General features: G+C 34.4%; 2 long non-coding RNA genes across 3 annotated transcripts; one reads left to right on the top strand and one right to left on the bottom strand.

The window, feature by feature from the left end:
- Nucleotides 1-15,188: 15,188 nt before the first annotated feature.
- LOC146997054 (uncharacterized) lies at nt 15,189-67,066 on the top strand. Its single transcript, XR_015041087.1, has 5 exons — nt 15,189-15,334; nt 17,751-17,988; nt 50,650-51,006; nt 66,336-66,641; nt 66,764-67,066. It is a non-coding gene; the product is annotated as an uncharacterized LOC146997054 (long non-coding RNA).
- LOC146997055 (uncharacterized) lies at nt 53,303-66,508 on the bottom strand. Of its 2 annotated transcripts, XR_015041086.1 has the most exons (3): nt 66,370-66,508; nt 55,465-55,583; nt 53,303-53,883 (listed from the first exon to the last, which is right to left on the bottom strand). It is a non-coding gene; the product is annotated as an uncharacterized LOC146997055 (long non-coding RNA). The 2 variants fall into 2 exon arrangements; XR_015041085.1 differs by lacking the exon at nt 53,303-53,883 and having other exon boundaries at nt 54,846-55,583.
- Nucleotides 67,067-72,089: the final 5,023 nt, after the last annotated feature.

The raw sequence follows: 72,089 nt of genomic DNA, 5'->3' as shown, positions 1-72,089 counted from the left end.
TTTGATGGAAAAGTAAGTGACCCATCACTTATGTGAGCCATTTTTTGCTCCGTTCTAAATAATTGTATTTTAATTAAATTAGTATTTTAATATTTTGAGAAAATGTATGTTATGTAATAATTGTTACTAAATTTATGTATGAAACACACCCACAAAAAATTTTTAAATGTTTTTTTTTTTTTTTTTAATTTATTTTACTACAGCTTCCTTATGTAAAGCACAAGTGTCCCATCACTTTTGTGAGACACTGTATAAAGCCTAATATTTTTTCATATCATCTCCATGCGATTTTGAATAAAACTAAACAATTTTTTTAATACTGATTTATTTTCTTTTTCTAAAAATGAAAAATATTCGAAGGCACAGATAAAACGCGCTACAAAAGTTATCGTACACCGAAATATTTTTGCAAAATTTCATAAATAAGAATTATCGTCTGCCACTTTTTTTTTACCCCTTCAAAGAGCTATTCATTTCGTTTTGGCATTTTGAGTTAGTTCACTATAAATGTCAGTTAACTTTTCAAATTGTTGCCACCTAATATTATCTCCCTATGTTATATGTAAAGAAATTAGATAGTGAAGAATCTGCATAAATGTATGTATGTTTCTTGCAGTGTGAGAAAACAGCGGTACCTTGAGCCGTCTAATTTTGAATAGCGTTATCCTCCACCGAATATGGGCATCTGGAAGTCCTAACTTGGAATTTGTGTTATTATCGATTTCATATTTTGCAACACTTTAACGAATTTTTAATTACCGTATTTGACGGCATATAAGACGCACCCTTATTTAGAAGGCCACGCACATGTAGATGTAGAAAAGGTTATGTGTGTCTAGACCTTTATCCGGGCTAAAAATAGCATTCAGTATTGAAAGTTAACCTATGTCCTACACGTATAAGACGCAGGTAACTTTTTTTGAGACCAAATTTAGGAAAAAAAGTTCGTCTTATATGCCCTCAAATACGGTAACAGACTCAACGATTTCAAAGCGAGCAATGACAACACTGTACGGGGGGAGGGGGAGTATCTCCATCGCGCAAAGGTTGATTCGAGTATCGGAAAATCTAAAAATATGCTCATTGTAAAATTATTTTGCGATATTGTCGTTGAATTGAATTTTATGACTTAAGTGCGAAGAACATGATATTTAATAAATAATGGTAACACTTAAAACGTTAAAAAAACGCCCTTTTCGACGTAATTTAAAAACTGAGACCTTTCAGATTTTTTAAAATTTATTTATTTATTTTTAATTTTAGCAGTTTAATGATGTTTAAAAACTCGACATTTAAAAATGTATCGTAGTCGTAAGGAAACAACTAATACCATTCAATCGAAAATGGATCATTTTTCATCATAAGTGCAGTCATAAGCAAATCTGTGCACACTTTAAATAATAAACTGCTTGCTAGAACTTCAGTTTCATTTCATTGCATCCATTCAGAATCAAAGTATTCACGATGCATTGCATAAGCTGCCTTTAAATTAATTTCATGTACGACACTAGTTACAATCAATTTAATGAGAGACAATAATTACAGTTTGAAATGTTTTTAAGGTGTGATACGGCTCTAAGAATCTAAGCTAAGGGAAGCAGGACTGTTAGCATAAATTTAGGTATTTTTGCATAATGAAACTCAAAAAACGAATATGCGCCAAGATATATATTGGCGAAGGTGCATAAAAGCGAACGTGCGCCAAGATATATATTGGCGAGAGAAAAGGAAAGTCGAGAGCATTCGATGCTCACCTTAGCTACTTGTACCTGGCCAAAGGTTCAATTCAGTTAGTGCTTTCTATTTCAGGTACGTCGAAGTACGTTCGTGTTTCTCCTTTTTATTGCCCTAAATAGGAAAGCCTGATGATGAGTCTACGTAAGTTGTTCTTTCAATACTTCAATTTTTTTTTAATGTTTGTGAAATTACTTTTAGTTGGTGTTCTACTTAAGTTAAGTAGAATTCTCACACTAGTTAAATAAACATTCCGTAGTTATTTTGACTTCTGATTCTTTGATTAAAACTGCGCTCGATAGAGGAAACGTGCACATGCATAAGACAGCAGTTGTTTATGAGATTGAGTAAGTTAAAAAGCTTGAGAAAATTGCTATGTGAAAATGCTTCTAAAAATTGAAATTTCTAGAATTGAAATACTGTAAGATTCGAAGGGCATAAAGTATTAAAACTTGTTTTTGAAAATACAAGTTACAAAGGTGGGTAGAGTAGACTTTAAGGTACCCCTTGTATTATGGCGAGGTTGTTGTTTGATTTATCGCCAAGTTGTTGTTTCATTTATGGTAGCCTGACTAGTTAATGTTATGGAAACCCTATTGTGACGTAATCGGGTGCATGATTCTGGGAAATTTTGAATGATGGAATGATGTAAGCGTTTTTGTGGTGTGTGTTAAAACCGTTTAGATGGATTTGAATGGGTTTGTAGGAAGAAAGGTTCAGATTGTCACTATGTGAAGCTTTCGATCAGAAAGAGTACCTGGTTTGAAAAAAAGTCATTTGAGTATGATTGATATTTTGATTTTTACGTGGCTCTGGGTATACGAAGCGAAAATCATGGTAAGCGAATATTTGCTTTTGGTAGTGCTGAAATGTATAACATGTTTTTCCTTTTTCATGTTATTTTATTGTTTGGTTTAAAATGTATTTTATTGAGATTATGTATTTTGTTTGGCCTATATTGTAGACTTTGATGCTCCTTTGACCTTTTTAAGTGAAAATATATCGATGTGTACATGGACAAAGTAAAGGGAGTGCGCAATGCAAGTTTGTGCAATTATGGAATTTTTTTTAAGTTAAAATAGGTCGACATGTACATGGATAAAGTTAAGAGTGCGCAATGCCATTTTTGTGCAATTCTGGGATTTTTTTAAATGAAAATAGGTCGACGTGTACATGGCTAAAGTCAAAAGGAGTGCGAATGCCATTTTGTGCAATTCGGGGTTTTTTTTAAGTGAAAATAAGTCGATGTGTACATGGATACTGAGTTTGTGCATTTGTTTGAACTTGTTGTTTGAACTTGTTTGTGCATTTGTTTGAACTTAGCGGCGATTTTTGTCGCAAAAATCGCCGCTTCGCAAGCCAAAATAACGACTCAAAGAATTGCACAAAATCGGTATACATGTACCGCCAAAAATCGCCAAGGGGTACCCTAAACTATACTTTTACCTTGGGTATTTTTGCATAATGAAATTCAAAAAGCCAACGAGCGCCAAGATATGTATTAGCGAACGTGCATAAAAGAGAACGTGCGCCAAGATATATATTGGCGAGAGAAAGGGAAGGTCGGGAACATTCGATTCTTACCTTAGCTACTTGTACCTGGCCAAAGGTTCAATTCAGTTAGTGCTTTCTATTTCAGGTACTGTGTCGAAGTATCTTCGTGTTTCTTCTTTTTATTGCCTAAATTGGTAAGCCTGATGATTGAGGACTGATGATGATTCTATGTAAGTTGTTCTTTCAATACTTCAATTTTTTTAATGTCTGTGAATTTACTTTTAATTGGTGTTCTACTTAAGTTAAGCAGAATTCTCACACTTGTTAAATAAAGATTCTGTAGTTATTTTGACTTCAGATTCTTTGATTAAAAGTGCGCTCAATAGAGGAAACGTGCACATGCATAAGACAGCAGTTGTTTATGAGATTGAGTAAGTTAAAAAGCTTGAGAAAATTGCTATGTGAAAATGCTTCTAAAAATTGAAATTTCTAGAATTGAAATACTGTAAGATTACAGGGGCGTAAAGTATTAAAACTTGTTCTTGAAAATACAAGTTAGAGAGGTTAAAAGAATAACTGTAACGAATATTCATGTAAAAAATGTAAGTTTATATAATAAAATAATATATATATTATAATGTGTATATATGTTACCGTGAAAGACAGAAACTGGAGAATGTCTACTTTCACCGGAGAATATCAACATTCACCAAATACGTCAGTGAAAGATCGAATATTATACTACGAGCCTCAACTCATATGACGAGTAACAAGAGTTTTCTTCTCGCAATTAAATGATTCTGATAAGCAAATTGTAACTGTAGCTAATAGTGCTATATTAAATACTTATGGTATTGGTGAGGGATATTTTAAAGTTCAAAATTTAAAGGATCAGGTTACCCAAAAAAATGTACTGCATGTACCAGGTTTAGATAGTAATTTACTTTTTTTTAAGGTTGTATTGTTACATTTGATAGTAATAAATGTTACATAAACTATAAAAGTGTACTCATAGTGCACAGCAGTGCTCAACAAGACTTATATAAATTCACCGCGAGCTCAATTCACGAGGAAACATACATAGCTAATGGCATTTAATGCTCTAATACAAACTGCATACTGAAATGGCATCAAAGATTAGGCCACAGAAATAAAGATGCGATAAAAACAGTCGAGAAAAATGATTTGGCAGATGGCATTACACTTAATAAATGCACTCATAGGGTTGAATGTTCTATTTGTATAAAAGCTAAAGTAACAGAGAAACTTTATCCAAAAACGGGTTTTAGATCTAAAAATCCACTAGATTTAGTGCACACAGATGTGTGTGGGCTAATAAAAGTTAACAGCTTAGGAGGAAAAAAAAGATTTCGTAACCTTCATTGATGACTATTCGCGGTATACTCAAATTTATTTTATTACTTCAAAGGATGAAGTACTCGACAAACTTAAACAGTATGTTGCATCGACAACAAATAAATTTAGAAAGAAGATAAAATTTATCGCATCTGACAATGGTACAGAGTACTGTAATTAAACTACTGAAAATTACTTAAAGAAACTTGGCATTTTTGATCAAACTTGGGTTCTTTATTGTCCAGCACAGAACGGTGTAGCAGAAAGAAAAAATCGCTCTATAATAGAAATGACTAAAGCTATGCTATTAAATTCCAAATTACTAAAAAGATTCTAAGCTGAAGCAGCAGCCACTGCCACCTATCTCCAAAATAGGTTACCAATTAAAGCCACAGATAAAACACCGTATGAATTGTGGATTGGTAGAAAACCAAACTCAAGTCACTTAAGAGTATTTGGCTGTAAAGCCTATTATTATGTGAACAAACAAAAACGGCGAAAATTCGACAACAAAACGCAAGAAGGAATATTCGTAGGATACGATTTACGAAGCAAAGGATAGCAGGATTTATGTAAATGGAGGAAAATAATAGTAAGTAGAACTGTTAAATTTTCAGAAAACTCGCCTATATATGAGAAACATGTAGAAAGTAATGCTGATGAAGATTTGGAATTAATTCGTCTCGACAACTCTCAAAACGATGAAAAAATGAAGAAATGTCTCTTGGTGATGATTTTATAGAAGATTCAAAACGATCTGAAGAGTTAATGTGAAGACAATGTAGAAAGAAGGGTTTCTAGCAGATCAACCAAAGGGGTTCTACCGGAAAGATTATCCTACAAAGCAGAAGACGAAGAATTGACACTATCTCAAAGATCCAAAAGGCTTTGAAGAAATTCTAAGATTATCAAAACGTGAACAAAAAGCTTGGATCAAGGCAATGGGAAAAGAAATAAACTCTCTAAAAGAAAACGAAACCTATAAAATTACAGATTTACCACCAGGAAAACTTGTAGTAGACAGCAAATGGGTGTTTAAAACAAAATATGTTGAAACTGGTAAAAATATAAAATGCAAAGCACGATTAGTAGCCGAAGGATTTACTCAAAAATACGGCAGTGATTAGGATGAAACTTTTCCACCAGTAGCGAAACACAATTCGAGTTTTCTAAGCATGGGCAGCATATAATGCCAAGGTACATCAACTAGATGTTAAAACAGCTTTTTCGCATGGCAAGTTAAATGAAGAAATATATATGGAACAACCAGAAGGATTCATAGTTCCGGAAGAAAGACATAAAGTTTGTAATTGGCAGAATTCGATTTATGGTCCAGATAATCAGCTAGTTGCTGGAATGCAGAAATTCAAAATACATTGAAGAATCTTGGGTTATGTCAAAGCAAAGCAGATCCGTGTCTTTGCACAAAAGAGGATCGTCATCGAAGAATCAATTTAATTGTATATCTTGATGATATTCTAGTAAGTTCTACAGAAGAAGCACTAATTTTTCAAGTAATTAACGATTTAATGAAACGTTATTAAATAACACATCTCGGTGAAGCTAAATATTTCTTAGGCATGGAAATAAATCGAAAGGAACATGGAAATTATCTCTTATTTCCGAAAAAAAAAATAAATAAATAAATCAACGAGTCAAGCAATTTCAACTTGAAGAAGCGAAACTCACTATAGTACACCAAAGAAACATATTATTATAGTCTAAACCAGGGAGAAAATCTCCTAACTCTCCTAACTAATGATAAATTTCGCCAAGTTTATTGGAAGTCTTTTTGTATATATAGTCTTTCACAAGACCAGATATCAGTTTCAACTCGCATACTCAGCAGAAAGTGTAATAATCCACGTCAAAAAGACTAGAAGGCTGTAAAAAAATCATTAGATATTTAAACACGACAAAGCATTTATCTCTACAAATTTCGTCGAGTGAAGAACCTAATCTTACAATTTATTCAAATGCTGATTGGGTACAAGATACTGAACATAGAAAATCCACATCAGGAAGTGTAATTTTGTTAGGCAAAAATTGTATTTCGTGGTTTTCGCTACTTGCATAACAAAGGAATAGTAAAATTTTATCTTCAAATTTTAATTTTTATCTTTAATATCTTCAATTTTATCAAGCAATTTCAACAGAGCATTTTTCAGTTGTATTTAATAATGATTCATAAATTATTTAATAATGATTAAATACAATAATTTTAATGATTAGTCTTTTAATAATTTGCTGCAGCCATAAGTATATTTTACTAATTTATATCGCAGAGATTAATCTCAAGTTAAATAATTCTCCTGCAAATAAAATTCAGAAAGTATTTATAAAATTTATTTTTTTTAAAAGGAATTCTGCAAACTTACTATTTCTAGGAGAGCAAATGGATCGTAAGTTGCATTGAAATTCTGGGGAAAAAAAATGTTTTAAGGTAAAAATAATTTTCTTTCTTTTATTCTTCAGGAATATTAAAATCATATTTTAAAAAACTAAAAAATCTGAAAGCTTTTTGTTGTACCTCTCACATACAGCGAGGATAAGTCTGGCAACAGCTGCAGGAAGAAAAATTCTGCAGCGCTTGAATGGCAACAGCGGATGATATTCTATACATTTTAATTTTAATTGAGTAAAAATTGTTATTTTAAAGATGTTTTAAATACCAAATACTTGAATATTAATTGGCCGGACTCAAGGAAAATGGAATGTAAAATTAACAAAACCTCACTCGAAGTATCCTCACGAACTACCTTAAATTCAATTTAAAACTTTCAAGCACTCCTTTTTATGCGTAAATTGCAAAGTACGAGATGATTTTGAGCACAGACTGAATGAGTGTAAAAAATACAATCATCTAAGGAACTATATCGCCAAATTCTGCGATAAAGAAAACATTCAATACGTCCTTCCTGCAGAATTAGTTAACAATTCCAATGTAAGAATTCCGAAGTTGGGTCGTTTACTCGCCAACTTCTTCTAACTTACCGAGCCTCACTGACTGGCGGAAACGGCGTTCGCCAAAGTCCCAGGACTTAAAAGAGAAGGGCTAGCTCATGCAGCTTTTTCCCCTGAAACAGGCAGCGGGGAGTGATGACGTAGCCATAATGACACTGAACGCGGAGATGCAATTGACAACATAGAAATTAGTGTTTTAAATTTGAAGAATCAACGTTTAAAATGAGCTGTGTGTGAAAGACAGTTATCATTTAGAGGAGACAATGTTACTGTAGTATGCGTTTTACACTGAACATTAAAAAATGTAATTTAACAAATTTTAAAATAACAAATAAAATACGCTACACTTAACATAAAGTTCCTTTTTTTTAATTTGCAGGGATTGTTTTTTTTCAATGCCTGTTTATTTCTAATCATTTCTTTATCTGAGATTTAATTAAAAGAACTCTACTACTGCTTCTAAGATAACTATAATAACAGCTTTTTTAAAATTAATCAAAAAGCAACCTTAAATTGGCATAGTTTTCAAAATTTCTGCTAATCTGAGTTTCAGCCTAATTGTAAATTTTACATTGGTATATTTCCCGATTCAATATAATAACATATATATTTTTTAATAATTTTGTAACTTAGGCTTACATCAATATTACATTTAAATAAATGCATGTAAGATTGTTATTTTAATTTAGACAAAACAACTTTACTCACAGTACCTAAAAAAAAAATTATTTAATTTTTCAAAAGTGGGGGTTAAGGAGGCAGGTCTTCTTATGTCAATTACTTTAATTTTATATTATTATATTTTATCTAGAATGCTAAGCTAGCACAACATCGAATCAATAATAACACAGGATACAATAAAAATAACTTTAACAATAACTTAACAAAATTAGTTCTCATTTGAAATATGCTTTACGCTATTAACTTCTAAAGTGTCATCTACAAATACTTCAAATCAAAACATATTATATATGCTTTCTTGTAGAGTCACAATGCAACTACCTCTGCAAAATAAACGAATTGCTTCTCTGTTAACTTCAGGATAATGTTTCTCCAGTTTATTAATTAAAGAGCCAATTACATGCTTCCCTTTATAGTAACCTGTACCATGAACTGCACAAAATATATTTTCGAACTCGTAAACTGTATTCATCTATGAATGGGAAGGTGTAGTCAAACCTCCAATCTATTAATAAGTCCAATATTTTAATTAAGAATGAATAATTTAATCCATTCTGAATTAAAATATTGGTTCATCAGCACTATTTTTAGATATTGTTCCCAATGATGGGTCTTTGTTTCGCACACGGTAGGCAATATAACCTGCAACATATGTTAATGCTTCTTTTTCGGCGGTCGAAAATTGTCTGGCGGAATTCAATTCTAATTTCCAAGATATAGGAGGAGGTTCCATAGGAAAAAGTGGAAGCCATAAGAAAAAGCGGTTTCGCAGTAATTTGAAGCAGTGCGCTAAATCTGCAAAAACCCATATTTTTTTTCGTTTGCAATACTGTATTTGGAAACTGAGAACTATTAATCGAAATCTGTAACTCTTTCCACAAAGTACTAGATCATCCTAAATCAGACACTATTGCTTTCCCTTCTACTCCAGATGATTGTGTTTGCGTGTGTGATTATGGCAAAGCCTCGAGGGCTATCTGCCTAAGGGAAGGGATGCCCTCGTGGAGGACTTTCTAAGGGAAACTGGCTTGTATACACGTTAACATGGGGAAAACCACGAAAACGCCCATGCAGCCAGCCCGTTCGCGGGATTTGAACCTCGGACCGAACTACCAGTGTTCAGCGACTTTTCCGCCCGGCCGCTGGTGGGCCCAGATGATTGAATATGTCTTTTTCATTCGAGTGTTAAAATCAAAAAAATATTGGTTGTTTCCACTGCGAAATGAGACCTCTGATTAAACCAAACTGCAGTTTTTGGAAAAGGACCGAGAATTTGGTCCAGTTTAGAGTCATAGCTAAGTTTAGAATCTATATGCATTTCGTCGAAACCGAGAACACATATTTTTTCTACAGAGTTTAAATATTCGCATCGTTCCTTCATTACAGGAAGAACATCACTCTGAATTCTTGAACTAGATGAAAATTTAGCGCACCATCTCCTTAATATGTCAGTGCTAGGTAAAGGAATTCCTATTTTTTCTTACCAAAAACGTTCCTTATAGATGACAGAGCTCTTATGACAATGCAACGTGAAATATCTTCACTAGTCCACCTGATTTTTTCCTTCTTTTCTAGCAATGCGTTAATCTGCGTCTTTGTAAAAATATGCTTTAGACCGTTTTTCCTAATTCTCCGATCCGTGCTATTTTTTCCTGAATTTCGCTGTTTGGGATTTTAATTTCTAAATACAAATTTCTTTATAGATGTCGTCCACCTTCTTTGTCGCTGAGCAAACATTCTAAAATTTTTCTTTTCTCTATTTTTCAATATTTTATTACAATTTTCTAAGGCTATTATTTTGTTCTTCAAATCATCAATGCATTTTTGTTTATCTTTACACTTAGGGCATTCAGGGATATTGTCACTTAGGACATTGTCACTTGTGAATTTTATTTCAAAATCATTGACATTTGATTATTATTGTCAGCTTCAAAATAAATTTTCTTTGGTATTAATTCATGTAGTTTTTCAAAACCACTCTGCATTACTTTTCTTTTCAAATGTCTCCGATTTCTTGGTGTTTGTTTAGTTTATTGCATACGATAAATTTACTTTCGGCACAGTATTGCATTTCAACAGTTTCTTTTGCGGCAATCCAAGCAAGCGATTTCTTATGTCATCTTCATAATCACTGCACAGAAAATGTTCGCCATAAATTCTTGCGTTTTTCACATTAATAGAATCCTGTCTTCGACATTCATGTATCCATTCTTTCGTCAAAAGCAAATTGTCCTTTGGGAAAGCATGAAATACAATATCTCTTCCTTTCGTATTTCTATAAGCGTTACGGCACGTTGCTACAGCACAAGAAGCCATATTACATAAAGGATACTTTAAATATAGAATTTAAAAGGAGATCTGACTAAAACTATATCTATATATATACAAATTATTAAATATTTGCATTATTAGAAAACAAATATGTATGATTAAAATTAATTTGGGATATGCGACCTCCAGAAAATAGTTTGGCAAGTGAATGAAAGTACAGTTTTAAACGCGCGAAATCAGAGCAGGTGCAACAGAGACACGTCGGATTACTTCCAATTCATCCCCTCCATGAGGCTCGCGTCGGCGAGGAGTCGAACAAAGAAATGACCTAGCCCTTCTATTTATCCCTGCAAAGTCCTCACCTCCTTTCTTCTTGCTCAAAAGCAAGATTGCTACAGATTCTGCTACAGAGTTAAAATTTTGCCTTTTTTGGCGAGACTATGGCGTTACAATTTTGAGTTTTGGTGAATGAAATGGAACCAGCTGCCCCGCTGCAAATATTGGTAAAAGATGTTTAGAAAATTAGCTGCGTTGAGAAGAATAAATTCCTTAGGTTTGAGTTTGCGGTATTTCAACCTCCTAAAGTTTCTCGAGTTCAGAAATTGATGCCGGGCTTATTCTCGTTGTGCAGATAAGTTCAAATTTTGTTACTGTGTTTATAGTATATAACTTGCAAACATATGACTAGAATTCTATTAAACACGTTTTCAAATTTTGGAATGGTGTTTTAAATTTTTAGATGTAGAAAATTCACATTGCTGTGTCGGAGCCAGTAGCAGTCAGGTGAAGTAAAACTGTTTTGCTCACGACCTAACACTTTTTCAGATTTCACATTACGCCCAAAGGGGCTTTTTTTGTAATGTTTTGTGTGTTACCTTTATTTATTAGATATCATGTTCTCTTCGCACTTAAACTATAAAATTCAGTTCAATGGTAATATCGCAAAATAATTTTTAAATCAGCCTATCTTTAGAATTTCCGATACAGTCTCGGGCCCTGGAGATATTTTTTTTTCGTACAGTGTTGCCATTACTCGGTTTGAAATCGTCGAGTTTCTTAATCAAAAATTTTTAATGTCTGGAAAAATATGAAAGAGATATAAAACAAATTCCGAATTAGGCCTTCCAGATGCCCATATTCGCTGGGGAATTACGTTATTCAAAATTTTATGGTTCTAGGTACAGTCGTTTTACTACAATGCGAGAAACATACATACATTTATGTAGATGCTTCATTATTTAATTTCTTTAAATATAATACAGGACTGTAATATTTGGTGGCAACAGTTTGAAAAGTGAACGCAGTAAGTGAATCGATGCAAAATGGCAAAACGAAATTAATAGCCCTTCTGGGTTAACGCCTTTCGGGCTAAAAATTACGAAATTTTGGTACTTTTCAGTTTTGCCGGCGCAAGCGATCAAGTCGCCAATAATGGTACAACCGATGCCAAACGGAATATTCTCGCTGGTAACCTTTTAGGCCTCATTTTCAAAACAAGTCGCAGCTTTTTCTTATCAGATTGATTGTTTCTTTCAATACTGGCATATAATTACATAGAATTTTTATCACGTAGTTCAGTTTTATGTCTAAGGTCATTTTCGGTAATTAATTCAATTAGGATGCAATCACAGCGCTTACCCGAAGCCGAAAATATAGAAAAGGTAAAGTCAAGGGTTAAATTCATCTATTCTATTGAGAATGCATTAGCGAAGTAAAGCACAGCAGTTTTGCATAATTTCTGAGTAAGTTATTCGTAGAAATTAAAATATTTCTTGCATTTAAACTTGTGTTCCAAATTAAGATTTAACTTGAAATTAAGGTAAATAATTACTGAGAGCCTTAGATTTTTGTAGAGTAGTTTATGTGAGATGAGATCGCTTGGGGTCACGTGATATGAACCGGCGAATCAGGATGTTGAACCATGAAAGCATAGTAAATTCTGAATGTCTTTTTACAAATTTATTGCCTTTATTTATTGGCTTTTTATAAAATTTTAAGCGATATTAAAATGTTTATGCCTTCAAAAAAAGAATTCTTAGAACTAACATTTTTTTTTTTAGTATATTTTGTGTGTTTACTGTATGTTGTCGCCAATAAAGTCTGCTCGGCGAGATTTGCGCTGGCGAAACGGAAAAGTACCGAAATTTTGTTTTCTCTTGGGTAAATAATTCTTGCTTAAAATTTCAAATATTTTATGTGTCATTGTTCTTACTAATTTCACTTTTTTTGAAATCGGAGAACGCCCACGAAATTCAACGTGTTTAGGAGTCAAGATTTGCGCCTGTTGTTGGCAAGAGCCTTGGTCCCAAGTGGTTATATTCTCTGATGCTTCATTAAAACCTTTTGGAGCGGTTGCATACTTTAGGTACAAGACACCGCATGGCACTTTTAAAACTAACTTTATAGTTTCTAAATCACGAGTTGGGCCAATTAAAAAGGTGATGTTGCCCCTACTAGAATTAATGGGTGCAGAATTTGCAGTAAGAATAGCCAAATATTGTAAAAATCTTTTTTTTTTTTTTTTTTTTTAATTTAGAAAGATTATGGAGTGATTCAACAATTGTGCTACACTGGATAAAAGGCACGGCATCTAAGTGGAAGCAATTTGTTTCAAACAGCGTATTTGAAATTCAAGAAACTACAGATCCCAGTGCATGGAGACATCATATAGGTAAAGATAACCCTGCGGACTTGTTAACAGGAGAATTAACTAGTAAAGATTTGCTAACTTAAAAAAAAATGGCGCCGGGGCTCAAAATGGTTATTGTACCAGGAGAATACTTGGCCCCAGTTGAAGCGATTTGAATGTGGCTCATTTCATATTTCATCCAGGGGATTGAAGCTGAATATAAAACTTCTGCTGTAATTAGTTCCTCAATTGTTTCGAAACAGATGATTGATGTTAATAAGTTAATTGCTTACTCAAACTACTGAAGGTGACTTCTTGTGTATTACGGTTTGTTGATGTTCTTTGAAGGAAAACTAGTACAATGGGTCTTCTTACTACTAAAGAACATAATCGTGCTGAACAGTTTTGAGTAAAAGCTATTCAACGTTTTCCCTCCTAAACGAAAGAATAAAAACAAACAATATATTCTATTGATAACCATTGCTCATTTCGAACTAGTTGGTAATACGACGGCAGATTCATTTTTTGCTTGCCTTTCAACGTTTTGTATCTCGAAGAGGGCTTGCTAGGTACAAACAGTCATCGGTTATCAGACGTCCTGTACAATTTTTGCACAGTTTAGAACTTCAGAACTAAAGTTTTATCTTCAGTGTTAATTTACAAATATGTATTGTGAGTGCATCTCTTAGGCGGGGTCATTGAATAATCTTCTGAAAAAGGTGAATATTGCTTTTTTGAATTTGGATAATGCTATATTTTACCCTTTCCGGTACTATTCGGTTTTGAGGGCCGTAAAATAAATGAAGCAAAAATGTATGCGCAAAAGCGCCAAATCTAGCAAACGCGACCATTTAACAGCGCGCCAAATCTAGCGTACGCGTTGATTTTAGATTGCGTAAGTTTATATAGTTCTATATTTCTTAAGACGCCATTGACATACTAGTTTAATTTTTAAATCCTTTTTTGATATCCTATGGATTTAACAATTTGGGAATTGCACATGACGAAAAGTCGGCAATAGAATTTTGGGTAAAGTCCAGATTCACGCACTGCTTGACGCGTTTCTAAGAATTGCACATACTGGGAATCCATGTGTACATCGACCTATTTTCACTTAAAAAAAATCCTAGAATTGCACAAAAATGGCACTGCGCAATGACTATGTACACAACGACATATTTTCACTTAAAAAGTAAAAGAAAATTGACAAAAATTCAATTGTTTTTACCCTTGTAAAAAGCGGCAAACAAATACCTGAGCGATTCTGCACTTTACCGAGAATGTTTTCAAAGAAAAGGCATCATTCATTATAGAAAATTACGTTTGAACAATCAACGAGATGAAATTATGCTTTAGCGATAAGTTGGTAGCGAAATTATGCTTTAGCGATAGTCGGTAGCGAAATAGCGAATAATTTATCCATTCAGTTATGTTTAGCAATTTTTATATAAATTATAATAATGATTTGAAATAGTTATTTACTCTTATGCTTCCATTCAGTCATGTTTAGTTTTTTTCATATAAATTATAATAATAAAAAAGTATTATATGAAATTAACCTTTCATCTAAATTAAAACATCAATCTTAGATAGTTATTTACTATTATACTTCCTTTCTTGCCGCAATTATTAGAGTTGCCACAATTTTTTTTGGCAGCATTGGCATCAACATTAGTTTGGCGATTTTTTACGGCCCTCGAACCCGAATAGTACCAAATTTCCTAATGTTCCATTTAAATTTTCTTCTTTGTGTCTGGAACTCTAGTGTTTTTGTTGTACGCGTATATACTAATTATATACAAGTTTGATGAACGCCTGTGGTTCATGGGGGGGGGGGGAAGTTATAAAAATAAAGTGATCATGTAATCAGATCGGTCGTCTGAATTCTTTCCCTGCAAGCCGTGAGGTAAATGTTTATGTAAACGAATCTTTAGAATTCTATGTAACGTATTTTTTGGCTTAGTAGGCTAGCTTTTTATTTCTTGTTTCTCGGATTAATTGCACTTGGATTTTTCAGTATGTTTTTGTATGTGATGTGAATAAAAAAATAAGAAAAAAACTGAACAACATGTTCTTCATGCAAGAATCTCGTTTAATTTACTAGTGATATTTTTTTAGCCAGTACACGGATTCTAGTTCAGATAATTTTAAGAAGTTTTTGGATGCTGTTAAGGAATTTTGTTTGGCAGAAGACACGTAAGTAAGGTAAGTGGATATTTCTTTTGTGCAGTGCTAAGATAAATTTCCTTTATATTATTTCATTGTTTGATTTAAAATGTAGTTTATTGAGATTATATATTTTTTGTTGGCTGGTCCTTTGACTTTTTAAGTGCATATAAATCGATGTGTACATAGACAAAGTGAAGGGGGGTGCAATGCTCTGATGTTTTTTCAGTGAAAATAGGTTGATGTGTACATGGATACCGAGTTTGTGCAATTCTTTGACTTGTTATTTTGGATTTGTTTAGCGGCGAATTTGGGTGCAAAAATTGCCGCTATATAAAGCAAAATAACAAGTTAAATAATTGAACAAACTCGGTATCCATGTACCGCCAACTATCGCCAAGGGGCACCCGTAAATATATTTTTACATTTTCTTTTCATATGTTGATAGTTACCGATTTATGATAATTATGGATTATTTGGGAAACTTTCTATAAAAAGGCGCAAAAACTACGAACATTCACCCTATATGTTTTACTTTTTCATGTGTAAAAACTGTCCAAATTGCGCCAAGGCGGTTACGTTAATGTGCTTAAGACTTTAGAGTGAAAAATTTACATCATGTAAAATATAATTTATTTCTAAATAAGTTTGGTTTTATATTTGAAAATTAATAACTAAATCATCTCGATAGATTTTTCTTCCTATCCTCATGCAACGTTCTAAATTTTAAAATTTTTAATGTTTATTCATAGAATATATTGATAAGCCGATCATAGGGTGTGAAAATTTATAAACTTAAATTTTGCAGTCATAATATACAATAGATTGACTTTCTTATTTTAAAAGACTTATTAACAGTTTAGTTATTGTCGCTTTATAGCCATGAATTATTTATACTGCTTTCGTTAAATTGTAAATAGTTTTATACGTATATTAGAAATTGAATGAAATATGAACTATTACTAGAATAATTATATATGTTATTTTGTGGGATTATTGCCTGAATTACATTAAAATTTGGACACGGATGTCTTAACTAACTAATGAAAATATTTCCTAATCCTAACTAACTTGTGAAACTAAAATTCTGTGCTGCATTCAGTAGCTGAGTTTCTAGTTGTGATTGGCTTTCAGAACCGCTTTTTCTTTGCCTGCGTGTTTCAGAAAAAGATTTATCGGTATTTTGTTGGAACTGGGGTATGACACACCCCACGCGCCTGTTCGCGTAAGTGTTTTTCTGACCGAATATTTAGTTCAGAAATTTATTTCTAGAAAGTAACAGTAAATATTTCTACTCGCAAGTGATTTTAAAGTACTTGACATTAAATTCTTAAAAATTTCTAACTGCATTATGGTAAAAAGAATGATTCCCTATGAGTTGGAGATGCAACGCCTGTGAGATTTATTAGAAATATTTGAAAACGATGAAGATTGCATTTCGGAAACTGAAGATGAAACTAGGAATATTTTCTACACTGTTTTTGGTTTCGCAAAAGATAAAACATTAATTCCTAATGTTCCTAAAAAAGGAAAAACTGTTCTTATGCTTTCAACATTATATAAGGATTTCAACTATAGATGATACTATCGGAGAAAATAAAACGTCAGGAATTATGTTTTTATAATATGACTAAAGGAGCAGTGGATATGGGGAATGAAATGTCAACCAATTATTGAATTGCCAGTATAACAAGGAGGTGGCCAAAGATAATTTTCTTTCCTGCACTGAATAGTGCTCTAATAAATGCTTGAAATATATTACATTCAACTGCTAATCCACCAACCAGAAACAGAAGTCTGTTTTTGAAGGACTTAGCATTACAATTAATGAAAAAAAGTATTGAACAAAGATCAGAGATTAATACTTTACCAAGAAACTGACTTACTGCATGCAAAACAAAAGCAAAATTTCGACGAAGAATTAAAACGAATACATGAGAAATTAGAAACAACTAAGTGTGAAAGATGTGATAAATTGCCCTCGCACCAAGGACAGAAGAACGTGAATGCAATGTTTAAAATGTGAAAACATTCTGTGCCAAGAACACATGAATGTATTTCGTTCAAAGTATAAAGAAATAAATTAAGTATGGTGTATTAGAGATGCAACGAAACTTAGAGGCATGATGTTTATTTTTTATTTTCATTTATCTTAATTTTAACTCTAAGATTATTTTGGTAATTTTTTTAAACCCAATTATTATTCACGTATTTATAATACACGAGAACAAGGAAAACAGCTTTAAAACAAAATAAAACTATTTTTATCGTATTTAAATACTGGGGTATGTGATACCCCACGCGCCCACTCTAGTAACTTTTCTTGGTGCGACTTCCGCAGGGTTAATAGAATCCGTATACTTACTATTATTTTATCCCATCTTAAGTTTTTACTATTATTTTATTCATTATTAATCTAACTATTCCATTTATTTTTATTATGTTTTTTTTCCAGTCAACTGCAGCCCTGCATTAAGCCGTTTGTTACACCATTTCATGGACGTCAACTCCTGTGCTCAAGAATACCTAAAATATAATAATAGTGAGGAACGAGTATTCTGGAACTGCTGAATGCAATTTCCAAAGCGGAGGCCTTTCTTCGTTTTGCAATTGTTAATATTGCACCTTCGAATGGTTTCGTCGTTGACATAAAGTTTCATATTGGTAGCTATTTTCGCATACACTATTGTCAGGTAAAAGACCTTTTGGTATCGTTTCTGTTATCGAGACCAGATTAAGGTATCCCCAAAAGCTGATGATTTGGCGAAAGACTTGAAACATAAAAATAATCGCCAAAATATTTACGATACGGTTAAGTTGAAGAAACTTCCGAGGGGGAGGGAACATAAGATATTCGTAAAATTAGAAATATGTAATGTGAATTAAAATTCCTCCAAAAATCAGGAAAAAAATAGGTTAGAGAACTAAGATTAACGTGAAGTCATGAAACTGCGGATATCATTTAAAATACCTGATTATATTTGCGTTTCAGGACGCTTTTAACTTCATTTAAATAACAACTGGTTACGGCCTATGACGCGCTGACGTTTGGCCGTAACCAGTCGCACTGCCCATAACCTTGCGTAATAATAATATTGGACAATCAATATTGGGATCCATAAATTTGTTTAATGTAGAAATGTTGAAATCGTTTCTTTGTTGACACTTCAGTGTTATACCTTCTCGGTGTATTATAGTGCCGTCAACAATATTTTCTTTAATCTAAGCAAAGTTCTGGCAGAGCGTTTAGGCATTAGCAACTTAAAATCATTCTTTTTCCTCCGTATATACCGCCGTACACCCTCTGGGGCGGAAAGATACGTTGTTTGTTACGACGCGAAAATAACTTTTGTCAACTTCGACAATATTACCAGTGCCGCCCATTTTAACTGATGGTCTTAGATATGGCCGGCCGAGCGGTAAAGACTAATAACGGTAAAGGTTCGAATGCCGCGAACGGGCTGGGTGCATGGGCGTTTTCGGGGTTTTCCCATGTGGAACGTGTATACGAGCCAGTTTTCCTTAGAAAGTCCTCCACGAAGGCATCATCACTTTAGGCAGATAACCCTCGTGTGCTTTGCCATAATTAAATAATCTAACCCAATCCTTAGATATGGCTTCAGAATGATATATAATATACCAAGTCTGCATGGCCACAGACTTCCCTTATGTAACTGTTCCAATAATCGACGTGCAGGCCCACCAGCAAACGAGCGGTAAAGTCACTGAACATTGGTAGTTCAACCTGGTTTCCTTTTGGGGCAAACGGGCTGGGCGTTTGCATGGGCGTTTTTGTATTTTCCCGATGTGTAACGAGGCCCACCAGCGGCCGAGCGGTAAAGTCGCTGAACACTGGTAGTTCAGTCCGAGGTTCGAATCCCGCGAACGGGCTGGCTGCATGGGTTTTACCCATGTGTAACGTATATACGAGCCCGTTTCCCTTAGAAAGTCCTCCACGAAGGCATCCCTCCCCCTTAGGCAGATAGCCCTAGTGTGCTTTGCCATAATTAAATACACCACACCACACCCCACCCCACCCCACCCCACCCGATGTGTAACGATACTAGCCAGTTTCCCTTAAAAGGTCCTCCACGAAAGCATAGTCCTGCCCTTAAACAGAGAGCCCTAGTTTGCTTTGCTATCTACCAAACCAACCAATCGACGTGCAGTGATTGATATCAAGTTGACAATAACGAAATTCAAGGGAAGTTAATTCTAAACACCATGCATAAATGAAACGAATTGTCGTTAAGAAATTGATTTTCGATCCTTAAAACCAATTTTTAGAAAGTAATTTTTTCTCTCCTCGGCAGTGATATCTTCACATATGCATTTCGGTGTTTCGTTTAAATTGAAGTAGAGTTTCATTTCATGGCTTTTCGTGCATTTTCTTTCAGCGTGAATAATTCCTTGTTCCTGAAGCAGTTGCACGGAAGATGTTTCATCGTTAGGTAAGTCCCAAATGTTTAAATCCATGTTTTGGTAAATATAATAACATAAGAGTTACAGGTACACTTTTAGAATTTATACTCTCGTTGCCAATTTTGAAAAAGCATTCTTTTCTATCATTTGAATGTAAAAGAAATTAAAATGTTTTAGGAAGAAACGGCATTTATTGGCTAAGTAACGAATTTACATTATAATATAATAAACAAAAGTTTATTTGTAACGTAATAGGTTAAACTGTAGTTTAAGTTAAAATCGTGTAACTTAACGATTACGTAATAGGTTAAAGTTAAAATCGTGTAACTTAAGAGTCGCACGATTTTGACTTGAGATTTGTAACTAAATACTTAAATGCTTGTTAGTGCCCTACATTTAGTATTTATGACAAAGAAAGCCTTCCTGTGATAGAATTTCAATGTTTATGAAAGTACAGTAAGACCCCGCTTAACGCTGTTTCGTTTAGCGCTGTTTCGGTTTAGCGCTCTTTTATTTCAACCCGGGGATTCCACGAAATCGCTTGCAGCATACGGGGATTCCCCGAAATATTATGCAGCGATAGGTTTCAAATACATATCCGAAAGAGTGTACTTATATTTCTTGTTTGGTGCGGTATTGTACAGACATATTTTGAAGGGGTAAATGTGGAAGATGTCGAAGAAATAATTCAAGAAGCAGCGGCTAGTCTTTCTAATGATGAGCTCAAGGAATTAACTGAACAAGAAGAAAACAAAAATGTTGACAGCAGTGATTCAGAAGAAGAGCAAAAAGAACTTTCGATGGCGTTTGTAAAAAGGAGTTTGTCTACCATAACTGAAATAATGGATCAATTCATTGAAAATGATCCGAATTTTGACAGGAGCTCAAAAGTAAGGCGTGGTGTTAGAGATGCTCTATCGGTTTATGAAGAACTTTTAAGAGAACAACGCAAAAGAAAAAGGCAAACAACATTAGATGCTTTTGTCACAAAAAGGCAGAACACTGAAAACGCGGAAGGCTAACTAAATATGACTGACTTAGAATTTTATTTTATTTTATTTTTTTTTTAAGAATATTCGTTTTGTTATTTATATTTTGTTTTTATTTTTGCAAGAAATAATAATGTGGTATTAATTTGGGCTTTAAGAAATAAATGTTTGGTTTTATTTTTATTAAAAAACATACTTTTTAAATTTAATACCTAACCAATTTCCTAGCCATCTTCCCCTAACCCCAATATTTACATGTAAAGATAGCCTCGTTTAGCGCTGTTTCGCATTACGCTCTACTTTGATGGAACGTATCCCCCGCGTTAAGCGGGGTCTTACTGTATCAGGAATTTTCAACCAAGGAAGAATTCGCTCCTGGGGGGGGAGGATTTCATAGATTCATGAGGGGAATGCGATCAGCCTTTTATTTATCCGTTAAGAATTTAGTTTTATTTTATGAATTAAAAAAAAACTTTTATTCAAGTTTTGGTACTTATGAACATTTTCTATAGTTTTCCTTCTTTAATTTATAAAATACATTAAAAGGTAATTTAAATTAAAAATAAATGTATATGTGCTTTTCGAGTATGGGAAAGGGAAGTATGGTCGTCTAAACAATGGTAAAAAAGGTGCATGAAGCAAAAAAAAGTTACTGCTATATATGATTCTACTCATCCAAAACTGTTGAGTAATAAAAACAAGAACTGCTAATTTGGTGTAGGTAATCAAAAAAGAAATTTTTAAAACTGAGTTTTCTATCGCCAATGGTGATTTTTTTGGACGAAATTTTAAAGCTTTGTGAAATATAGTAGATCCTGTGTATATTTAACAATTCTGATTGATGGAACTGATTCTATTTTGATCTATTCTATTCTGTTCTGATCTATTTTATTCTATTCTGTTCTGATCTATTTTATTCTGTTCTGATCTATTCTATTCTGATTTATTCTGTTCTATTCTGATATGGATTCTATTAAAACTTATTTAGATTAACTAATTTTTTATGGTATTATGTACTTCTGAATAAACAAGTATTTTCGGATTTTTGCGTATTGCTGGTTCCCAGTAATATTCACGTTTAACCAGCTTCCAATAGAATCACAATTTGCATTTGATTGAACCTTAAATGGATTTAAGAGAAAATATACTTGATTCTTTAACGGAAAATATACTTCATTCTACACTGCCCAAAAGAAAGTTATAAAATTAATTGCTGAATTTTTAGAACTCTAACAAATATTAAAGAAGAAAACGGAAAGAAGTTATTTTTTGTCAACGACACATTTTTTGTAAGAATTTGCTGTGAAAAATATAAAAATATGCAAAATATACGTTATATATTGTTAAAAATATTTTTTCTATAGAACGCTATATTTCCAAACGTTCCAGAAATAAATTATAAGTAAAATTTTATTACTCAAATGATTAAAAATTCTTTTAGTTTTGTAACCTTTCAGGCCAAGAAAATATTCTCACAACATTCGCTTTGCAAAGCATTTCAACCTATTCTTTGATTCAAATTACAATGAAATTCTTCACATTTTACTTATATTAACTTGTACTTATTCCCTTAAAGTGATGCTTATTTTTTAAATGTTTTTATGTTTACAAGCTGGGAATAACTTTATTTTAATTTGCGGTTAGCTAGGTATTTTTTAACAATTAAAAAATTTTAATTTTAAAAAATTTACATTTTTTAACAATTAAAAAATTTTAATTTTAAAAAATTTACGCTGATTTTTAATGTTGGACTTTGTTTTTGATAGGACATTGTTTTAGACTTAATTCTAAACTTTGTTTATTTGGTGGTATAAAATCCGTACAGCAAAAATGATATGAACAGATTTTAACCAATATACCGTATTTGCCAGCGTATAAGACGCACTTTTTTTTTTCTTCTGAAAGACGGGCTGCGTCTTTTTGTACGCCCATACTCAGTTTTCCATTACATTCATTACTAGAAATTTCCTCTAATCGGAATTATGCGATTTTGAATGGATCACAGCTTTACAGGATGCTCTAAAAACAGAGACAGTTGTTAAATCCTTTAAGAAGTGTGGCATTATTAATGCACTGGATGGTACAGAGGACAATTTGTTGTATGAGGACTCGGATGCTGATCTAGAAGAGATTTTAAGTGACTCTTCATTTAGCTCTAAAGATGAGTGTCTGGATTTTGACGAAGAAGATTAAAAGGTTTTCTTACCCAGATAGATTGGGTATTTGCAGATAGTATTACTTTGTATTTGTATTACTTTATATTTAAAATACTGTAAATTCGTGATAATCCTTGAAAAATGTGTATGAACAAGGGTCTTATACGCCGGCAAATACTGTATGTTAGAAAGAGAAATCTAATTTCTGACATTTTAAAAGAATGACAGTCGAAGGGAAACTGCACTTGACGAAGCTATAGGACCAGTTCTCGCCAAATCAACCGGAGAAGACTGGTTTTGAAAAATTGGGTGACAAATTTAAAATTGAATCAGTAGATTTTGTCAAATAATGAATTTGGAGGAAAAAGTGCCTTTAGATTTTATATTACGTTCGAAAGGGGCTTTTCTTCATTTACATACACCTACACGTTTGGGCTAAAAATATTTAAAAACAGCATATCTTTAGAATTTCCGTTAGACAGTCTCGCGCACTGAACACAAAAATGTTTTATTCCGTAGTGTTGCCACTGCTCGCTATAAAATTGTTGACTTTTTTAATCAAAAATTCTTTACAAAATATAAAATAGATTATAAAACAAATTCGAAATTCAAAAAATAACTTGGGTTTCCAGGGGCTCATGTTCGGGTGGAGGACTACGCTATTCAAAACTGAACGGCTCTAGATAGTTTTTTTCCCAATGAAAGAAACATACGTACATTATGTACATTATACGTACATTATTTTTGCAGATTGTTCATTATTTAATTTCTTTAAATACAATACTGGACAGTAACATTTGGTGGCAACAATTTGAAAAGTGATTTAACGCTTTTGGTGATTCTACGCAAAAAATACCGTTTGGAGATTAAGAGCTCTTTTGGGCTAATAACATGAACTTTAATCCTGTGTCACGCGATTATAAGGGGAAAAGTAGTGAAATTCGGAGACATAATAAAAGAAACTATTTAAAAATTTCAAATTGTAGCTTGCAATGTGTTCAAAATGAAATTAAATAAGTAAAAAATTGTAGTCTTTAAAAAAAATTACTTCTTAAGGGAGGTGGCTAGTATTTACATTACTCACCGGGCAACATATGCACGCCGTCGTACATTAGGATTTGAACCCACATCAAATATCTCTCACTACCAAACATAAAAATGTAACATCAAATGTCTCGACTGCTGGTGGCGTTTGAGTTTTGTAACTTTTGTAATTTCATTCAGTTCCCTAACTGCCAACCGGTGTAAAACGGATTGCTATTTTGATAATTTTTTACTGAATTTTCTTTTGACCTATACATTCAATCCGTCATTAGAATATTTATCATTGCGAATCGTAGTAGTAGTGCTAAAATGACTAAATATGAGTCCTCTTTTCCACGGTAAAATTATTCGATTTTCTAGTATTTTGACTTAATATTTCAAGGATTAAATTTTCATCACTTCTATTAAATCTTTTATTTTGTATGAACTAACCGCCGAAATAAATCTGTTTTTTAGTCCAAAGCGGCAATTTGCCCTGAAGGGCTATTAATTTCGTTCTGGCATTTTGCGCCGAAAACTTTAACCCTTTGTTGCATCATGTCCACTCTAGTAAACAATAGTTTTAATTTGTTTATCCTTCTGTAAATGCCTTAACAGATTCCATTCCTGTGTTTATTCATTCTATATTATTAGAACTTTCAACTGGGCTCACCAGCGGCCGAGCGGTAAAGTCGCTGAACACTGGTAGTTCGGTCCGAGGTTCGAATCCCGCGAACGGGCTGGCTGAATGGGTGTTTTCGTTGTTTTCCCCATGTGTAACGTGTATACGAGCCAGTTTCCCTTAGAAAGTCCTCCACGAAAGGCATCCCTCCCCTTTGGCAGATAGCCCTAGTGTGCTTTGCCGTAATTAAATACACCACACCACACCACACCACACCAGAACTTTCAACTCTCTATCATAGATGGCTATATAGCATCATTAAGTAAAGCATTGCTATTTGGAAAATGGCTGTTACTTCTGTTTCCAAGTTAGTACAATTTCTCGTAGTAAACATTATATAATATTGCTTACATTTTCTTATTCTGCAGTGCCCACCAGCGGCCGAGCGGTAAAGTCGCTGAACACTGGTAGTTCGGTTCGAGGTTCGAATCCCCCGAACGGGCTGGGTGCATGGTCGTTTTCGTGGTTTTCCCCATGTGTAACGTGTATACGAGCCAGTTTCCCTTAGAAAGTCCTCCACGAAGGCATCCCTCCTCTTAGGCAGAGAGCCCTCGTGTGCTTTGCCATAATTAAATACACACACTCACTTATTCTGCCGTTTTTTATTCATAATTACTCATTTTAGACATTTTAAATGTCGGTGTGAGAAAATTATGGAATGGGTAGATAAAGATCTACCGAAAAGAGTGAATTGAAACCAAAATGTACTGCTTATCAAGCCAAAACACCACTGGAAATGTTTATTTGGCAAGGAATTTCTAGAATATTTGACATTTGAGTCCAATAGGTACAGGTTACAAAACCGTAGCAAAATGAATTCAATTACAATCGACGAAATTAAGGTATTTTGGGGGATCTGTACGTACATGTCAGTTGTAGATTTACCATTTAGAAGATGGGAATGATCACTGCAAACAAGGCAGGAAATGATTTCAAATGCAATGACCGTAAATCTTTGGGAAGAGATTTGTATGCATACGCATGCTGTCCACTGTAGTGAGCAAAGTGTAGCAATTATTTAAAACAAAATTTGAATAAAATTAATTTTTTTATTATTACTAACGTTATTTGAAGTAGAAAATATACAAACATTGTCGTTTAACGTCTCTAGATTATTTGTTATGCGACAAAGAGTTAAAACGCTGTATCACTTTTCAAATCGTTGCCACCCTATGTTATCACTGTCTTATATGTAAATAAATTAAATAATGAAGAATCTGCATAAGTGGATGTATGTTTCTCGCACTGGGATAAAACAATACCTAGAGCCATCCAAATTTGAATAACGTAATCTTCCATAGAATATGGGCATGTGGAAGCTTGAATTTGAAATTAGTTTTATTACCGATTTGAGATTTTGTAACATTTCCAACGAATTTTTGATTAGAAAAAACTAAACGATTTCAAAGCGAGCCATAGCAGCACTGTAAGAAAAATAAAATTTATCTTCAGCGCGCGAGATTGTATCGATAATTCTAAAAATATGCTCATTTTAAAATTAAATTGCGATATTGCTCTTGAACTGAATTTTATATTTTAAGTACGTAGATTATGATATTTAATAAATAAAGGTAACGCACAAAACGTTAAAAAAAAGCCCCCCTTTGGACGTAATTTAAAATATGGAATATTTCAGATTTTTGTTTGTACTTTCTCTGCTTGAATCGATCAATTTGGGGATGGTTTTTGAAAATTTTAAAATTTGCTAGAAGAGAACAAAATAAAAGAGCGCTGAGTCATCAAATCTTGTTATTCTTTGTAATTTTTTGTTTATCATTATTAGCAGCTAGCTTTTTTACTGCTACGTAATTTTAAATGAATTGCATTCCTAAATACTTTTTCAGAAAAATTGAAAAATCAAGATTGGAAAACCTTCCTTGTGAGAAATTATTTGATAATATCATTAGAATAATTAAATAAAATGTAAGTTGTATTTAATTTACGACAAAGGGAGAGTCATCTTCTTTAAAATAATATTTAATGGTGTTTTTATAGTTCATGCAATTTCACAGGTAATTTACCAAAATAAGTGGTGTGACATATGTACTTTTAGAATGAAAGTTCATTAAAATTCAATATAATTTAATTCCTAAATTGAAAATTAAGGTAAACAAAAACGGCTGAACCGAATTATTTCACGCATGTGAATTTTGCTCAAGTAAATACAATTATTTCTTTGAGTTTTGCAGGTATGTTTATGTACAGCTGCTACGGCTATCTAAGGTGAGTGAGTGCACCGCTATGATGGCTTCCGACCACGGACATGAACCAAACGGAATTATATACCATCACGGCGGGGAAGACTCCAGAGTAAAAATGTTGAATATTATATACTAATAACAGTTTTTACATATTTGATAACTGCAAGGCACTAAGCGTTATTCTGGTTATCTGCTTTAAGTTCTGAACGTTTAAAACATTATAATATTATCCACGGTTGTTTCTGCTTAGGCAGTGTCTTGAGATTTTCTCTATTTTATCAAGGGCTATTCTGTTTTTGAGTGTGTTAGACGTCCACATTGCCCAGGCACAGTCCGCTGGTTTCTTCAGGTGCCAGGTTCTTGTATGTACACAATGGAAGTAATAATGGTCCGTGTCGCCTTCCTCTCCGCATTCGCAGAAAGGAGTATCCCTAAGTCTGAATCTGTCGAGGTATACTGGGAGTGGTCCATGACCTGTCAAGAACTGTGTTAGGCTAGCACAGTGGGTCTTTATTTCCATGTTAACTTTTGGCAGTAAGCGAAATGTCCTTCGTTCTACCTCTGCCTCTGTCCATCTACTTTGCCAATTTTGTAGCAGACTTGTCAAAGTTGTTCGCTTAATATGAGACCAAGGAAGTTTAGTTGGTCTTTCTAATATATCCGTGCAGTTGGCTGCCTGCTTGGCCAGTAGGTCAGCGGCTTCATTGCCTTCAATCCCTGTGTGAGCGGGAACTCATTTTAAAGTGGATCTTTGCGAAATAGGCATTGTCAGAAGCTGTTTCTGAATTCGATATACCGAAGGAATCCGGCTGTTTGGACTTGCGATAGCCGCCAGACTTGATGCCGAATCACTGAGTATGGAGAATTTCTCCTGTTGACATGTGTTCGCATATCTAATTGCAGCACTGATAGCTAGAAGCTCTGCTTGGTATACCGAGTTGTTCGAGCCTAATTTCCTTTTCCACTCGAATGTTACAACTCCATTTTCTAGTCTACAGAAGGCGCTGCCCGTGCCGTTCTCAGTTTTGGAGCCATCTGTGAAAAAATTATTACTGTACCTCTGAATTGGTTGGCCGTTTATACTGATACCGTCGGAGAGATTAAAAGCTGCTGTATGAAAGTTAAAGCAGTTGTTTTGCTCCTCGTAGTCCGAGTGGTGATAACTATGACCCCGACGCACAACCAAGCCCGACCCCAAATTAAAACCTCAGTATTGGGCGGGAGGTGGATCTGTCAGATAATTAGCTCCCATCGAAAGCTTAAGAAAATTCACCACTGCCGCCATCTCTGGAAACTCATAGCTGAACTGTTCGACCGGGATCACCACTCCCGGCGATCAGAGACCAGAAGTGCGGCTGTATTGGCCTGAAGATTTGACTTGTCGTCAAAGTGTTCCTGCCAGTTCTATGCGGGCAGCTCCGCACTGAAGGAATGACGCAGATTGACGGTCTTAAACAACTGAATGGCCGCTGCACCGCCACTGATACCGTGGGACTACACGGAATTCCGGTCAAATGGCAAGCCATGCCCGCTACCCAGGGCTGTTCTTAGTGGGGGCGTTCAGCGCGTAAACTACGCGGCAGCTGGACTCTCGCGGTACCACGACTAAATATTTTAAATTCATTATACTTGTCATGTGTAAGTACTTTTTATACAATTTTTCACGTGTAAGTACTTAATATGAAATAAAAATTTAATTCATCATTGAGCATTTTTTTAACTTGATGGCGACAATCTTCGGAAAGTACGCGGGCAGCCAATGGCCTAAGGACGACCCTGCCGCTACCGATGCCACCAGACTCCGGAGGTCCCTTTGGTCCAACCGGATTAAACAGGTTTTCTTAAACTGTGGGTCGCCAAAAATTTTAGCAGTTTTGATATTTCTTTAAGGGGACTCGTACACCTTAAACCCCTCATGATCTTCCAATATGTGACTATTGCAAGAATTGGAATATTTTATTTATTTTAAAAGCAATGACTTCCAACTTTTTACAGCTGACTTCATGATATAGCTGCTTTGGAAACTAGTAACCAGAAAGTTTGTGTTGCCACAAATAGTTTTGTAATTTAATCCTCTTTGTGACAAAATATTTCACCTTGTTTCCACCTTGCGCGCATGATATTTTAAAAATGGCTAATGGTACATATTTGAAATTGGATGGAATTCTTTATATGGGCACTATTTTCTAACTGAACCAACAAATCTGATAAATATTTTAATTTTGAAAAATTTTATGGACGAAAACATTACAAAATTTTTTAATAAAATGCACTTTATAAACTCATCTCAAAATAAAATAAAAATTTAACATGAAATTTTTAGAATTTTAGGTTCAAAGTACTTTCCAGATGTTATAAAAGCTATATATTAAATATGGAATAAAATTATGAAACAATGTTTTTAAACTGTGCGCGCAAGTTGGTAACATGACTAAAAATGTTGTCACAAAGCGGATTAAATTATGAAAATATTTATGGCAACACAAACTTTCTGATTACTATTTCAGAGAACAGCTATATTATGTAGTCATCTGTAAAAAGTTGGTAGTAATTGCTTTTGAAATAAATAAGTTATCCCAATTCTTGCAACAGTCACCTATTCGAACATCTTATGGATTTTAAGGTGTATGAGTCCTCTTATCTTATTACGATAATTTTACAATTACCAAATATTTTTACACAATGTATCTGAAAATAGATAAAGATTAGACAATACAGACAAAGGACAAAACCGAAAACCTTTCGACGCATTCTTTTTATAATAGAAACTTGTATTTTACCTGCTTTGCACGTGATGTTGTCATGTGTCATTTTTTCGTCGGTTACTTACTTAAAATGTTCACATTGTTCTATGTCTTAAAATTAGAAATTAAAGTTAATGACGTAAAACTACAATAATATAGTGCAGTACAAGAGAAAAAGTTGACAGTTTTACTCAAGCGTGTGTCGGATTTGCGCAATATGGGGTCCCACAAAATAGGTCGCAAAAAAAATCTCTGTGATAAAAAGGGGTCGCGACTAAGAAAAGTTTAAGAAACCCTGGAAACTATCTTCCCGCAGTGTTCTGGAACCGCCAGGTTCGTAATCATTGTTTCCCGAGAGTGCTACTGTTGTGATAAGATACCCAGTTTGTATTTTATAGGTATCTAGCACCCACAGCAAATAGGCTCTTAGGTTTAAAAAAGAAAAATTTTTTAAAAAATTTTCATGCTTCGGTTACGGAATTTTAGTGTCTTACAGAATGACCCGCATCTTTTCCATCCAGAAATTTTCCGCGATTTTAAACGGCAAAAGTAGTATTTTTATAGTGAAAAATATCGGTTTTATCTGAAAATGAAACGTGTGTCATTTTTTCCTACTAGTTTCAAGTTTAGTTTGCTAAGTTAATGCAAAAATATTATGCAACGTTTTTCGTGGTCATTATTAACACGTTCACGCCGGCGCAGGCCACCGGTGGTCCGCACTAGTCTGTTTCATCGGGCGGCGCGTACCACCGGTGGCCCGCATTAATCTGTCTTATCGGGCGGCGTATGCCACCGATGGTACGCATTCGATTGTGTTATAATACGCTGAAAATTAAAATAATAAAAATTTAACATTTATTTATTATAAAAACTTTTTAATAACAATTATAATTAACAACTATTAGCAAACGTACAACTCGTATACAGGTTTGAACAGCTAACAATCGCGAGCCGCCAGATAAAACGCGGCAAAAATTCGAGCACCGTTTTACGGCGAAGAACATAAAATTTGGCCCCGGCGTTGAACGTGTTAAAGTTAAACGGATTTTGTAACTGGGTTCGCCTGAAACCCAGTTATAAAATCCGAAGTATTTCCTTCACCACGTCTACATTTCATCTCTCCCCCTTACTACAACTTGCAGTCCCATAAAGAAAATAGCTATGCTATAACGCTTAAGCTGTTGATGTGTGTCTTTTGGAGGAGGAAAATGTTATGAACATACGATAATCGTCGGGCTCGAAATAGAATATTGATTCGTCTTTATGAAGCGAACTGATGCCCCTCTACTATGTATAATATATAGAATCTTTACTGGCCCGGATTCCTTCTTTAAAAAATTTAGGTCTACATGTATATAAATGGCGATTTTGTACAGTTTGATTTAGCACTGAATCTTCTTTTGCAGGTTTTCTTGCTTTGCTTCAATGCGCCGAATTAAAATCGATGTCTGGACCCACCAGCGGCCGAGTGGTAAAATTGCTGAACACTAGCAGTTAGGTCCGAGGTTCGAATCCCGTAAACGGGTTGGCTGCATGGGCGTTTTCGTTGCTTTCCCCGTCTGTAACGTGTATACGAACCAGTTTCCCTTAGAAAGTCCTCCCCGAGAGCATCTCTTTCCTTACGCAGGCTCCTCAAGGCTTTGCCGTAATCACATCAGTCAAACTAAGATCGCACATGAGTTGCACAAGATTCCTCAGTTGCACATGAGGGATCTTGACCTGATAAAGGCCCACGAGTGACCGAGCGGTAAAGTCGCTCAACACTGGTAGTTAGGTTCGGTGTTCTAATCCCGCAAACAAGCTGGCTGCATAGGCTTTTCTTGGATTTTACCATGTGTAACGTGTATACGAGCTAATTGCCTTAGAAAATGCACCACGAATGCACATACTTTTAGTCACGCCTAACAAATTCGTTATTTGCTTGTATGATTCATCCGTTTCCAGATAATCATTTGCTCGCCAATCATTGATTCTTGTAAATTAAGAAGCTGAGGTAAATTAGGTTAAGTTAATTTATTAATAAAACGCCATTTCAGGGCTATCACTCTCTGGGGTTGGTACCTTCGTGCAGGTTTGTTTTAAGTGAAACTACCTCTTATCTACATTAATATATGAGAACAACCACGAAACCTTCCATGCAACCAGCCCGATTGCAAGGATTTAAACATAGATCGAACTACCAGTTTCCAGTGACCAGAAAGTTTGTGTTGCCACATATAGTTTTGTAATTTAATCCTCTTTGTGACAAAATATTTCGCATATTTCCACCTTGTGCGCATGATATTTTAAACGCTCTGTCACTCTTAAACTGGGAAGCCAAGAGAGGTTGAGATAGAGTTCCAACTCTTTCTGCAATTGCAACGTCGTTAAGAGACGCTGAGAGAAACAAAAGCATACAAAATGAGATTCTCGATCCAGAATCATAATTTTGAACTCCGATATTTAACGTATTATGAGATCACTGATGTTATATCTAGAAAAAAACCTTCTTTTGATTACTTTGAGACACTAGATTCATATTTAGTAGATGTCATTTGTTTGTAAAAACAGGGCGGTACTTAAGCAGTGTACGTAACTGCTCAATGGGACTTAACAACACCTCAAAATGTTTTCATTCACTTGCAGTTTATGTAGTACATTTTTCCATTATAATTTGAGACACAAAGAAAGTATCACCAGAATTAAATAAGTCTGCAGTGTTTCAGAAAACCTCTGTTAAGTTGAAAATTCATATACAAGTATATCTTCGAAACGCAAGGAAATTTTTTTAAATAATTGCTGAAGAAAATACTGCGGCGTTTTGCTGCAGAAAACAGTACAGCGTTTAGTTGGCACAGTAATTCTTGAAACAGAGTATTTGAAGTAATAGTAATGCCGAGTATTTATAGAAAAAAGTGCGTTAACCTTTTGAAGACGGGATGGCCATTATAGTGGCCATAGAGTCCTCTCTTTGAAAAGATGGCCATAGAGTCCTTTCTTTGAAAAGTCCTCTCTTCGTCCACTTTAGTGGCCATGTCTTTTTCCCTCATTTTCCAAGCTGAAAAGTGGGGTGAAATGTCAAATTTGACGTCCCTAGGGTTTTAACCACTTATCTCTTGCAAAGGTCTTCCTTTTGCGACATAGATGCACCCCTCTGAGAATTTGTTAAACTACACACAAGAATCTTTGTTGCAAATAGGAGGTGATTTCTTAAGGGGGGAAAGCATTCGGTTCAAGATTCCCCGTCCTTTGGTAGCTTTTACTGCTACCAAAGCCCCGACCTCAAAAGGTTAAGTAAAAATTTGCTTTCTCTTACGTCTGCTATAGATTTTGCAAGAGTCGGTAATTGAGACTTGAATGGTTTCACAGCCGCTGCCATAGGAGGCGGAAGTGAGTTCATTACATCTTCCATATCTTTCGATGAATCGAATGGACCCTTAGAGCCTAAAGTAAAACATTAGTTTAATAAACTACATAACAGTTAAAATAGAATTGCTATTAAGAAAAGGGAATGAAAATGAACTCTTAGACAATGAAAAGCAAATGGAATTTGAAATAAATTCCGGGAATAACCAGGCCTATTATTAATATCTGGCTCTTCCGGGAGAATATGCTTACTCAATGATTCATGCTGTCGTTTATATCAGGCACGCCCATCATGTATCCCATCGTTTGATTTAAGAGTTAGCACCTCACCAGAACAGTATAATATGACTAATACAAATACACAGCTGGAGAATCTCTTTGAGATGCCACTGTGGGAAGACAGGAAAATTCAGTCTCTAGCTACCTTCCAACACTGAGATAAATCTAGTACAAGTAATGACATTTACAGACCGATCTTTGCGAAACATAGACATAAATACAGAAATTATATCGTTCTCTATAAAGATGGCTCAAAATGCCGAGATCACGTTGATGCAGCCTTTGTAGTAGGAAAAACTATTCTTGGGGTTTCGATTATCTGTATATTCGGAAACTAAGTACCGTTTTGAAAAAAAAAATAGTAAAACAATGTTTCCGAATCCAATTTTATTTTTACATGAAAATACATGTCTTAAACTATTTTTCAACATAGTTTCCGCCAATCATCAAACACTTGTCATAGCGGCTGACCAGTTTTTGTATACCATCGTCAAAGAAACTTCCCGCCACTTTCGATAACCAAGACTCCACAGCATTTTTCGTGTCATCGTCAGATCCAAAGCGCTTGCCACCAAGCTCGCGCTTCATGTGCAGGAACAAGTGACAGTCGGACCGCGCCAAGTCCGAGCTGTACGGCGGGTGATCGAACTGCTCCCAATGAAACTGTCGAATTAACGATTGAGTGACACCAGCAGTATGGGGCCGAGCATTGTCATGGAGCAACACAATTCCTTTACTGAGCATTCCTCTTCGTTTGTTTTGAATGGCACGCCTTAGTTTTGTTAAAGTCTCACAATATCGTGCCGCATTAATGGTTTCACCTCTGGGAAGAAATTCAGTAAGCAAAACGCCTTTCCTATCCCAGAAGACAGTGCACATGATTTTTTGTGATGACATTGTCACTTTCAACTTTTGTTTTTTCGGAGAATGAGTGTGTCTCCACTCCATAGATTGTTGTTTCGATTCTGGTGTGAAATGACACACCCAAGTTTCATCACCTGTCACAATTTGGTTTAAAAAGTTTTCTCCCTCATCACTGTACCGCGTGAGAAATGTCAGGGCACTACCAAGTCGCTTTGTTTTGTGAACATCAGTGAGCATTTTTGGAACCCATCGGGAACAGTTTGCGATAATTCAAGCGGTCAGACACAATTTCGAACAAAATAGTACATGAAATTTTGGAAATGCCTCTGAAAGAGTTGTCATTGTGAAGCGTGTGTTCTCATGAATTGCTTCAACAACTTTCCTTACCAAATCATCGGTGACAACAGAAGGCCGACCACTCCGAGCCTCGGCGTGGACATTTGTTCGACCTGCATTAAACATTCTTACCCACTTTCTCACCATTCCATAACTTATCGCGTATTCACCGTAAACTTCTGTCACTTGACTTCTGTCACTTCGGCCGGTTTAACATTCATCGCGTTCAAAAATTTAATCACGGCACGAATCTCAGTCAGCGGGAGAAATAATTGTCTTAAACATTTTGAATGTGCACAGCAAACTGAAAACACAACATAGAGCAACGAAAATGGCGACAATTGAAAGTCAGTGAACAAGAAAGACTAGTACGCGTACCACAGCGCTGCGACGGCGCTAGAATGAAACGGTACTTAGTTTCCGAATACCTATGTATATCCGGCTTGCTCTGTCTTTAAACTTATACAGTTTATGAGGCTCTAACGTTTCTGTCAGAACATCGTTACAAGAATTTCATTATCTGTACACATTCCTTGAATGTCCTAACTTTATTCAAAGAGCTTAAGTATAACTCACATCCCAACATTATCAGGATTCTGAAGCTTAACCAGACTTTAAAATATTGATGATATCAGATTCTTTATTCCTGGCCACGTTGGCATAAAACGTAATGAACTAGCGGAGATTACAGCTAAAACTGTTACTGCAATATTGAATCCCCAGATTCCACTTAGATATCAGTAAGATGATCAAACGTAAAATTCTTAATAAAGGGCATAGGCATTGGGACGACCAAACGAATAACAAACTCAGAAATGTTAAACCCACAATTGAATGCTGGCCGTCCACGGCAGAGGAAACAAGTTATTTTGACTCGGTTGAGAATAGGTCATTGTCGACTAACTCACGAACATTTGCTGAAAGGCGAGAGGAATCCTCGCTGCACAAACTGTAATGAAGATCTACAGTCCGCTATGCCCTAACAGATTCCATTCCTGCGTTTATTCATTCTATATTATTAGAACTTTCAACTGTAGATCATAAATGGCTGTATAGCATCACTAAGTACAGCACTGCTATTTGGAAAAATGGCTGCTACTTCTGTTTCCAAGTTAGCATAATTTCTCAAAGTAAACACTATATAATATTGCTTACATTTTCTTATACAGCCATTTTTTATTCATAATTAGTCATTTTAGACATTTTAAATGTCAGTTTGAGAAAATTGTGGAGTGGGTGGATAAAGATCTACCGAAAAGAGTGAATTGAAACCCACATGTACTGCTTATCAAGCCAAAACATGACCGAAAATGTTTGTTTGGCAAGGAATTTCTAGAATATTTGACATTTGAGTCCAATAGGTACAGGTTGCAAAACCGTAGCAAAATGAATTCAATCACAATCGACGAAATGAAGGTATTTGGGGAAGATTTGTATGTACATGTCAGTTGTAGATTTACCATTTAAAAGATGGTAATGATCACTTCAAATAAGGCAGGACGTGATTTCAAATGCAATGACCGTAAATCGTTGGGAAGAGATTTGTATGAATGTACGTAAATGCATGCTGTCCACTGTAGTGAACAAACTGTAGCAATTATTTAAAAGGAAATTTAAATAAAATTATTTTTTTATTATCACTAAGGTTTATTTTAAGTAGAAAAAGTACGAACATTTTTAACTTTTCTAGATCATGTGTATGCAACAAAGGGTTAGTTATCTTCGCCAAAAACAATTTTAAATGATTAAATTTGGATTTAAACAACATAAGGAAAAGCCATCATTACAAATTGTTCCAATTTTTAAAGGGCACTGACTTCTGTTATAAACTAATCTGTTCTTACCTCAAATTTCAAATGTATAGTAATTGTTCTTCCAAAACTTGTAACTACTTTGTAATTCATTGTTTTTACCTTTTTTTTTTTTTTTTTTTTTTTTTTTGTGCGCACGTACCTCGTAGGGTTTTGTGCCAGGAACTAAAATCAATTAATCAATCGATCGGGAGAATTTGCGCACTTATGTAGAATTTTCGAGAAATTTCTAACACCTGAGGGTGTATGTTGTTTCTAATCGGCTGTCATTAATTGGAATTATAAAACACTAATTGAATTTACAAAAGGATCTGGTGAAATTCCTGTCAGGAGTTGCGAAAAGCAAATTGAGGACAGAGGATTAAACAGAAAATAATAAATTAAGGGGACTCGTACACCTTAAAACCCCATAAGTTGGTGTTGGTGTTTTTAATTATGGCAAAGCACACTAGGGCTATCTGCCTAAGGGGAGGGATGCCTTCGTGGAGGACTTTCTAATAAAACCCCATAAGATTTTCGAATATGTGACTGTTGCAAGAATTGGGATAACTTATTTATTTTAAAAGCAATTACTTCCAACTTTTTACAGATGACTACATAATATAGCTGCTTTCTGGAAAAGTGATCAGAAAGTTTGTGTTGCCACAAATATTTTTATAATTTACTCCTCTTTGTGACAAAAGTTTTCGTCATGTTTGTGACAAAAGTCGTTTCCACCTTTCGCGCACAGTTTAAAACATTCTGTTGCATAATTTAATATATAGCTTTTATAACATTTGGAAACTACTGTGAACCAAAAAATTCTAAGAATTTCATGTTAAATTTTTATTTTGTTTGGAGTCGAGTTTACAAAATGCATTTTATTAAAAAAAATCTGTAATGTTTTCATCCATAAAATTTTTTAATATTAAAATATTCATCAGATTTTAGGTTCAGTTAAAAGATAGGGCTCTTATAAAGAATTCCCTCCAATTTCAAGTGTGTACCATTAGCCATTTTTAAAATATCGTGCGCGCAAGGTGGAAACGTGACGAAACATTTTGTCACAAAGCGAATTAAATTACAAAAATATTTGTGGCAACACAAACTTTCTGATGACTATTTCAGAAAGCAGCTATATTATGTAGTCAGTTGTTGGAAGTAATTGATTTTAAAATAAATAAAATATCTCAATTTTTGCAAGAGTCACATATTCGAAGGGTGTTAAGGGGTCTAAGGTGTATGAGCCCCCTTAAAATAACTTACGAATTATGAAAACCTAATTTACGAAATACCGAAATGAACGAAGAATTAGCTACAAAATAGATCTGATGCGTCAATAAATGACGTTACATTTACGAGTGCTTAATGAATACAAATAAAGGCACTTGGCGATGATGTGGCTGGCAAAAATTCATACAGGTCGGCGAGGGAAAAAACGCTCCGATTCAGCACTGTGAAGAATGGTTCCATATCTGTTCTGAACATTTGGATTTTTGGACCGACATGAAATAATGTTTGTCCAAAAAGTTGTCAGGTGCCTCCTTCGATTGAAGGTTGCTGAATCAAGCGTTTTACTGGTTCGTGTCAAAAGCTTGATGTAATGGCGATCTCTGTGTGCTTAAGAATTGAAATATTTCATTAAATAAAATTAAATTGAGCTGTGCCCAAATTTTCGCTTAAAGCCTGATATTATTAATTTGTCCAGTTCATAAAACTAAGTACACGTACAGAAAAAGCTTTAAATTACAGCTTTTAGAGCAGTTCCTGCACTATATATTGAAAGCAGTCTAATATAATAAGAGGCTTTTCGCACATTTTTTAGAGGATTGCAATAGCTGCTATACCGACAATAGCTGCGCGGTCGTACGGCACAGTACGGCGCCGAATCAAAAATGCGCTGGGTAATCATTCAAACAAGCAGTCCGTTTCGCTGATTGTATGAACAGGAAAAGTCTTGTCTTATTTGAGCGTGTTTTTGTCTTGTCTTATTTGAGCTTGTTTTTGTCTTGTCTTATTTGAGCGTGTTTTTGTCTTGTCTTATTTGAGCGTGTTTTTGTCTTATCTTATTTGAGCGTGTTTTTGTCTTGTCTTATTGATACTCAAGACATCGAAAAGGAGCCTATGAACTTTTATCCCTTTTAAATAACTCTATAAACTCTTAAGAACTCTAATTCCAATGTACTAATTAAAATTATGTGTTTTTATATCTTTATGAACTCAAATTCTTATGAACTCATAAAAACTCTGAATTCATCTCCGCAGCTATTACAGAACTTTCAAATTAGAATTAATTATCTTTTATTTATTTTATTAATTATCAAGATTTTTCTCAGAACTTTATTTAATGTATATGTTTATGTATAATGATTTAACGTATATATACAAATTTCGTATATTGTGTAGATAATAAAATTTTCATCAGGTACCACTGAGTGAGCAATAATGCTGAAAGTCCTCATGGCGGCACAGCTGCTCACCCAGTGGTCTCCTGCCTCCTGTCGTATTCGAACGCCCTTCAGGGGTCGACTCAGGTAAAACCTAGGTAGCTACTGATTAGGATCTGTGCCTAGGCAGCCTCGAGTATCTAAAATTAGTCTCTATAGGACTGGAGTCATCGCTGGCGATGGCTGTTTCAGGCTCGCTAGGGACCATATGGTACTGTTTTGTCCGTTCCGTTGGCTGCGGTGGAGCTATATAGTCAGATATTGATGGTTGTCCGGGGCGAAAGACCCCCGTCGGTGGAATTGGCGAATTCAGAGGGCCTTTAAACTGCTTGAGGTTTCCAGTGGGCTCTGGAGCCTCAAAACTGCATGTTCATATCCTTCCTCGGTTTCTGCCTGGGGGCGCCTAAAGCCAACGTCTGCATACCATGACGTAATGTTAGCGAGCCGGAATGGCGGCCCGGTCTGTCTGACAAAGTTTAAGTGACTTCGTTCTGCTGTCCGGGGTTGGGACCCCGGACAGCAGAATGGCCATATATTCAATAACAAAACAATTTATTTTCACAATATATTTATATTTGCACAATTCAGCAATATATTTGGTATCCAATGCGTTTAGTATACCATTTCGCTTCGCTTACAGTGTTACTTTTGTATAACATCTTGTTGTTGACTAATGCTGACTTGCCTGACCTACAGTCAGCCCAAGCCCACGAAATTCCTCGTGGCAAGGAACTCAAGATACGCCTGTCGTTCGCAACAGCCTTGAGCACCTTACAGGTGACAGTGCGATTTAGCTCTTTCGCCCCCGATTTTGATAGAGAGCACCCCGGGGAGCGACGGGTTCTAGCCTCTCGTACCCCTCTTTCCCTTACCCCCAACCTCTCGAGAAAACTTTTGGTCTTGCCATATATTTAGAGTGCGCCCGTGTCGCACAGACACTATACATTTACAAACATGCATGCCTTCTCCGGGATTCGAGCCTGGGCCTTTCGGCATGGCAGTCAGCAACGCTAACCTCTATACTGGTTGGGCGTCTTTTTGTAACCTAGTACAATTCTTCAATAAATATGTTTGAGTGTGGGTTTTAATAAAGCACAAAATGATTGCATATTTAGACAAATTAAAAGATAAAATGTAATTTTTTTGTCTTTTCATATTACATTAATAATGCTTACATTTTAAGTCTTAAGCATAAACAATTTCCCTTTAATACCGGGCCCACCAGCGGCCGAGCGGTAAAGTCTCTGAACACTGGTAGTTCGGTCCGAGTTTCGAATTTCGCGAACGGGCTGGCTGCATGGGTGTTTTCGTGGTTTTCCCCATGTGTAACGTGTATACGAGCCAGTTTCCCTTAGAAAGTCCTCCACAAAGGCATCCCTCCCCTTAGGCAGAGAGCCCTCGAGGCTTTGCCGTAATTAAATAACCCCTTTAATATCGTCACTGCAAAAAGGCGTCGCTAGGCATTTCCACGACGGCGCCGATTAGGCTTGGCGCGGGCTTGTACATAATTCGAAAGAAATCTGTCAAACAGGAAATATACGTTTAGGGGCAGATCCTTGTATATATATATACATCATAAATCCTCATTCAAAATAGATCTGCTTGATTTATTCTGTTTCGGAAAATCAAACTTTACACTTTTATCATAGTGGAAAAAAATTATAGATCTTTGAAATAATGGTCCCTTAATAATAACATTTTGGTTGTTTAAATTCTAGCATGTAATTAAAAAAATCTGACGTGTACACCACATGACTTCCTTGTGCGGAATATTAAACTATTTATACGAAATAAGAAAATATACGTATTTTTTCTTGCATTTCATTTAAATTTAATGAATTGAATTAAATCTCCTTCGTCGATACCGCATAAATCACAATAGAATAAATGCACTCTTTAAAATTTACTATATTTGTTTACCATAGCGGCATTCTGGCGTTAGTTTCACTTAACAGCGTTACATTTCATTCATTTGCAAAAAATTTATATCATTTGAAGAATTATCTAATCGTTGCCACATGTTCTATTCAAACACTATGATAAATCTAAAACGATGTATGAAATAAATTAAACAAACAACAAAAGATAGAAAAGAAACCGAGCATTCAGTTATTCTCATTCAATTAATTCAATTCTCACTTCGCGACAAGACAAAAATACACAAAAACTCAAAATATCTATATTACAATTTACGAATTAAATCTTAAACACTTATTTCCTCGAATAAATTCCAGAATGGATTAAACATGATTTAATTTGAAATAATAAAGGAAGGCGTTATCTTTGCTGTTGCGAAGCTTATTTCTCTAGATTGGCAACAAATCCACCATTCTGCTAAGTTTCAAATGTAAACAAATATAGCCGTTATGATATAAATAATTAGGCTTAGACATACTTAAACAACTTTTAAATTGTTGACAACAATTTTAAAAATATTGCATGCAGATTTACTAAAGGCATAAAAACCTTAACCGGAAGATAAAAACAACATAATTCAATCATTTTTAAAGAAAAACGCACAATTTACAAACATATTAGAATAAAGAAACGTCACTGAGCAGAGTAACAGAGTGGATATATAAATATATTTATATACTTTTGGTGCGGCCGATTGCAACCGAAATAGGAGGTTTCAAAGTTCTGAGACTAATCAATTTTGAGTTATGCGAGATACATACGTACGTACGCACAGACGCCACGAAACGTTCTCTTTAGAATTCATTTTAAATCAATTTTATAACCTTTTTTAGAGGAAAAAGAGTCCTTTATTCTGTCCCTATGTACAGATGTCACGCAAAAACATCGCTAAATTGCATTTGATAGCCGTCAAAATGGATATTTTCTTTGAAATATGATACCCAAAATTTTTCGCAATTACGATGCTTCCTTTTTACTTCGTACAAGGAAGTAAAAAGCATTGTATTTACAGCAGAAGACAAAAGAAAAAAAATTGTGTACACCACATGACTTCTTTATACGGAATATTAAATTATACGCAATTTTTCTTGCATTTCATTTAAACTTATTGTATTGAATTAAATCTACTTCGTCGATAGCGCATAAACCATAGTAGAGTAAATGCATTCTTAAGAATTCACTCTGTTTACCATAGCGACACTCTAGCGGTATGTTCACTTAGCAGCGTTATATTTCGTTCATATTATAGCTCAGAATGCACAAAATTTATATCATTTGAAGAATTCTCTAATCGTTCCCACTTGTTCTATTCAAATATAATAAATGTAGAACTATGTATATAAGAAATTAAGCTAACAAAACAAAAAAGAAATAGTTTTTCACAGACGATTCAGTATTTCTCATTCAATTAATTCAGTTCTCACTTCGCGACAAGGCAAAAATACATAAAAACTCCAAATATCGGTCTTAAAAATTTTGAAGTAAATCTTAAATACTTAGTTCCTCGAAAAATTCGAGAAAGGACTAAGCATGATTTTATTCGCAATAATAAAGGAAGTCTTTATCTTTGTTGTTGCGAGCTTAGTCTCTCTAGACTGGCAACAAATCTACTATTCTGCTGTTTCAAATGCAAACAAATATGTCCTCCACGTTATTAAAAAATTAGGCTTAACCGCATTTATTCAAATTTTGATGGCTCTAGGTACCGTTGTTTTATTACAGTGCAAGAAACATACATACATTCATGCAGATTCTTCATTATTTAATGTCTTTAAATATAATAAAGGGCTATAATATTGAGTGGCAACAATCTGAAAAGTGAGGCAACGCAAAATGCCAAAACGAAATTAATAGTCATTCTGGGCAAATATCCACTTTGGACTAAAAATTAATTGATTAATGATCAGATTTATCTTTTACTTCTGTTTAATAATTATAATAAATATTGCTCCTAAATATTGCTTTTTTCACTGTTCCGTTAATTATACGAATATGGGAATATTTAACTATTGAAAGAATTGATTCATTGGCAATAGAATAATACAGAAAGAAAATTTCTGAATAATGAATGACCTCCCCTAAGGTATTATTTACTAGTATTTCATCTAGCTTTTTTTTATTTCTCGATTATATTCACAAGTATGGTAGCTTTTCAAATATTTTCTAAAATAAAGGAAATAAAAAGTTAAATAAATAAAATAAATAATAAAAATAAATAAATTTTAAAAAATTTAGTTTTGAGTGAAAACCTATGACAAAATTGTTTCGGATTTGGACAGAAAAATGCACTTTTTTCATAAATTCAGCGTAAGTATTTAAAGTACGATATTTTGCCTTTACGTAAGATATCAGGATTATCAAAGAACTAAAATAAATCCTATTTATAAGAATTTGTTTTATAATCTGTGAAATTTCCAAAGCTTTATAGCAGGTACTCATTTCCTACTCTGAAATTTTAAATTAAGGAATTTGCACCGAGCAATTTTTAAAAAATCACCAAAATATTTCCTTGGTAATTTTGAAGTTTTCAATGTTGGTTTGGATAACTGAATAGCAAATTTTTGCATTTATTAACATATACTTTAATAATTTGAATATTTGGTTTAATGATTCTGGATTTTCAAAAAATAACCAAACATGTTAATTAAACTGGCGGTTTCAAATAAATTTATTTAGAAGATTTATCTTTGCTATCTTCAATGGCGCGAGCAATGAAGTTCTGAGGTTATTATTGTGTTCGTTAAGATATTTAATATTTCTGTAATCCTTTCTATTATTTACGTGTCCCCCCCTAAGAACATCTCTCCCTGCACGGAAGGAAGAGATGTCTTCGTGGATGACTTTCTAAGGTAAACTGGCTCGTATGAACCAGTTACACATGGCGAAAACTACGAAAATGTGAATGCAGCTAGCACGTTCGCGGGATTCCAACCTCCGATCAAACTACGGCTAATAGGTAGTTTGGCGACATTTTGGTAAGGCAATAAAGGTTACTAGCTAGGGCTTTAGCAGTGTACATGGATGAAGTCAAGAGTGTGCGCAATGCGATATTTGTGCAATTCTGGGGTTTTTTTGATACCGTGTATGTGCAATTCTTAAAAACACGGCAAGCAGCTTGCGATTCTGCACTTTCTCCCAATTTCGCACCTAATCTTCGTCATGATTAAGCACTTTTGTTCCATAAAAGTTCTAGCATAAGCGTAATTCGGCTAGCAAATTGTTGGAAAAGATATTGAGTAAAAAAAAAAAATGCCTTTACTTCGTGAAAACAAAATGGCGTCCAAAAACAAACTAGCAGGGTTGGTCACCAAATTTTTCGCCAAAAAGTTGCCAAGTTATCATAATCCGAAGATTAACCCAAACTACCAGTGTTCAGGGATTTTACCACTCTGCCGCTCGTGACCGGCGAGAGCTTCTGTCATCAGTTATTAGTTCAGCGTGAGTTCAGAGTGTTGAGATATATATATTAGCTTCGCTCCTTAGATGCCTTTGCATTGCGTTCTGTTTAATTTTCTTAGTGGTTTGAAGTGTAACTACTGATTGCACTGTGTGATACTGGGAAGACTTGTACGGCTGTCGGTGTGGAAAGTTTCAGAACTATGAAGTGTTACTTTTGGTCAAATAAATTTCATCAGGCTATCATCGATTCTGCGTACTTTCAATCTATAACGAACTCGAACGCACGCAACAATATTATGTAATTCTGCTTAACATTACCTGTAAACAGAGCTAACGTGCAAATGAAAGTTTAAATACAATTATAAAGTCCTGACTTAATTGATAACTCATGGCTCAAGTATACATCGGCGATATATATATGTAATAAATTCAAACTCAGAAGCAATGACCAGGACAATTGCAATATATTCAGGAGCAGGAATTTGGATGGCTTAGTAGTGTTAATGCATAATGACTAGGATATTGGAGGCGAAGATAGATTAAATCTTCAGTTTTATTTTTTGGGCAACATGTTGCGGCTACACACAAGTCGGCAGATTAAATGTGCCTGTTCCAAAAGGCTTACATTTTTGATAATTTTGTACCAAGAAAGCATAGCAGACAGACAGCCGTGTAGCTAGGCCAAAGCGTGGAAAGAAAGTGCGTCATGTTCAGGATGAAATCTGAAGTCAAACTGGGTTAGTTTTGGTTCTCAATACATTGTGATTGGACAAGTTAATATTGCTCTAAAATTACTATAGGCTGCTTGAGTTTTAGATCCATTTACATCACTATAATTACGTAAGAGTCATATGACACTGAATAGTCTCGAAATGACGCAGTGCAAAGAGGAGTTACTATTTTTAGATCAGAGGAGGGAAATTTACGTTGCGAATTTAATCTTTATACATACATATATATATATATATATATATATATATATATACACAGGGTGCCCACGAAAGTTCAGTACCACCCGTTTAATTGCCGAATGGCTGCATCTATAGTCTTATGACTATCTTCGATGTAGAAGTAAAGTGGCTATACGCTATACTAGATTAGGTAGCTTTCAGCGCCATTTAGTGGAAAACAGCAGAGTTAGCGTCCGTATCTCGAAAACCGAAGACAGCTGGTCACGCAGCGTATCTCCCTTAAACGTTTTACAACCTGTAGGGTGGTTTTGTGTGAAGGACGCGGTCCTGCAATAAAATGTTGCCAACGCAACCGCGCTACCGATAGTGTCTTGCGCTCACATTCGCCGTAAGTAGAACCATCTCACAATAATCATTTTTTGAAAATCGCTGCATGACCATGAGCTTCAACATGGTACAACCACGAGGAGATATCACTTTTATAGCTGTCTCAGGTGAACAAGTGTGACGTTTCATACATCATTTCGCACACCAACGCACCCATTCGCGCACCAAGCTCAAGCTGCATTGAGTTGATGCGTTTTGCGACACGATTGTGCACGATCTGTATGTTGTCTACTCTGTTTGTAAAGACAATCAGTACAAGGATGCACTCCGCGAGATTCTAACCACAGTCTTCTCGAGTGGGAATTACAAGCGACGTCACTGCCGCGATCATAGCCGAATTCTTCGCATTTGAATTATAAAATTCAGTTCAACAGCAATATCGCAAAATAATTTTGAAATGAGCGCATCTTTAGAATTTCCGAAATACAGTCTTGTTTGTTAATCAGAAATTCGTTGAAGTGTTATATATGAAATCCATAATAAAACAAATTTCAGATTCCAAATTAGGGCTTAAAGGTGGCCATATTCTGTGGAAGATTACGTTTGTTTTATCACAATGCGAGAAACATACATGCATTTATGCAGATTCTTTATTATTTAATTTCTTTAAATATAATATAGGGCGATAATTTTGGGTGGGAACAATTTGAAAAGTGAACCGACATTTAAAAGATTTCAACGCAAAATGCCGAAACGAAATTAATAGCCCTTCTGGGCTAACGCCCTTTGGGCTAAAAACTAAGAGATAAACGAAGAGTAAATAAATATTTTGTGTTTTTTCATATGAATGATATACGAGTATTTAATGAAAAGTTCGCCAACGTGTCATTAATCGGCGGCGGTTTATTTATTTTATTTATTTTTTTTTAGGAGTCCACATATAAGTCGAACCCTTTCTTCAAAGTTCGATTTTTATCCTTAAGATTGTCGACTTATACACGGGTAGATACGGTATATGTAATGCCAAATTTATAAACTTTCAAATTCTTTAGCGAAGTTTTTTTCATTAAATGGGAGGTGATCAAAGAACAAGTCTCTTAAATGCATTTCTAGTTCAAAGCGATTTGATCTAGAAACATTCAGAGCAGAAATAATATCTCTGATTCTATTCTCTTCAGCTAATAAAGATACTAGAATTTGTTAACAATACTTTTCTTGAGATTAAAAATCGATGACTCGTAAAGTGGAAAAGATTTTCACATGGCAATACAGTGAAAGTAAATCTTAACATCCACTGAAAATTGTCATATATAATAATTGCTAAAATACATGTACAAAGTTAAGCAAGTTGATATTTGAGTAAGATTAAAATTATAAACTAATTGCATAAATACAAGAAAATTTGTAATTTCAATACGATAACTTGGACAGCAAACTTGTCAATGTTTTATAATTTTCATTAAAAAAAAATTGTTCTGTAAATGTCCTAAAAGCACTTGTTTCCAGAAAGCTATTTAAAAACAGACAATCTCGGAAACAAGGGCCACTTGGACTTAATAACAGGTCCAATTTTTAAATCAAATCAATATATTTGCTCTTATGTGAATAATTTTTAAACATTAAATATCACTATTTATAAATTACTTGCATATGAATGATAAAAGTCCGAATGGATATTGACAGTTTCACAGTCAGAAGACTGGAGATTATTCAATTATCAACTACTTTTCCGCATCAGTAGGTTTTTGTAATGGTACTTACTATACAGGTATTTAGACTCGAAAAGAAACACGCTAATGTGACAATCAAAATCGTAAAAACAACCTTGTATTTAGCGTAGGTATAATGAAACACTCAATCGATTTCGAGGGCAGCTAGAGGTCCCTCCTCATCAGGAGAAAGAAATACCTAGAAAGAAGAAAATAAGAAGTTCAGATGTTGAGCGTAAGGTGCATTTGCCCTTCGCTCCCTATTTCGCTAATTTTTCTTGTCCTTTATGCTTGATCAGATAGCCTGGCTCAGTAAAAGTAGGCGGCCAGTGCAACTCTGATTAAAAATCTAGTTATAACCACGTGCAGTGCTGATAAGGTTTCTATGACTCCTTCTCCTTTATTTTCTTCTTTCTAGGTATTTCTTTCTCCTGATGAGGAGGGACCTTTAGCTGCTCTCGAAATCGATTGAGTGTTTCATTATACCTACGCTAAATACAAGGTTGTTTTTACGATTTTGATTACACAGGTATTTGTTTCTTTACTGAAAAAAAAAAATCTTCTTTGCAATTTAACTTTTTTGTTTGGTGGTTTTTTTTTGTTTTACAAGTTTTGAAACAGATTTAGACACACTTACTTGTAATAGAATTAAAAAATCATCTGATTGCAGAGTAATCAATTCTGTTTGTTACACAAAATGCAGCAGAACATCCAGAATCAAATTCACATTCAAGTACAATATCGTGCATATTCCTAATATGCTTTCTTAATTGTTGATAGGTTAATTAATTTCTGCCGCATGATAGGCCAATTAAACTACCACTTACTGATTCAGGACGTACATCATGCACATTATGTAAATGGCGAAATAAATTAGTACGAAACTGAAAATATCTTCAAGCAAAAAGTGCACATTTCTTTTTCAAGACTAATCCATCCAGAATGAAGTAACTTTGTATCCAATGCTAGAATACTATGCAAGAAACTAAAATAGCGACGAATGGGCATACAATCATGTAAGAAAATTAAAATGGCGGTGATAAAATTTTGCTACACAAATTCGCCAATTCCTACGACAACCCGAGAGGATTTCGGTTAGAATTGAGACGCTCCTATATAAACGGCTAGAGTCCATCATTTAAAAAAAAAAAAAAAAAAAAAAAATGTCTAACGCATCTCATAAAACATTTCGCGGTAAGAAGTGCAAAGATTTTGAATACCTCTCATGAAGTTTAAGATATCTCTCTCTCCTTTCAACATGCTTTAGGGATGTAATGGTAGCGCATTCGGCGCGTAGGTTACAGGTTCGAATCCCGGCGAAGGCATTGCACATTTTTCACATCACAACCTAATGACCTCTAGCCCGAACTAAAAGGTGGTTGACGATAATTCGTCAATATCAGGATTTGGCGACTGCGTCCGCTAATCCCCAGTCGTCCTTTAAAAGTGGATAAGGTAAGTTCTCAGTCCTTCCAAAGCATGCTTCTCATGTAATTTACCCATTAACGTCAAAATAAAAAAAAGGTTACACACGCGTGATATACCCATTATGGGGCAAATAGGGCGCTGAGAAAAAGAGACTAAAAACCTAGTACTTCCAGCATGCCTTCGTGGAATAACGGTAGAACACTGGGCAAGCATTCGAGAAGTCTAGATTCGAGTCCCGACGAAGGCATTGCACATTTTTGATATTTCATGCTTCAAAATAACCTAATGACTGTACAAAGTAATCTCTTTTTTCCTCATTTGGGTCAATCTCTCTTAAAAAAATTTAAAAAAATCAGTCTGTTACTTTTTTTTATATCGTTTAACTTCTTTTAACTTAAAGGCTCTTTATCTTCTTTCACCGAAGGACTATTAGTTTCGTTTTGGCATTTTGCGTCGGACGGATAAATGTCGGTTCACTTTTCAAACTGTTGCCACAAAATGTTAGAGTCCTGCATTATATTTGAAGAAATTAAATAATGAAAATCTGCGTAAATGTATGTATATTTCTCACATTGTCATAAAATAACGGTACATAGAGTCATCAAATTTTGAATAACGTAATCCTCCAACGAATATGAGCATGTGGAAGACCAAATTTGAAATTTGAAATTTGTTTTATGATCGATTTCCTATTTTTTAAAACTTTGACGAATTTTTGATTAACAAACTCAAGGATTTCAAAGCGAGCAATGGCAACGTTGTGCAGAAAAAATTTTTTTATCTCCAGCGCGTGAGTCTCTGTATCGGAAATTCTAAAGATAAGCTCGTTTTAAAACTATTTTGCGATATTGCTGTTGCACTGGATCTTATGGTTTAAGTGCGAGGAACATGATATTTAATAAAGAAAGGTAACACACAAAATGTTAAAAAACGCCCCTTTGGACGTAATTTAAAATCTGAAACATTTCAGATTTTTTTTTTTTTTCCTAGTTCTTAATTTGTTATTTCACGATCTTCCTTCTAGGCTAATTCTTTGGTTTCTCCTTTTTCCATATGTAAAAATTCTTTGCAGTCTATTTCTTTTTCCAGGTTGTACGATTTCTTTGGCTCAGTCGAAGGAAATTCAGTAAAATTGTTGGCAACTTTTAACGAGAAGTGATGCCAGTAATCATTGATTGTTGACGAATTAAAATGTTGCTTTCTGTTGGCGTGAAGGTGAATTGTGGTAGTACTTCACTTGTGGGTATAATTCAATGAAAAAAAAAAAAAAAAAAAAAAAACTTAGACGCAGAATATAAATAAATGAAAATTATATTATAGATATCATGCAAAAATACGTCCAGCGTTGCATGATTAAGACAATATTGTTTATTTTGAAATAAGAATTTTATTACAGTAAGACCCCGCTTAACGCTGTTTCGGTTTAGCGCTCTTTTATTTCAACCCGGGGATTCCACGAAATCGCTCGCAGCATACGGGGATTCCCCGAAATATTATGCAGCGATAGGTTTCAAATACATATCCGAAAGAGTGTACTTGTATTTCTTGTTTGGTGTGGTATTGTACAGACATATTTTGAAGGGGTAAATGTGGAAGATGTCGAAGAAATAATTCAAGAAGCAGCGGCTAGTCTTTCTAATGATGAGCTCAAGGAATTAACTGAACAAGAAGAAAACAAAAATGTTGACAGCAGTGATTCAGAAGAAGAGCAAAAAGAACTTTCGATGGCGTTTGTAAAAAGGAGTTTGTCTACCATAACTGAAATAATGGATCAATTCTTTGAAAATGATCCGAATTTTGACAGGAGCTCAAAAGTAAGGCGTGGTGTTAGAGATGCTCTATCCGTCTATGAAGAACTTTTAAGAGAACAACGCAAAAGAAAAAGGCAAACAACATTACATGCTTTTGTCACAAAAAGGCAGAACACTGAAAACGCGGAAGGCTAACTAAATATGACTGACTTAGAATTTTGTTTTTTTTTTAAGAATATTCGTTTTGTTGTTTATATTTTGTTTTTATTTTTGCAAGAAATAATAATGCGGTATTAATTTGGTCTTTAAGAAATAAATGTTTGGTTTTATTTTTATTAAAAAAACATACTTTTTAAATTTAATACCTAACCAATTTCCTAGCCATCTTCCCCTAACCCCAATATTTACATGTAAAGATAGCGTCGTTTAGCGCTGTTTCGCATTACGCTCTACTTTGATGGAACGTATCCCCCGCGTTAAGCGGGGTCTTACTGTATTACTATTTTTATTATTATTGTTTATTTTTCAAAAGTACGTTTTGTTTTATTATTGTGTGAAGTTTGTAACTATATTTCTTTTTGTGTGTGTGTGTGTGACAACAACACTTCTGTAATTCTTCGATTTGTTCTTTTAGATGTGTGTCAAGTTAGATGGCGTAATGTTTCGAAGAAATGAAACACGTTGTTTCAGAACATTCCTTCTTTAGAAATATGTAAAATAAATTTTTTTGTTTTTTGAATTTGGATTATGCAAACGTTATTTAGTTTGAACATCCAGAATAATAGTTGAAACACAAAGTTTTCGGAATCAAGTGCAGAATTCGTGACCTCCTAGAGAAGTGCTCCTCTTCTACTGTGCTGTTAAGTCCGCATCAAGATCTCACTGACATGATAGTATGAGAAATGCTGAATCAATACGGTTTAGAATAAACTGATTCTAGAGTAGAATGAAAAATATACAGATATATAGAAAATGACTTGTGGACATTATGGTAAGTAGTTGTCATTCTTTTGACGGTATTTTCGATTGTAGAATCATAATTCGTGTAATTGTCCTGTATTTCTTTATTTTGCTGAAGAAGTTGGGCCCTGTAGGGATTCAGAAATATATTAAAAATATATTCAGAGTTTGGACTATTAGTTTCGTGTGTAACTGGTAATTTCTCACGTATCAGGGAGAGTTAAGTATAGTATTTTACTATACAATGATAATTTTCCAATTTCTATGATTATTTACAATGATTATTGTAAATAATCATAGAAATGATTATTATTAATTACAATGATTATTTTCCAATTTCTGAATAGAAATATTTAAAAAAAAATAATTTGCCATTTGCACAACCTACTGGCTACTTATATTAAATTTGAATTTAAAAAATATTAGATTAAAAATTGATTACCATTTTTACTCTCAAAATTCAAGCTATAATAATTTAATTCTAAAATTCACTGTGAAATTTGGGCCTATTTGAGAGAGTTCAGTTTCTTTACGTCTGTTATTTCACTTAGTTTTAACCATAAATTAGAATCCGCTTTTTATTTTGTTCTATATTTATTTTTCAAAAATAACGTGGAAAAAAATCCTCGTTCACATAAATAGGCTGTGCAAAAAGGCAATGCAAATTTAATAGGTTTATTTGAAATGCCTATAAATTATTTTTTTACGTTCAGCCAAAAGTTGAAAAGTTTTGAATGTTTGAAAATGTTAAAAATGAAAGTTTGAAAAATTTTTGAAATCTTCATTTAGAGTTCGATCATAGGAAATGTCTATCAATTGTTCTTTTTCTTCAGGAGATTTTGTAATTTAGTAGTTAAAAATACTTTGCGTACCACCGGTTAAGAATCGCTGCTGTAGATTATTTTTGTAATCTTAGATTATGAGAGTTTTAAAATTCTATTTACATTGTATTGAGTAGTTAACAACAACAAAATTATGAAAGCACTTCATTTTTATTGCAGATCTTAAACACTTTAGCTTTCTCATGAGATATATTTCATGAGACTCAGTTGAAAGACTGAAATTTATTTTAATTTTTTGCATATTTTATGATATTTGTATCTAATAGTTTCTTGTAATTCCCAGATGATAATGCTTTACGCTATTATTAAAAACATATTACCATTTAAGTTAGTATATAATAGTTATGATGTAATAATAGTTAGTATATGATGTTTTACTGAAAATTTGCTTTAGACATTCGCCCAGATTTTGACTATAATTCAAGGAAACACCCTGAAAAAATGCGTGTTCATTTCAAAATATCAACAGTTTTTTGTTATATGGATTGTTCAAGATAGATATGCAGGAATTTAACAAAAAATATATTGGGTCAGTCCATAAATTCGTGCGCGTTTTTTGGTAAATTTTTAAATAATATAAAGAAACACAATGTAACATTTTAATCAATTATAGATTTTCCTCCATTATCTACAATGTCTCGCCATCTTACAGGTAGCTTTTTTATGCCATTGCTGTAGAAAGACTGTGGTTTTGATGAAAAAAAAAAAAAAAAAAAAAACTTGAAAGTTCATTGTGTACATCCCGTTTAGAATTTAAATTTTTTCCCAGTAAAAAATTTTTTAAGGCACGATTGTAAGGAATTTTCACTTATTAGTGAAAATCACTTGGGCCAATATCTGGGGAGTAAGCAGGATGTGGCAAAAGCTTTCAATTAAATTCACTCATTTTTTGCACCGTTGTTCGAGCCGTATGCGGTTTAGCGTTATCACGATGAAATAATACTTTCTCGATATTCACCCATCGTGGGCGTTTTTTGATCCATTCTGAGTTTAGACGGCAAAGTTGTCACTATAAACTTCTGAATGAATCGTTTCATTTGGTTCTAACAATTCAAAACGTCCTGAACGGGGTTCATCATCCATGCTGCTTTTTCCAACTTTAAATTTTTTAAACCATTTCTGGGCAGTCCTTACACTAATAGTTTATTCACCATGTACACTATTAATTTTTATCGCTGCAAACCTGGCAGATTCACCACACGAAAATAAGAAATGTAGCACAGCACGCTTGTACTGATTATCTATATTCATCTTCTATGGGTACTAAAATGCGTTCGATATTTACAAAAGTTGGTGATATGTTAGTCAAACGATGACAAGTTGCAACAGGTTCAAAATTGTATTATTTCAATAAATGCGTCATAGTGAACTCCACGCATACTCTTAATGTGCACGAACTTATGGACTGACCCGATATGTGATATAGAACTATGCAGGGTTAGAAGGCATCCGCTGTTACAACCGCTGTTTGTTGTATTAGTTTTAACTTGACTTCATTCATTTTGTATTCTATTAAAATAACTAGAAAGAATTCGAAAATATATTTTAATGCAATTACAAATGAACTGATAATACGCAAAGAGCTATTTCTTTATAGCTTTCTACATATATTTTGCTGTAAAGAAATAATGGATTCGAGTCAAGAAAAACCTTTCATTCACCACGGTCAATGTGACACTTCCTTAATCTTTGTACATTATATCCATGACAAAGTACGTACGTACTTTTACCCGTCAGTTCGTCTGCTGTGTAATGCAACAGTTCTGACACTCTGGGAAGAAATAATGGAAAATTAGAATAAAACTTTGGCAACAGTAATTACTGAAATTTATTTTCAAGTTCCGTATTATTCTGCGTTCACAGTTTATTTATCTGGGTTCACAGTGTCCACTCGAAATTCGAATGCGAGACGCGTCACGAACATATCGCTCTCCAATCTTACTTCGTTAATAGAAGGTAGAGGTAATGTCATGGCCATGGCCACCATTTCCATCACATTTGCTGATCTCTGTTTCTTGCCGTTAGAGAAGCTGTACTGAGGCCTCAAATGAGACTATTAGTACAACCTACGAAAAATAAAAATTTGTTTCATAATATTTCATGTAAAAAGAAAACTAAGCCAAGATTCATTCAATCATAAACTAACCAAGATTCATTCAATCATATAATTTCAGTTTAAGCATGTCAGAATTTATATGCTGGGTGTTTTGCTTACTTTGACTACAAATTTAAAAAAAAAAAATTGTTTTTGCCTCGTTTTCTATCGAAGTGGACAAATTATGTGATAAACAAGGTAAATTTAGCATTTGGGATTTTTTTTTTGACAAATGGTTTTCAAGGCAAAGGCTGGGACACGTGTATGTCCCAGCCGTAGTTAACGGTAAGAAACGTATGTCCCACACGTAGCGATGGACTTACTGTAAGCCCACCTATTATTGTGGAAAACATTATTATATGAAATAGATTTTCATCGTATGGTACAGGGTAAAAATCATTCTTTGCGTAACCCGACATTTCACATTGGGCAGCTCATATTTGTTCTTTTCGCTACGTTCATTTGTGTATAACGAACACGGCGGCGTCTCGATTTTCCAAATTTTGGAAGGACGATCCCCAACAGTGAGAAAATTGTAAGTACTTTTTAATCCCAGTAGTCATTTCTAAACTTTCAGTGAGACATACATATTCCGTTAGTAGTGAAAGGGTAAACGAATACTTTGTTGCAAATAGGCAGGCAAACAAACAACTATTCCGTACCAAAATATGTAATACATGGTGTAAGAAAAATATTTTATTTATTTCAATAATGCAAATGTTTATGAATATTTTCACTTTGTGAATTACAAATCACGAGAGCTTCATGTAATTTCCATGTATTATAAATTACCCGGTTACAGTGTCAGGACTAAGTGTCCTTGCAACGCATACTCTTGGCAAACATATTGGTGACAGTATCAAGGTCCTGATCTCGAACAGTGAGCTGAAGGCAGCTATGTTCTCGTGAGTACTAGAAGAACTACAACGTAAGAAGGGTGTAAAAGACCCTTTTATTTAAATCACTATTTACAGTAACTCCCAGCTCGGGAGTGATAACAGAAAAATAATAACCGCGCTTGGGTCTAAACTGAACAATCAAACAATTTAAAGTAAAGCTTAAGTAGACATTTAAATAGGCGCCGTTCTCAGAGCTTAAACGCGAGATTTGGCCTATCTATGGTGCGTAGCAAGCCTTAGCTAAGTACTAACGCACTTAAATCACTTCAATAAGTATTTAGAGTAATAGCGCTAAGGCGTAAGAATTTAAATACTAACTAGTCTGGCGAACGTCCAACGAGCCGAAGTGGTCTGAGACTAAAAGCTCTCTCGCACTTGAGAAGTTTCTCACTAACCTTAAATGCAAAAACTTGGCTCCAAAAAGAAATTAGCATAAAGCTGAACCGGGCGCTCATTCTGAAGGGAAGTTGAAATAAGAGTTTACAGGAAAGGGTAACTTAAAATAAAAAGAAATTTGGTTAGTTTAAATTAAAACCTTACATACTTCCCGCCAGAATTGGCAAAAGTTGAACTATAACTATACTGGTCCAAACGGACCTGATTGAAACTTAGCGATTCTAAAAAAAAAAAACTACATCTTAACTTCTCCTAACCTAGGCCAATCTTTTACAAAAATAGAATTTCCTACAATTTGCAGACGAATGAACTGGACTTTACATACATCTTCATCTGTTTTGTGTTTATCTCTTTCGCACACTCCTTCCAGCAACATCTAGAAGGAAAGATACTTCAGTAAAACATAATAACAATAAGTGCTAGGTTACAAAGACTTGTTTTCTTACCGTGTAACTTCACACACACATAATCATTCAAGCAAAAATTAAAATTTTTTCCAATGCTCTGCACCGGTGTTGGATGAAGAGCGAACCGCAATTGCGAGTGTTTTTGTCCGGGGGTGTTCAACTCTACCACATACGTTCGACTTGACCCCTTGGGTACGGATTTATTTGAGAAAATATTTGCATGTGGAACGGATATAATTTTTGGTTGCTTGGAGTAGAATGTAAAAGCAGTACATTTTACGTAAGAATTTATTTATTTCTAAAATATTGTTGACATATGAATATATTTAAGCTGTCTTCACGTAATTAGAATTGCAAAACAAAAATAAATTAATAACAAAATAAAACTAAATGAAATAAATTCAAGCTATAACAAAAAACCAATTACTAATAATTATGCAGAGTGTGATATTTTTCAGAGCAAGTAAGTAAATGCAGTGCTACTTTGCATTGTTTGCACTGCCACATAGTCTCTTTCCTAATATTATGCTTATAACAAACACGGCACCATTTTCCAGGGTACTGCTTGGACTTAGTTGACGGAATGTTCTGAGGAAAGTGTGCCCAATTTTTCGCTGCCAAACGAAATGGTGTATCGCTACTTGACGGGCGTCCAGGACGTTTATAATTTGGCAATGACAATTGCTCCAGCAATTCTTCGGCAGTATCGGCTTGGTTTGGTTGTGCAGTTGATTTTAGAATATAAAGCATGAGCATTATAAAAGGTCATATCTATTAGATAAAAAAACATTTTCTTATAACTGGAAAGCACGCTAGCAATTGGTCTTGTTTATCAACGCCTCCCATATCTTTATTATACTCAAGCACAGATGCCGGTTTTATAATATTTTCGCTATCGCCACCTTCATTTTTTCTCCTTTTGCCTGTGTTTATCAAATCAGCATTTGAATGTTTGGTGCTATAGTAAATGAATTATCCGGTGCTAGGGAAAACAAGCGAATGACGTCTCTGAGACGTCAAATGTACCCAAGAGTTTAATTTTTGGTTTGACGTCTTAGACACGTCATCCGCTCCTGGGGGGGGAAGTGAATGACGTGTCTCAGACGTCAAATGTACCCAAGGGGTTAACTTTAGTTAGACATACGAAGACTTCAGAAGACACCCTATAAACAGCTAAACATGAGGTTCTAACTAGCTTCATGTCTAGCACTTTATGTGTTTGGTGGAGAGCCTATATTAACTTGCATACTATTGCTTTTAGCTCACATTTTTTTTCATGCATACCATTCCTAGTTTACATAAAATTTGGTTCATTCCAAAATTAACTTTGCACTTAACGTGCATTGATACAATAAATCTATTTTGTTACAACATTTCATAAAACTTTTAACAATTTCATAAAAATCACAAGATGCAATAAAAGCGTTAAATTTCTAAGTTTACAGCAAATGCTTCTATATTCTTTTTCAAAGTTCTTTTCTTAACATCGCATTTTACTGGGACAAAAGTCTACACTAAATTGTGTTTTACTTCTACCGACTTTAAAAATTTACAAGTCGTTCGACAAGGCATTATAATACCAAAACATTTAGCTAACATTTTCACAGGAAGATTCCATAACTACGTTCTGACCGGAAGTAGTAAGTTGAAGTTAAGAGTTTACAGGAAAGGGTAACTTAAAATAAAAAGAAATTTGGTTAGTTTAAATTAAAACCTTACAACCATGGACCTTATAAGAGACAGACTAACCCAGTGGGCGGGGAGCGCGTCACCGACATGCCGGCAAGAAAGAGTAGGGACGATCTAGTTTACTTTAACACTGAAATCTATGGCGTTTGTATCACATAAGTCTTTTTAATTATTAAATGTGATACGTTGTTATGAGCCACAGTTTTTTCCAAACAGGATTAATATGTCTCATTAAAGCACTTTTTACTGCATTTCGCGCATTTTTATCACGCGTAATTCTTGTAAAAACACCTTTACTTTGGTAAAACGGTAAAACTCTAAGCACAAAATTTATGAACTTTATTTTGCGTAAAAATAAACTAAATTAAATAAGATTGATAGTACGTGATGCTTTGAGATAAAGAAGGTAAAATTATACAAGATCTGATAATTTTTAAAAATATTTAATGCACATTTCCAGCCAGTGATTTTCCAAACTATAATAACATTACAAAACGATCATATTTATTTCATTATATGATCATTAAATTATTAATATTAAAATGGATTAGTTATTTTAATAATTCATAAATTTAGGAGTATAAAATTTTCTGAGCGTAATGAAGGAAAAAAAAGATAAAATAAAATCTAGAAGCCCTCTTTTTTTAAAGTTTTGTGTGTTACCTATATTTATTGAATATCATGTTCTTCGCCCGTAAACCACATACATTTGAAGACAGCATATCTTTAGAATTCCCGCACTGGAGATAAAAATGTTATTTTCCGTACAGTGCTCGCTCTGAACTCGTTAAGTTTGTTAATCAAAAATTCGTTAAAATATTTCCAAAATATGAAATAGATTAAAACAAATTCGAAATTCGGCCGTCCACATGCCTATGCTCGGGTGGAGGATTACATTATTCAAAAGTCGATGGCTCTAGATACTGTCGTTTTTGTCACAGTGCGAGAAACATACATGTATTCATGCAGATTTCTACATTATTTCATTTCTTTACATATAATACAGGGCGATAATATTTAGTAACAACAATTTGCAAGGAGACACGGACACTTATAGTAAAACAGCGCAAAATGCCTCTTCGAAACTAAGAGCCTTTCTAGGCTAACGCCGCGTTGGGTTAATAAATTAAATTAACAGTAAATCAAAAAATCTTATGCAGAACTAAAAATAAATTAAAAAAATAATCACTATAAAATACAAGCAAAATTAATTATTACGGTTAAATACAATTTTAATGTTAGAATTAAATGTATAAAAATTAAGATGTCAAACGTGATTATCACTATGATGCATTATGAAATATAATTGAAATAAAATTCCTTTATAGAAATTGTGCTATAATACTCATCTATAATTTAAAAAAAGCAGCACAATTTAGAATTTTAAACAAAACTTTCAAAAATTCGTTTTTAAATATTTTAGTATTTTTTACTTATTAACACCAATAAAAAGCATAAAAATTGCAAGACAAAATTGTTTGTTTGAAATTTTTTGTTAGTTCAGATTTAAAATATTATTTTCTAAAAGAAGTAGTCACAAATTTCCTTACAGCATAGGAAAAGCTAAAAAATATCCAGCCCTGAAAGCATGCAATAGCTTTATAATTATTTGGAACGTTAATTATGCTCGATAAATATGCTAAATTCTTAAAAATCAATCTCAATTTCAAAAATAAAAATATGTAGAAATTCTAATTTGTGAAATGAGGCGCTACAACCAGCTTTTTCTTGAGAATTATACACGCTGCAATAGGCAATCAATGTTAAATTTCTGCAAGTCGTCCCTACTCCTGCGGATGTGATCAAGGTGACAGGCGGCAACGCCTGAGAGGAGGGAGAAAAACCGTTTGGGTTAGTCTATTTCTTATATAAGGTCCATGCTTACAACAGATACTGCTAAGGAATAAATTAAAATTATTAATAAGTATATATTGCATTTAAATCAGCAAATTAGGTAAGCAATGCAATGTTTCAATTTAACACACGCATTAAAAAGATCTTATAGAGCGTCGAATGGCAAGCATTTTGAAAACTGGCAGTTTGCCAAGTTACGTCGATGACAAACATATTGCTAGAGCGAGTCTGTCGGTTGACACAGAATTCCTCCTGAAGCGCGAAATTGTGAAACTTCAGAACTTAACTGTTTAACTTATTTAAACTTAATTACTACTTCATCTATGATTTTCAAGTTATAAACTTAATTACTAAATTACTACTTCATCTATGATTTTCAAGTTATAAACTTAATTACTAAATTACTACTTCATCTATGATTTTCAACTTATACTTTCATTATTACTTTTTTGTGGTTGAATGGCAACGATTATTATTACTGTTAAGTTTATTTTGATGATGTTTATGTTAGAAATGCTACTTTCAGGCTGCATTTTAACTGAATAGAATAGCTATTACTCTTTAAAATTATCGTATTCATTCATCTGGAGAACATGTAGTTCATTTGAGTGATTTTAAAGGCGTCCGTAACTTTTCGTTTGCAGTTGTTTTTAACATCTGATAACAACAAAAGGCTTGTGCCTATCAACTGTGGTGCAACCTCAAATCAGGATGATGAGATTCTTATTTATGTTTATGTTTGCATTTGTTTTATTTAATTTTAAATTTTTGGATAAATTAATGGAAAATTGCAATTATTGTTTTCCCACCAAATCTGAGACAGCATAGTAGGTATAGGTTACGTTTAACTTCCAGTCTACTTTGCTGCTTCATTTTCATTTGCAAGCTAGTTATATCTAATTCCGTTTAAAACGTCTGATTCGCAAAGATATATCAACACAGATAGAAGCAGTGCACATACAACTAACCTTATTCTACCACTGTCATCATCTTGAAATGAAGAATAAGCCAAATGTCCTTCGTCTTTTGTAAAAACGTGTGATACCCATTGACCATACCGCTCATCGTTCCTTGGTCTGTATTGTCTAATAATGAAACTGGTGCAAGTTTTATACCATTTCATTCCTCAATTCTTCGGTGCGTATTCGAAAGGTCCATGGTTCGAGCCCCGGCGAGGGCATTGCTCATTTTTCATCTCTCCTACTTTCAAAAATTACCTATTGTCTCTGCGGTGGCGCCCGAACTAAAAAAGGGGTGGTGAATGATGATTCTCCGCCACCAGGATCTGGCGATTGGGTCCCTTAATTTCCAGTCGCCCTTTAAAAGGGGGAAGTATATAAGGTATTTCTCTCGCTTAGTATGCCTTCGTGGCGTAATGGGCAGCGCACTCGGCGCGTATGAGAGGTCCGTGGTTCGAGTCCCGCCCAGGGCACTGCTCATTTTTCACTTCTTCCTACTTCAAATTAACCTACTGTCCCTACGTCTATTCGGCATATATAATCTTTCAGGTTATGCACCAGGAACTCCACCACATCCTCAATCTATCAATTTTCAGGTCGCACGGCTTGATTAAATTTTCCTCAGTTTCTGTATGTTTTTGTCCTTGCTTTGTTATCTCGAGAGTAACGATACAGGAAACTTGCATAGTCTCATGATCTGGTTCATGGAATTATGCGTCATCTCTTTTAAAAGAAATTACATAGCGAGCGAAAAATACTTTTGTCTTTATATTCAGTGGGAACATTGTAAACATAAAACTGTCGGAAAAAAAAAAAAAAAAAAAAAGCAATCGAGGAAAAACAGAGCCAGAACTTCGAAACACAGCATGCAAATATGGTTTGTTAAGTTAAGTAAATGATTAAACTTGCAGCATCATTCAGAATTGTGGAGCGATACAGTGCGCGTGTGAAGTTTACAGCTGGTAGAATGTTAAAGGCCAGGTGTGATGAGGGACGAGCATTTACAACCTATGCTGACGGCTTGGATAGATTGTAATAAATTTGTAATGTGGCATTGCAATGAAAGATGCCTTTAAGACGTACTCGACGACGTTACAAACATTTGTCAAACTTTGAGAAGGGTCGCATCATACGGCTAAAAGATGCCGGTTAGATAAGCAAACAGATCTGAATATTGGTCAAAGTGATGTGGTCGTGGTTATGTTATGCTATCAGCGATTAAATGCCATTTGCAAACTCGCAGGGATTCTGAAATATCCAGGGATACGATTTGCAGGAGACTATGTGACGCTGGGTTTAAGATCTTGACGTCTATTAAGATGCTTACCATTGGCACTCCACCATGTCGCTGAAGCTGGACATTGTCCGATTGCAGAACGTGATATTCAGTGATGAATCCCACTTTTTTGTCAATGCTTGATGACCGCTGTGTACGTGTCTGAAGACGGAGAGGTGAGCGATCTGATGTACCATTTGTAACCGAGCAGAACATAGGGTGTGATAGTCTGAGGAGCGATCAGATGAGACAGCCGTTCACCATTATGCTGCGAGGTATTCTGACTGCTCAAAGGTATGTTAATGAAATTTTACAGTCGATCGTACTGCATGTGCTAGCCGATGGTCCAGCTTCTGTTTTCGGACAGGAGAATGCTTCGCTACATACAGCATGACTTTCCAACAATGTCTTCAACATGTCCTTGACTGGCCTGACAGCTCTCCTTATCAAACATGTTGGGCAACTAAATTCAGCCATGTACAAATACGAAATACTGAATAAAATTATATATTTGTATGAATTACAAACAAAAAGACACTCTTCTTTATATTATTATGTGCGCGCCGATGATAGCTTGCTGAAATTAATTTTTAAAAAAGCACTTCACAGTTCTGGAACTTCAGCTTTTTCTGCTCATTTAGCGGAATGATAAAATAATATTACAATAAATATTAAAATAATAAATAATAAAATAATATTACAAAAGTAAATCCATTATTATCATTAAGATTGCAAGCCACTTTTATGACTGCTAATATTACGAGCTCGCAGAGTGACCTGAGCTAAACTCTAAACTAAAATGAAAAACTAATGCTTTCTCCAGTTTTATATAGTTTTCCCCTGTCCGCCGAAAACTTTCCAGTACCTTCGATTTCTTGAAATTGCTGGAAGGTTTAGACAGTTAAGAGTTACACAAAGATCGAAACAGTTACAGTTACACAAGAATCGGACCAAAATGTCGCTAAGCCCCAGCTTCGCGTTGTTTCTCCAGTTTAGCAAGACAGCCAAACGTTATAATGTTAAATGGACTTAACCCTGTAGCCCTGTTCTCGTGACAATGCTTCGCCCTCTGAGGCCTTTCATGTTACAATTTACAGAAGGTACTAGCATTTACGCATAGGTTCATTAAAATTATTTACCATATGCACAAAATTCATAGCATTGCCGCTTCCCAAAGACTGCATATCCCGGGCAGTGATACTCCCGAACAGGTAGCCATAATTACAACTAAGGAAAATCAATAACTGAACACCAACGCAATATTAAAATAATAATTTCAATAAATAACCTACAACAAATCAAACACCAAGTGAATAAATAAATGCATACATTTACAAATTCATATACCCGAAGGACCATGATCTATTTACATTATATACACTATGGCCATACTAAGGGACTAGCCTCTCGTAATGAACGATTTATACTTAGAAGCTGATGACATATGGATCCGAACAACGTTGCCGTTCAGCTTGGTTCTTTCCAAACATCGGCACAGAAATTAGAAACTCCAAGCCCTTCCTAACTTATTATCTCACCGGTCATGTCCCATATCCAGATTATTTTCTGAAAAGGAACCTCTCCAATACCGACAATGGCGTGTGTGGAGTCAAAGCAGATGCAGACCATTATCTACGCTTCTGCCGTCTCACACATTCGTTAACCCACCAATCTAGATTCTAACTTTAAAAGACTGGAAATTTTCTCTTTCTACATCCCTGCGGGACGAGGTACTGCGTTTGACGGTGAAATTGCTGCGATTGGCACAGCTCTGTACCAGCTACCATGCCACTTGGAAAAATTCACAAGAGCTGTTACACTCAGTTGATTCCCGAGCTGCTGTGTTGGTTATCGTTTCAGATAAAAATCCCACATCACAGGATATATTGGATTGTCTACATTATGTACAAAACCTGCTTCACTTGAGAAAAGTATAGTCCTCCAGTGGGTTCTTAACCATTGTGGGATTCCAGGTAACGAGAAAGCGACTTCTTGGCAAAAAAGGGGGCTTTAATCATGCAAAATATTTCTCATCCTTTGCCTTTACTAGGAACCTTATTAAAAGATCTGTCAAAGTACGTGCTCAGGAAGATCTCTATCATCGTGTTTCTCATTAGTCTTGGAAGAATGCTATCCCGAATTTGTGTAATGGCCCAAGGCGTAGAGCGGTCGTTGAATTCTGCCTTGCCACCGGACATGACTGCCTACAATATCAGCTTTATAGATTCAAAATTGTTCGTTCTCCTATATACACTCCGTGCAGCTTTGGGAAGGTGATGGCCGCACATCAATCTCATTGTCCTACTTTGCGCAAGACTTTTCTTGCCGAGCGTTACTGGGAGCCAAGAGATATGTTACATTAATGGACTCTGTTACAGCTGTTCCTTTTTCATTGTGTTGCTGAATTGTATGTTCTTGTTCTTTTTTTCTGTTACTGTTCATAATCTGCCATTGGAAAAAAAAAGTTTAGAAGACTGGTGTTAGCTCAACACAACCTATATCCAAAAATCATGAAGGTACGCAAAAAAGCTCGGAGCTTTAGGACTGGACCTATGGCGAGTCAGAAGTCCGAAAACGATAAAGCCGAAACGAAAGAGCAATGTCTAAGTCACAGACGAATAATTGACTCCGCGATACATTAATAATTTCCATACTGCTCCAAAATACCTAACTCACTGAGCTGAGACCAGGAGCTTTATTTATAAACTTTGAAAGATTTGAGCTCAGATCTAATTACCTGTAACAAATGTCACATAAAAAGAATCAGACTCCCAATATATTAGCAAAATCAAATCGCGTATGTTTATGTACTTCCATAAAAATGTAAACTTTCCAGTACAACGATCTTCAAAATATCAGCTCTACTATGTTTACGTAATCGAATATTTTAATGAGTATTCTAAACAGTTTGTGTAACTTTGTATGTAATTTTATGTTACTATCTTCTTAAGTTTAAATTAATAACTCCGATGTATAGCTTCAGTATTACTTAGAAATAGCATATACTTAGTTCAAGTATTTCATACTCTAGCTGGTTAGTGTATTGGGGCAATACCTGTTTGATTCGGTAGTGAAGTTTTTGGTGCTCCCATGCACTTTCACTTGTTTACCTGTTCAGGTAACCGAGGTTGACTGTAGTTTAGGAAAAACTCCTTTCCTTCGAATTGGATTCCATAACCACACTTTGTGATTTTTGTTAAATTGATGTCATGTAGCTCTCGTGTGGAACTGGGCCTTCATCTTCTCCGTCACTTGCTGTCGAGCAAAATTGAGCATCATTTGAAACCGTGCCTGGAGAATGGCACCTCAGGCAATCCGAAGGGGAATCAAACTGACAAAGCTGACGAAGGTGACGACCGAAGAGCGTCTGAGATCGGGATAGCACTACGGTGGGCCAGTATAAGCAGAGTTAACGTGTGGTCCCAGTACTGTTGATTTCTGGAAACAATTAGCGAGTGGTTACTAAAGGTAGTTCGGTCAAACCTCTCTACCATGGCTGTGGGTGTAAAGGATTCGTTTGGGTTTTGTCTATGCCGAGTAATTTATAAAGGTCTTTTATTACAGTTGAGATATAATTCCTTCCTTCAGAGTTCGTACATCAAGGAGCAAAAATGGAAATGGTCGCTCGTTTCTTTGTATTCTCGATAATTTATTGATTGGATAAAATTTGTTATGGCGGGCGGCAGAAACGCAACACAAATGTTTTCCATGTTTCTTGTCCCATTTCGTATTTTTTTATCTCACAAGCCTAAATTTCGGATTTAAATTTAGATCTTCAAAAGTACCTTTATTTTGATATTGGCGGTTATGAGGGATTTTATAGTACTTGATTTAAATCGCCATGTTTGCCAATTGATCAATCTGAAAACATTAAATTTTAAGTCGTATTTATAAGAACCGACAGAGAAATCTTTATTTAATATCTGGTATGGTGACTTCGGATAGATATGGGATCTTCACACCTTGATGTCATAAAGTTTAGTGAATTGTTTTGGAATTCCAAGCTAGTCTTCTGAATGTGCACTATTTAGATCCTGACAGACATCGGGTTCGGTGCAGTTCGGTTATCCAATGCTTAATAGGACTGAAGTGTGTTGAATAGACTAGTCAGTCCACTGAAGAGATATCTTCTGTTTCCGAAAATTCTGAGACCAGCGTTATTAATCATTACCAAAACGTCTGGGCCAATAGCATTCCTAAACAGCCTTACATATGATTCCAAGACGTCGTTCATATATTTGATGTATAAAAGAAATATGTTTGATGATTCCACTCCAAACCATGAAACTGCTTCTCTGGATTTGTATGAACAAGGTAAAGCAAGTTGCGTGTTCCTGGTTCTCTCCAGTTGCTAGAGCGGCAATTCAGGTTTTACCTGGAGTCGTAATAAACCGTGCAAGCTCATATTCCTCTTGGCTGCCCTGATTATGACTACGGTACCTGGTTAAAGGTAGCTATAGAAGATGGAGGGAGTGAGACGCATAACATCGAACTTCATGCAGCAATAGAACGGTTGACTGCAATTTTCTGTGTCACCAAATCTTTTTCAGTTGCTTCGACAATGAAAGCAAATGTTCTTCGGATTGAATTGTTAACACCATACATCTTTGATGACGCTGTTTATTAATTGAATGATTGCGGTTTGAAGTTATTGATATGTATATCGAGATCTTGCGCCACCTCTATCTGCGTACGAATGAAGTGCGAATTTTGTCTTTTATTTGACGGGTTAAGACAAATAATAATAATAATCCTCAAAAATGTAAATTAAACATGTTTATACATTCCGATTTCAGGATGTGTGCCTTGGGGGATACGTTGTTAGTTGTGTACCTTCGAGCGTTAAAGTATAGAGGGAAGTAGGTCAAGTTTTAATTTGCTTTTCAGATAATGTAGAAATTCGTTTATAACTTTAATCAGTAATCACGTTTTTCTCTTTTCAGAATGCCGAAGAGTAGAAGAAGAAAAAAAACTTACCTTATATCCTGAATTATTGAAGTGGAAACCTTGGTTGATTAGCATAGATGTAATCTGAACAGAAGAAGAATATGCTTATTCCTTCATAGGTAGGTCTTGCTGGAAACTAGTAAAAAAAAAAAAAAAAGAATGGAGGTGCTACGAAAGGAAAGTATGAAGTATCAAAAGCAGTTTAAGAAGAAGAACCTAAGAAAACCAGTAACCTGCGGGGCGCCAGAGAGAGAATGGCAAGATACTCAGCTTCTACAGAACAGGCTCGAGTTCTATCCCAGGTAAGCAATCTTGAATTATAATAGAAAAATATAAAATAATGTGCAAGAGAAATAAGTTGAAAATGTTTCGTAAATTAATGAGTAGGGGGTAGAATAATAACGGGACATGGTGTAAATTGCAGGTGGAAGAGCCCCCAAGGACAAGGAAGAAATCAAGAGGCAAAGAAAGAAGAGTAGAAAACTTCCGGGTGGCACATGAAATAGCCCCGAAGAAAGGAGATTATTTAGAAGGTGAAAAAAGGTACCACTCGGGGAGGGGCTTTTGCGAAATTTTTCCATCTCCAGAGATGGGGCGCGTAAATTTTAGATTTTGTTTTGAGGTTTATTTCTAGTACAAATGTTGTTGTAGTCATCTGGTGTGTACAAGTGAAAATAAATTTTTTTTACGGTTTTATGAGTCTTTATTGTTTATGTTTAAGTATTCATCAGGATATTTTTTTCGTGTCTAAAAATCAGTTCATCTCAGCGTTTAAAAATCGCTTCATCAAGATATTTTTTTGGTGTTTGAAAATCAGTTCATCAAGATATTTTTTGGCGTTTAAAAGTCAGATCATCAGTTAAGTTTATCGTCGTTTAAAAATTTTAGCCTCTAACCTCTTCATTTTTGTGGAATATATTAATTTGGTTTATTTATGAAAGTAATTATAAATTAATTTTATGAGCTCGAAATATTTACATTTTCCTGTAATTCAATTTATTCTTCACAAAATCCAGCTCTTTTGTATATTGTTAACCCTCTGGCCTATAACGGCCTATCACGAGTCTGGCTCGTGATAAAGAAGTTGTGTCATAAGCAAAAGCTACGAGTCTGAGTCGTGATAAAGAATTTGCCATAAGCAAAAGCTATGAGTCTGACTCGTGAGGAATTTGTGTATAAAATGCCAAGTAGAGAAAGCAATTGGAGTTATTCTACATCGAATATTTTTCATTTGATTGTAACGTATTTTGTTTTTTCAGTTGTTTTTCTGACGAAATTGGATGATGTGTTACTTCCCCGTATAGCTCCATTATGTCACACGTTTCAGATATAATTTCGTATACAGAATTAAAACTCTCTTATCCCCAACATGCCAAACTCTCATACCTATCATGCAATTATTTTTGTCAAACTGATCAATTGATTATGATTACACCCTAGACGTCTTAAAATTACTATTTGTACCTAAACATTGTTTATTAATTTACAATTCCTTTCGTTACACTGAAATATATGTGTCATGAAAAGTATACATTTTGCGCCAGTTCGGATATACGGCTGAACAGTTGAAAAGCACGGCGCGGGACCGACTTTCTTGATTACTATAGCTCGCGCAATTGGCAGATATCGTGCAGGCCAAGGGGTTAAGGAAAGCCCCTTGGCCTACACGATAAATTATTAAGAGAGACATAAGAGTTTTATTAAGAGCATCCGCTGTCTAATGTTATCTAATAATTACTGACGTTCGGGCAAATCATGATAATCAGAAACTAATCACAAAGGAATTTTATTATTTATGCACGTTACGTTATTTTATATTTCTATACCGAACTTCCATTGCATAAAAATAAGATTTAAAGAACTCTGCGGATTTCTATGAATGAAAACTTTTTATGATTTTTTTTCTGAATTTCTACACGTTTTAACTAAAGTAAGGCATTCTTACTCTTTAAAAATCAACTAAATTTTGAATGTCAGAAGGCATATCCCCCCCTCCCAAAATTAAATTACCGGGTTATACATTCTAAACAAAAGCTAAACTGAGCAGAGCTAAACAAACAAACAAAGCTAAACTGCTTTTTGGGGAACCAAAATACACAGCAAACACAGTTTGCGACACCAAAGAACTTGAATGGGATCCCTCATTCCATTCAAGGTGTTTGGATAAGCTATTCATACAAAGCTTCTGTTTAAAGCTGATCAGAGCTTAAATTGTGCCGGAGCCCACTAGAGATCGGCTATGGTTTTTTGGGATAAATTCTAATTCTAGCCGGAGCGCACCGCAGCCCTAAATAAGGCGGCTTCGCCACTTCTTTTATGTAACTAAACAACAATTTCAGTAGAAATGTGATATCGAAAATTTTATTTTTAGCAATAAAGTTATATTAAAAATCTGTCATTAAATTTTAATATACCCCTTTGCATTTTATTTAATTTTAATCATATCTTTAACCATAACTTTAATCATTGATTATTCAATTAATAAACAATAGTAAATTAACTATGAATTAAATAATAATTAACAATTAAATAATTATTAATTAACTATTCAGTTTTTAAATTGTTAATGATTTTAATAGTCATTTTATTCCTTTATTTACTCTTGGTTTCTTTTTCCTGCCAGTCTTCTATAGGGCTCCGGCACTTCTACTTTTAGAAATTAAGTCCTGAAGCTGATGTTATGATGGAAATTTTTGATATTCAAGAAAAGAGGAAGTAGTGAGTAGATAGTATGAGCTTGGGAAGAATAAAATTTTCTACATCCATAAAAAAATATATAAGGCATTTCCAAGCAAATAAATATATAAAATAAAAATACAACCATGAAAGCAAATACATCCTTAATTCTAAAATAAAGATGAAATAAACCTTATCTACATCTCTTATTAGACCAGTAGGATTACCTGAACCAGTTTCATGAATAAATAATAAATGTAAAACAACAAAAACAAAATTACAAACGGCAAAGTTAAATGAAAAGCAAAAAATCGAGTCAAAGTAGAATTCTCCACTGCAAATCCATCTCAAACTCGCTCTACTAATACTACTCCAACATAAGGTACAGCAGACACGGGTGATTCATCTTTTAGGAAATGAACATTTTGTATCGTTAAGTCCTGAAGCTGATGTTATGGATGGAAATTTTTTATATTCAAGAAAAGGGGAAGTAGTGAGTAGATAGTATGAGCTTGGGAAGAATAAAATTTTCTACATCCATAAAAAAAATACATAAGGCATTTCCAAGCAAATAAATATATAAAATAAAAATACAAAATAAAAATACAACCATCAAACCAAATACATCCTTAATTCTAAAATAAGGATGAAATAAATCTTATCTACATCTCTTCTTAGACCAATAGGATTTCCTGAACCAGTTTCATGAAGAAATAATAAATGTAAAACAACAAAAACAAAATTACAAACGGCAAAGTTAAATAAAAAGCAAAAAATCGAGTCAAAGTAGAATTCTCCATCGCAAATCTATCTCAAACTCGCTCTACTAATATTACTCCAACATAAGGTACAGCAGACACAGGTGATTCATCTTTTAGGAAATGAACATTTTGTATCGTTATCAGTTTCTTTTAGTTCGGTATTTAAAATGCTTATTAAGTCCTTTCTTATGACTGAGGGGATTTTGCATTCTCCAGGTCTTTCGTAGGATTTTCGAACGTTATGTAGAATTTAATAAATATTCTAGAAACAGCTAATTTACTGAATATATCTTTTCATGCCTAAATAATTTTTTTAAACGCCAGGAGAAATAGCAGTTAAAATTAATTACGAAATGACAAGACTCATCTGGATATCAATATTTTTTGTTGAATAATATTTAGAAGCAACTCATAGCAAAATACGTATGAAAATTAAAGAATGTACTTTGAAATGCGCAAATTCGAAAAACCCAAACGGGTAGAATTGATAACAAATATTCTCAGAATGCTTGCCAACGAAGTCCTCCGAAAAATGCAGTAGGTATATCCTCAGGATATGAAATTTGCGAAGTCCTTGGAATGTCTGAGAATCAGCCTCTTCGGGACACCCTCACATATCCCAGGGCACAGCGAATTAAACAAGACATCATCGGGATGTTAAACTACAGTGTCCTCAAAATATCTGAGTATGAACATGCTCAGGATATCCTAAGTATGTCCCGGGATATTGCGACTCAAATAGGACATCCTGAGGATATTCTGTGGTATAGAGGTAATATATTTTTTATAAAGACATTTTGCTTTGCAATCGTACATGTTTTTGGAGAAATAAATGCATTCTTATTGGACATTGAATAGGATAGATGAATAATAAAATTGTACTCACTTTTCATATTTTCCAGAAGTTGAAAACTTCATACATTCTTTTACATCTACAGTTAATACTACTCGAAGAAAATCGAGATTCCATAGTTAGTCACGGGAAAAAAATTGGTACGAGTAAAAAAATTGAGAAAGGCCGAGCGTAAGGATATTGGGGAAGCAATGCTGAAATGGTTCACCATTCACAGAAACTACTAACTACCAATAAATGACAATATATATCTACCAATATATATATATATATATATATATATATATATATATTGCTATTAAGCCTAAATCCACGAAATTACCGAAATATCAACGCGTTGTTTACTAATGTTCTGTGGAGTATTTAAACACCATATGCTTTATATTATATTTTTATAGATACTTTATTTACTTAAGTTATTTATTGTTTAAATATATATTTTACACATTTTTATTATTTACAAACCATTTAATGACTTTTAATATCATATACCTGAAAACTAAATATGTTACTTAAAATTCTTTTTTCGTATGAAAAATTTGAAACCAGGGATCTACACACAGTACTACGTTACAGTCCTTGCACTCGTAATAACTGATTTGCCGTTATGAAGGATTTTCTTGTATTTTTCAATTAATTAAAAAGTTTAGTAATGTATTACATCAGTTAAAACTTTGGTATAATTTAAATATCGCTTCCAAAAATTATTTCTAAGTGAGCAATTTTTTAATATATTTTCATGTAAAGGAAAAAGATATTTAAACTAATTTTAACATACATGACCCGTCATAAAGCATGGCATTCGGAAACATTCCTTTGCCCTTATGTTTATATAATCAAAAACCAGGTGTATGTGAGTCATGCTGCTTTCATTTTGAGCAGAAGGTAAAATCTGCATGTATCTGAAACCATATAGACGTACAATGCCAACTTGTGCCAAAAGTTATAGTTTTTAAAATGTTTAAGAGACTGGCACAAATGTGTGACGACCGGGGGTGAACGAGAAAACGCTCTGGCACGCCAGAGCCAGGTTGGTAGAATGGGCGATTTCTGAAACCTTTTTTAGTAAGACAATTTCGCTTTTCTATTTCAAAAATCAGAATATTGTTTTAAAATTTTATAGGGGCCTGAAAAAAGAGCACAGAGTTTTCTGGTGTTAGGATATTGAATTTCCTCAAGTTCCCTTCAGTAAAGCACCAGGTTTAAAATTAAAAGAGGTGTCATATCTTTCTTTATTTACATTATGATAAACATCAGACCTTATCTAAAGAATTTTCCAAGCTTCTTCATTTGGTGGATACAGAGCCTGATTTTTGATAGCATGTAATTTTCCATAAGATGATGGAAATTATGTTACAGAATGCTTCATTCTTCACTAATGTGAAGTAATCATTTTATACAGTATTGATAAGAATTTAAATTACACTTTAATCTAGTTATAACAGTTTGATTAACTTTTT

The sequence above is a fragment of the Stegodyphus dumicola genome, chromosome 5, assembly GCF_044657685.1.
Source record: "Stegodyphus dumicola isolate Sdum_Otavi_A_Nest chromosome 5, ASM4465768v1".
Lineage (NCBI taxonomy): Eukaryota > Metazoa > Arthropoda > Arachnida > Araneae > Eresidae > Stegodyphus > Stegodyphus dumicola.
Note: the sequence above shows the minus strand (reverse complement) of the source record. Positions and strands in the feature narration are given on the sequence as shown.